Consider the following 70724-nt stretch of genomic DNA (forward strand, 5'->3'; position numbering starts at 1 on the left):
AGAACCAATCATGCACTCTAATCACACACTTTTATTTTCACTTTTTCTTTTTTTTTTTTTTGAGACGGAGTTTCACTCTTGTTGCCCAGGCTGGAGTGCAGCGGTGCGATCTCAGCTCACTGCAACCTCTGCACCCCACGTTCAAGCGATTCTCCTCCTCTACTCAGTCTCCTGAGTAGCTGGGACTTCAGGCGCCCGCCACTATGCCAGGCTAATTATTGTATTTTTAGTGGAGATGGGGTTTCACCATATTGGCCAGGCTGCTCTCGAACTCCTGACCTTGTGATCCGCCCGCCTCAGCCTCCCAAAGGGCTAGAATTGCAGGCAGGAGCCACGGCACCCGGCCGTTTTTGGTTTTAAATTTCTCAGCATTACCTGTGAAAGAATCCAAGTGTCCATTTCCACAGTCCTGTCTATGAACACAGCAGAATGAGTGACTGGCAGCAAACTGATGGTTCAATGCCATGATAGGAGCAAGTGGGCTTCAAAACTATCCTAACACCTGCCCATTTTTTTTTTTTTTTTTTTGAGACAGAGTCTCGCTGTGTCACCCAGGGTGGAGTGCAGTGGCATGATCTTGGCTCACTGCAAGCTCCGCCTCCTGGGTTCACGCCATTCTCCTGCCTCAGCCTCCCCAGCAGCTGGGACTACAGGCACCAGCCACCACGCCCAGCTAATTTTTTTGTATTTTTTTAGTAGAGACGGGGTTTCACCGTGTTAGCCAGAATGGTCTCAATCTCCTGACCTCGTTATCCACCCACCTCGGCCTCCCAAAGTGCTGGGATTATAGGTGTGAGCCACCGCGCCCAGCCAATACCTGTCCTCTTGGTGCAAATCCAAGTTTAGCATCCTCATTTGGGCATTCATTTGTTAACCTATTCTGCAGTCTTCTGACCTACCTCTTCTGCTACTCTTCTTTGCAATTTTACTGTAAGGCAAGAAATTCCTAGTGTTCAGTAACCTGGAGTTAAGATACCAGTCCCCATCAGGTACAATAAAGGACTCACCTCAGCACTCAAAATGCCCGGGTCCCATACGTCACAGGCAATGTGCCAGTATGTTCTTATGAGACTCCAGAAAGCACTCCCAGACTGCATGTCACAAAGTGGACAATGATCACAAGCCCTGGGGAAAACTTGCAAGGTAGCATAGAACCCATGTCCCTCCACAGGCAGTCCTCCTACAGCTCAACAGAAGACAGTGTTGGAATGTGTTGAATTCTGACATTCTGTTCTACCACCTCACGGGAGACAGAGCCTGTAAAAGCCTTTGGGAGAATGTGGCTGGGAAATGGGCACATCGCTTCTCAGTGCACACCAGCAAGTGATCCTCCATGTGTCAAAAAATCTTATGCTTGCTGGGCGTGGTGGCTCACATCTGTAATCCCAGCACTTTGGGAGACCGAGGTAGGAGATCAATTGAGGTCAGCAGTTCAAAACCAGCCTGGCCAACATGGTGGCACCTCATCTCCATTAAAAATACAAAAAATAAGCCAGGCAAGGCTGTAATCTCAGCTACTCTGGCGACTGACGCAGGAGAATTGCTTGAACCCGGGAGGCAGAGGTTGCAGTGAGCTGAGATCACTGCACTGCACTCCAGCCTGGGCAACAGAGTGAGATCCTGTCTCAAAAAAAAAAAAAAAAATAGTGATCTCAGGTTATCCAGCTGCCTCAGCCTCCCAAAGTGCTGGGATTATAGGCGTGAACCACCGCACCCGGCCTCAACTTGCTTCTTTCACTGTTCTGTGACTTGCCTCAAAATTCTTTCCAGCAAGAGATCTAATAACCCGCTTTGGGGGTCTGAACTGGGTGCCTCTTTTCCGGCAATGGTATGACTGGGGCTGTCCCTGAGTCCAAGCTGCTACGGAACCCAGCCTCACAACCCAGAGACCCTGGTCATGTCCTTAAAGCTGGACTGAGGTCCAGTTTATGGCGCAGAGCAAGCACCACAGTTTAGCTTTTACCTGCAGTGGCTCCTGGAGCCCCCCCGCCCCCACCCCCATGGTGTTTTTTCGGTGCTCGCCTCAGTCATTGGACCTCAGCAATGACAGCACTTTCATTCTGGCACCAGAAAGTGCCCCCAAGGCTGAGTGCCACAGACTGAGAAGTACCCTCCCTGTATTGTCCACTACCTGGAAACTGCAAGCACATCCTCTATGCAGAAGATGAGAGATTTAAAACTGACTTCTAAATATTGCTCAATAGTGAAAGGTAGATTGAGCATTCTCTCCAGTTCCCAGGAACAATGCAGAGCCTTGTAATGCAAATTCTAGGCCTGCCGTGGGGCTCCTGCCTGTAATCCCAGCACTTTGGGAGTCCCCAGCCTGAATAACACCTTCCTGAATGACACTTTTAAATTAGGCGGACATTGCCTGTAATCCCAGCACTTTGGGAGGCCTAGGCGGGCGGATCACAAGGTCAGGAGTTTGAGACCATCCTGGCTAACACGGTGAAACCCCATCTCTACTAAAAATACAAAAAAAATTAGCTGGGCGTAGGTGGTGCATGCCTGTAGTCCCAGCTACTCGGGAGACTGAGACAGGTGAATGGCGTAAAACCCGGGAGGCTGAGGTTGCAGTGAGCCGAGATCGCGCCAGTGCACTCCAGCCTGGGTGACAGAGCGAGACTCCATCTCAAAAAAAAAAAAAAAAAAAAAAAAAAATTAAATAAATAAATAAATGACGTGGACAGGCCCAGTGTGGTGGCTCACCTGTAATCCTAGCACTTTGGGAGGCCAAGGCATGAGGACTGCTTGAGCACAGGACTTCGAAACCAGCCTGGGAAACATACTGAGGCCCCTTATCTACAAAAAATGTGAAAATTAACTGGGTATGGTGGTACGCACTTATAGTCCCAGCTCCTCAGGAGGCGGAGGTGGATCACTTGAATCTGGAAGGCAGAGGTTGCAGAGAGCCAAGATCTGGCCACTGCCCTCTGGGCACAGGTGTAGTCTCAGCTACTCAGGAGACTGATGCAGGAGAATCGCTTAAACCCGGGAGGCGGAGGTTGCCATGAGCTCCAACTGCACTCCAGGCTGGGCAATAGGGTGAGATCCTGTCTCAAAAAGCGAAAAATATTTTTTCTCTACAAGATTACATTTAATTGGCAACTACCTAGCTTTGAACCAGCAAGGGGAAAAGTAACAGAACGACACGTCTGTCTCACTAACTTTTTGTTTTTTCTGAGACAGGTTCTTGCTCTGTCTCCCAGGCTGGAGAGCAGCAGCACCATCATCGGCTCACTGCAGCCTCGACCTCCCTGGTCATACACAACCATAGCATCTTGGCTAAACCAGCATGGCTTACAGATAACAAGTAGTTCTTTCTCTCTCTCTCTTTTTTTTTTTTTAAAACAAGAGTCTTGCTCTGTTGCCCAGGCTGGAGTTCAGTGGCGTGATCTCGGCTCACTACAACCTCCGCCTGCCGGGTTCAAGCAACTCTCCTGCCTCAGCCTACCGAGTAGCTGGGAATACAAGCGTGTGCCATCACGCCCAGCTAATTTTTTGTATTTTTAGTAGAGATGGGGTTTCACCATGGTGGCCAGGCTGGTCTCGAACTGGTGACCTTGTGATCCACCCTCCTCGGCCTCCCAAAGTGCTAGGATAATAGGTGTGAGCCACTGCGTCCTGACAATAGTTCTTTCAATGGTAAGACTAGTTGAAAACCTGAGTTAGATGTGTATCTCTAATCTTAGTGATATTTAAATGTAAATAAAAATGTTATGTCTGGAATATACTCAGGCTCCTTGGGATGTATTCAGATAAATACTATTATAAATAATTTATAAATAAATACTATTTATTTACTAATAGGGCTATTCAGAAAGGTAAAAACCTGTCTCCAGGTTGACATAGAAATTTTCTACTGGCCGGAAAGCTGCATCTGTATGACTGGCCAGTTGCTTCTGGTTCAACAAGGACCTAACCTGCCAATCACACAGGACAGGTGGGGGCTGACATTCCAAATTGTAATCTTTACTAGGCACAGAGGCTTAGCAGGCCTCTGGTTTAATAACTGCTTGAAGCAGCAAGGCACTCACTCACAAGGTACCTATAAAGTTAGTACTTACGGTCTGGAAATAGCCACACTGTAAACTGACCACCAATTCTAATTACCAAATATTGGCAGGGCACAGGGGATCATTCGTGTAATCCCTGCACTTTGGGAGGACGAAGCAGCAGGATTGAGCCCAGGCCTCAACTTGCTTCTTTCACTGTGTTCTGTGACTTGCCTCGAAATTCTTTCCAGCAAGAGATCCAAGAATCCGCTTTTGGGGTCTGGATTGGTTGCCTCTTTTCTGGCAACGTTGTGACCCAGGCTATCCCTGAATCCGAGCATTATAGCTGCTACAGAACCCAGCCTCACAACCCAGAGACCCTGGCCATTTCCTTAAAGCTGGACTGAAGTCCAGTTTATGGCCCAGAGCAAGCACCACGGTTTAGCTTTTACCTGCAGTGGCTCCTGGAGCCCCCCCGCCCCCACCCCCATGGTGTTTTTTCGGTGCTCGCCTCAGTCATTGGACCTCAGCAATGACAGCACTTTCATTCTGGCACCAGAAAGTGCCCCCAAGGCTGAGTGCCACAGACTGAGAAGTACCCTCCCTGTATTGTCCACTACCTGGAAACTGCAAGCACATCCTCTATGCAGAAGATGAGAGATTTAAAACTGACTTCTGAATATTGCTCAATAGTGAAAGGTAGATTGAGCATTCTCTCCAGCTCTCAGGAACAATGCAGAGCCTTGTAATGCAAATCCTAGGCCTGCCGTGGGGCTCCTGCCTGTAATCCCAGCACTTTGGGAGGCTGAGGAGGGCGGATCACTCGAGGCTTGGAGTCTGAGACCCGGCCAACATGGTGAAACCCCACCTCTACTAAAAATACAAAAACAATCAACTGGGCATGGTGGTGCATGCCTGTAATCCCAGCTACTCTGGAGGCTGAGGCAGGAGAATCGCTTGAACCTGGGAGGCAGAGGTTGCAGTGAGCCACGATCGTGCCACTGCACTCCAGCCGGGGCAACAAGAGTGAAACTCCATCTCAAAAAAAAAAAAAAAAAGAGTATTAGGGGCAGAGAATCAAGGTGTGGGAGTCATGACTACAAATAGAGAGGACTCAGTGTTGGAGATTTTAGGGGGAGTCTTATCACAACCTAAATGTGAGGCTCATGTGACCATGGGGGAAGTGCAGGAACGCCATGGGAAGTCAATACTTACTGGACTCTGTGAGGACTTCCCACCCGGAGGATGAAAGGCAGGGCAGGGGCCCTGGAGCTGTTTTATACCCCAGGGACCACCCATAGATGGAGAATGGATTAAAGTCTGGCCACACCCACTCTTTGCCCTCCAGCCTCCCCCCTGAATTTGATTTTCCTAGTTTCTGTAAATGCATTTTTTTCTTTTTTCTTTTTTTTTGGAAGGGAGTCTCACTGTCACCTAGGCTGGAATAGCATGATCTTAGCTCACTGTGACCTCCGCCCCCCGGGTTCAAGTGATTCTCCTGCCTCAGCCTCCAGAGTAGCTGGGATTACATGCATGCAATACCCCGCTACGAAGTCTTGCTCTGTAGCCAGGCTGGAGTGCAGAGGAGTGATCTCAGTTCACTGTGACCTCCGCCCCCCGAGTTCAAGTGATTCTCCTGCCTCAGCCTCCCTAGCGCCATCATGCCCAGCTAATTTTTATACTTTTAGTATAGACGGGGTTTCTCCATGTTGGTCAGGCTGGTCTCAAACTCCCGACCTCAGGTGATCCGCCCACCTCGGCCTCCCAAAGCACTGGGATTACAGGCGTGAGCCACCACGCCTGGCCCCCAGCTGATTTTTATCTTATTTATAGAAACAGGTTCTCGCTATGCTGCCCAGGCTAACCAGTCTGGTGCAGGTGCTCACCAGCAAAGCCAGCTAATTTTTTCTTTTTCTTTCTTTCTTTTTTTTTTTTTTTTTTTTGTTGAGACAGAGTCTCACTCTGTGGCCCAGGCTGGAGTGCAGTGGCGTGATCTCGGCTCACTGCACTCCGCCTCCCAGTTTCACACCATTCTCCTGCCTCAGCCTCCCGAGTAGCTGGGACTACAGGCGCCCGCCACCACGCCCGGCTAACGTTTTGTATTTTTAGTAGAGACGGGGTTTCACCGTGTTAGCCAGGACAGTCTCGATCTCCTGACCTCGTGATCCGCCCACCTCGGCCTCCCAAAGTGCCCAGCCCATCTACCCTATTTCTGTTGCTCTGTTTCATTTTATTGATATCACCTTATTGCTATTACAATTGTCTTAGGTGTTTGCTCGTTTATTTTCTCTCTCCTACTGATCGATAATGCTCTGCAAAGACAGACACCTGGTACATCTCCTTTAAATTCTGAGTTTCCCAGTGCCCGGAACAGGGCTTGATTTCTGACAGGTAGTGTAGTGGGTTTGATTCCTGCACAAAAATCTGCTTAACTGCAGGCCTAGACTATAACTCTAGAAGGGTGGAGACCCAGCATCCCTCCCTCCACGGCATCCCCAGTACTAACATGGAACCTACCCTGAAGCCCAGTCCATACTCTTGAAATGAATGATGGGCTAAACAGATGCTAAAATCACAGACAAGCATCATTTAATCTTGTAATTATCAATCCCAGTTGACACATGGGGGAAACAGGCTCAATGCTGGCCTGACTTGTCCCTCCTCAAGCAAACAAAAAACAAAACATGGGTGAGAAGTAGAGAAGTCAAAATTAAAAAGCAGGAGGCTAAGATCCAGCCTTTAAAGCTGAGCTTAATCAATCCTAACCACGGGTGACAGAGCTATGCCACCAGCCTCGTCTCACTTCACCCCAGATGTGTGGGTCCTTTGTTAATATTTTTTTTTACTTAAAAAAACTTTAAATTATTATTGCTTTTTTGAGACAAGAGTTTCACTCTTGTTGCCCAGGCTGGAGTGCAGTGGTATGATCTTGGCTCACTGCAGCCTCCACCTCCCCTGGTCAAGTGATTCACCTGCCTCAGCCTCCCGAGTCACTGGGATTACAGGCACGTACCACCATGCCTGGCTAATTTTTTTATTTTTAGTAGAGATGGGGTTTCACTATGTTAGCCAGGCTGGTCTAGAACTCCTGGCCTCAAGTAATCCACATACCTCGGCCTCCCAAAGTGCTAGCTCACTTCAGCCTCAACCTCCTGACCTTAAGGGATCCTCCCACTTCAGCCTCCTGAGTCAAGTTGTTGGGATTATAGGAATGAGCCACCACACCCAGCTATGTTTTTTTTCTTAATTTTTAGATCTCCTTGTGTTACCCAGGCTGATCTGGAACTCCCAAGCTCAAGCAATCCTCCCATCGTGCTGGGATTACAGTCCTGAATTACCACACCCAGACAATTACTAGAAGAGGCAATGTTGTCACCCCTCCCTGATTTCTGTATGCAATATCCTCCCAACCAGGATACCCAACCCCCTCCCCTCAAAGTTCCTCCACTTGGCCAATATCCTTTCATCTATTCAACTCACAATTTAAAGTCACCTCTTCAAGAGCAAGTCAGCACCCTCGTACCCAGGTGATGGCCCCTGTCACAGCAGCCTATAAGTCTGCTCACGGTACAGTACACTTGACGTGGAATCATCAGTTGCAATAATTATCTGTGCACGCCTTTGCTTAGTATTTACCTTCCTGGGGTTTATAACACACCCATATGCATGTGGAGGACAATGATTTCCCCTCCCAACATGGTTTAAGTGTCTGTGAAAGGTAATACTTTCCTCAGTTTGACTCCAGACTGGAACCTTGCCTGGCCAGGTCCTCAAAATGAACATTAATTGGAATATGAAGAAATAACAAAGAATGGGCAGGAGGCGGAAGAGCATCAGGACAAATAGCTAATGGCTGTGAGGCCTAATACGTAGGTCGATAGGTTCAGTAAACCACCACGGCAGGCATTTACCTATGTAGCAAACCTGCACATCCTGCACATGTATCCCAGAACTTAAATTAATGAAAAAAGAAAGAAAGAAGTAACAGAATGAGGGCCTGGCGCAGTGGCTCACGCCTGTAATCCCAACACTTTGGGAGGCCGAGGTGGGCAGATCACTTGAGACCAGGAGTTGGAGACCAGCCTGGCCAACCTGGCAAAACCCCATCTCTATTATAAATCCAAAAAATTAGCCGGGCGCAGTGGTATGTGCCTGTAGTCTCAGCTGCCTGGGAGGCTGAGGCACTAGAATCACTCGAACCCAGGAGATGGAAGTTGCAGTGAGCCGAGATCGTGCCAGCGTACTCCAGCCCAGGTGACAGAGTAAGACTGTCTCAAAAAAGAAAAAAGAACAGAAATAAGGCCGGCTGCAGTGGCTCACGCCTGTAATCCCAGCACTTTGGGAGGCCGAGGCGGGTGGATCACAAGGTCAGAAGTTCGAGACCAGCCTGGCCAACATGGAGAAACCCCATCTCTATTAAAAATTTAAAAAAGGCTGGGCGCGGTGGCTCATGCTTGTAATCCCAGCACTTTGGGAGGCCGAGGCGGGCGGATCACGAGGTCAGGAGATCGAGACCACGGTGAAACCCCGTCTCTACTAAAAATACAAAAAATTAGCCGGGCGTGGTGGCGGGCGCCTGTAGTCCCAGCTACTGGGAGAGGCTGAGGCAGAAGAATGGCGTGAACCCGGGAGGCGGAGCTTGCAGTGAGCCGAGATCGCGCCACTGCACTCCAGCCTGGATGACAGAGCGAGACTCCATCTCAAAAAAAAAAAAAAAAAAAAATTGAAAAAAATAAGCCAGATGTGGTCGTGGGCACCTGTAATCCCAGCTACTCGGGAGGCTGAGGCAGGAGAATCGCTTGAACCCGGGAGGTAGAGGTTGCAGTGAGCGGAGATTGCGCCATTGTACTCCAGCCCGGGCCAGACTCGTCTCAAAAAAAAAAAAATAAATAAGTAAAAGAAAGGAAGGAAAGAAAGAAAGAACAGAATGAACAAGCCAAAGCTTTTTAATGCAAATTTGGAAGCTGGTGGAGGGGTTGGGAAACCAGAGGGGCCTGCAGGGATCAGGGCTATTTCAGGGCTGATTTGTAAGACACTGAACTTTACCCAAATTCTATAGTCGCCCCACCCTCTCCAAACACTCCTAAATACAGGCAAGTGCTCTCTGAATGAAGTTTTCTTTCTCCCTTTTTCCAAATACCTAGCCTTCAAAGAGATGAATGGATTTCTTTGTGACACTCTATTTACTGTTTTAGAACCTTCACTCCCTAAACTCTTCATTCTTCCTGAAAATCTTTCATGGATCATCTCAGGGCTATAATCCCATTCTGTGGAGAACAGGAAGTTTTTTAAAAGGTTCCCAATCACTTTTTAGCGGGGGCGGGGCGGGGGAGGCGAAACCAAGGGAAGGTGGGAGGGAGAAATTCTTCCTTTTTTTTTTGAGACAGGGTCTCACTGCCCCCCAAGCTAAAGTTCAGTGGCACAATCAAGGCTCACTGCAGCTTCAGCCCGCTCCTGGGTTCAAGCAGTCCTACTACCTTTGACTGCCAAGTAGCTGGGACTACACCACGCGTCTGTAATTTTTTTATTTTTTGTAGAGACGGGGGCAGGCAGGAGGGGTCTCACTATGTTGCCCAGGCTGGTCTTGAACTCCTGGTCTCAAGTGATCCGCCTGCCTCGGCCTCCCAAAATGTTGGGATTACAGGCGTGAATCACCTCAGCTCACCTCAGCTTTAATACTGAATATGAAGCTCCTTGAGAAGTTGGATGTATCCATTTTGTCCACCGAGGAATCCTGATACTTAAAAGGTTTCCATGTGTGTTTTCAGTTCTGGGTTTAGAATGTCTTCATCTACATGAGGAAAAGCACCTCCACTTCCTGTATTTGTCTCAAAAGTCACCTTTGATTTGGTGATTCCTCAGAAAGTTAAGTATCACTTAAGTTTAGGGGAGAAAAAGTTAAACACAGAATTACAGAATGATCTACTGGGCGCGGTGGCTCATGCCTGTCATCCCGGCACTTTGAGAGGCTGTGGCGGGCGGATCACGAGGTCAGGAGTTCGAGACCAGCCTGGCCAACACGGTGAAACCCTGTCTCTACTAAAAAAAAAAAAAAAAAAAAAAAATTGGCAGGGCATGGTAGCAGGCGCCTGTAATCACAGCTCCTCATGGCAGGAGAGTCGTTTGAGCCCGGGAGGTGGGGGTTGCAGTGAGCGGAGATCACACCATTGCACTCCAGCCTGGGAGTGAGACTCCATCCCCCAACCCGCAAAAAAAAAAAAAAAAAAAAAAGAGGAATTGCAGAACAATCTAGCAATGTCACCCCTGGGTATATCCAAAAGAAGTGAAACAGGGTCTTTTTTTTCTTTTTTTTTTTTTTTACTTAGGGCTACCTTATCTCTCCAGTAAAAAGCAGGGTTTGGGCCAGCGTGGTGGCTCATGCCAGTAATTCCAACACTTTGGGAGGCCAAGGCGGGTGGATCACCTGAGGTCAGGAGTTCAAGACCAGCCTGGCCCTGGCCAACATGGTGAAACCCTATCTCTACTAAAAATACAAAAATTAGCCGGGCATGGTGGCACACGCCTGTAATCCCAGCTCTTCAGGAGGCTGAGGCAGGAGAATTGCTTGAACCTGGGAGGCGGAGGTTGCAGTGAGCCAAGATCACGCCACTGCACTCCAGCCTGGGTGACAGAGCAAGACTCTGTCTCCAAAAAAAGTTTGATTTGGTACTATCACGGAGATCATAATTTAAAAAAATTTAAAAAATATATATATGTATACACACACAATTACAAATAAATAAATAAATAATAAAATAAAGTTTGACTTTTTCCCCAACTGACATTTGACTTCATATAATTCAGTTCCATTTAAATGAGTTCAGAAGCTTCTAGGCTGTGGAAAGGGGCCCCCTCTCCTGGTTAAGATCTGCCAGCTCTTACAATTTCCTTTTCAGGTCTACAAACCACTCTGCCCTTGTGCAGCCCTCCCTGCTTATCTCAAGACAGACTCTAGGTTAACTGGTGAACAGAGCTTTGCTGAGCTATGTGCAGAGAAAACACGGAAGATTACAGCACAAAAGAAACGACGGAAGCCTGAATATCAGACGTAATTGCTCAGAAATTCATCAGGTTTAATGCATTCCCTGGGGTCTCACGGACTGTCCTTTGGTCCTTTTCCACCTTTTTTTGCTTTCCCTTAAATACTCTCCTATCCAACCTCTCTCACCTTGTAGCTCCATCCGTACCCGCTGTCATGGCAGGACCCATTATTTCCTGAGCAAGTCTGATCTACCTCTTCTGAAGATTCCAGATCTCAAACAACTGCCATCTCCGGTTCTCAGTTCATTTTGCATTGGAACCCTTTTTAGGTTACTATGCCCAACAGTTCTCACTTTATCTTCAATTCTCCATTCCAGGCTATGTTCTGGAAATTGTCTTTCATAGCTATAAGACAGAGAAAGGCTATGCAAAACTACGTAACATGGCTACATAATATCAACATTTATTTACTCACTTTTTTTTTTTAAACGGAGTCTCACTCTGTCACCCAGGCTGGAGTACAATGGCACAATTTCAGCTCACTGCAACCTCCGCCTCCCGGGTTCAAGCGATTCTCCTGCCTCAACCTCCTGAGTAGCTGGGACCACAGGTGCCCGCCACCACACCTGGCTAATTTTTTTATATTTTTAGTAGAGACGGGTTTTCGCCATGTTGGCCAGGCTGGTCTCGAACTGACCTCTGGTGATCCGCCAGCCTTGGCCTCCCAAAGTGCTGGGATTACAGGCGTGAGCCACCACGCCCAGCCACGGAGAGGCAGTTTCCATAAACAAGACCAAACCCATGCTAACACAGAGAAAGCGCCAAAAACCTCCAGAGAAAAGAACAGAGGGAAACGGGCCAGATCGGACCTTAGGGACTTGCTAGTTCAAGATCTGCATAAAATAAGATGAGAAGTGGCTGCTGAATTTGATTCAGAGTCAATGCAATGCCCCTTCCTCCTGATTCAGTTTCACTATGAGAAAACACAGGCCCACATCTTTGTGGAGAATGCCAGCATCGCCTAAGCACTGAAGAATGTCAGTGGCAAGATTCGGGACGAGGATAACAAAAAGATATCAATCTTTATCAACCCTGCTGATAGGCCCTGCAGAGAAAGCTGAAGTCGGAAAAGGCAAAGCAGATAAAGCTGATGGTGAAGACGCGATGTGATTCCTCCCAGTCCAGTCTTGACAGCCAGAGACTCCCCTTTGACCCAGACCTGGTGACCAGTGACTCTAAGATGGCATCGAAACCTAGAAAGTGCATGGCTGCCTTTCTGCACGTCCTCCAAGACACCATGCCTTAGGCGGAGTCTGCAGGACAGATGGACAGGGGAAAGGGCTGGAGCCTGGAGACATGTGTGCAGACAGGAACTTCCTGTCTACCACTTTCCCGGACAAACAAGTCTAGCAACATAACCTCCATCCTGGAATTGTTCCCCAAGTTATTATGCCTGGATGGCCAGCCATTACCTAGACCAACTCTGTGCGGTATTGAAGCCCTCAAGGTTACCAACTTGCAAGGGAAGCTTCTTTGGATCTGACATGCTGCAGAATCTGCTCCTACATTTTCTGTAGTAATAATTGCTTGATCTATGTGTATGAAGATTGACAGGGTCTCCTAGCTGCTTACCATGACGGGACCTGCCTCTGCCTGACCACTCCCCTCACCCAGAGAAACCAGCCTGGTACAGGTACTTCAAAAATAGCAGGAAGGCTGGGTATGGTGGCTCATGCCTGTAATACCAGCACTTTGGGAGGTCGAGGAGGGTGGATCATCTGACGTCAGGAGTTCAAGACCGGTCTGGCCAACATGGTGAAACCCTGTCTCTACTTAAAAAAAAAAATCTAAAAACATACAAAAAAAAAAAAAAAATTAGCCAGCCACGTGGCATGAGCCTGTAATCCCAGCTACTTGGAAGGCTAAGGCAGGAGAATCGCTTGAACCTGGGGTGCAGACGTTGCAGTGAGCCAAGATCCTGCCACTACACTCCAGCCTGGGTGACAGAGTGAGACTCCATCTCAAAAAAATAAAATTTAAAAAGACCAGCCTGGTCAACATAGTGAGACCCCGTCTCTATAAAAAAAATAAAAGAGAGAGAGTGGTGTTGTCTGTTATGTCAAAAAAAAAAAAAAATTAAAAAAAAAAAAAAGCAGCTGGACATGGTGGCTCCCACCTGTAATCCCAACACTTTGGGAGGCCAAGGAAGGCGGATCACCTGAGGTCAGGAGTTCGAGACCAGCCTGGGCAACATGGCAAAACCCTGTCTCTACAAAAAAAAAAAATACAAAAATTGGCTGGGTGCAGTGGCTCACACCTGTAATCCCAGCACTTTGGAAGGCCGAGGTGGGCAGATCATTTGAGGTCAGGAGTTTGTGACAAGCCTGGTCATCATGGCGAAACCCCGTCTCCACTAAAAATATAAAAATTAGCCAGGTGTAGTGGCGGGCGCCTGTAATCCCAGCTACTTGAGAGGCTGAGACAGAAGAATTGCTTGAACCCGGGAGGTGGAAGATTGCACCATTGCACTCCAGCCTGCGCAACAGAGCAAGATTCAGTCTCAAAAAACATAAAACAAACAAACAAAAAAATTAGCCAGGCATGGTGGCTGGCATCTGTGATCTCAGCCACTCAGGAGGCTGAGTATCACTTGACCCCAGGAGGCAGAGGCTGCAGTGAGCCAAGATTGCACCATTACACTACAACCTGGGCAACAGTGTGAGACCCTGTCTCAAAAAAAAAAAAAAAAAGAAAGAAAAAGAAGAAAAGAAGACTCCTTTTCCAATCATAGGGTGGAATGGCACAGGGCGTGTATCTTACTGTGAACCCATGCATTGCCAGATCTCCATCTTGCCACTGATGGCACGACGAATGGTGCATGCCAGCACTGACTGGTTTGGACCAATTGCTAGATCTCCTTTGTAAATACCCAACATCCTGCTCTTCTTTGAACTGGGTTACCTTGGTGACTGTACCTATGGTGTGTCCTGAAGGCAGTGACCTTTCACCAATGTCCACCCAGGGCACTCGTGAGGAGAATCTGTGTGGTCTGGAGATGGAAGTTTGGAGAGGATTAAGGAGGGCTGCTGCAGAAGGCAAGGGCAGGTGCGAGTCCCCTTTAACAAGATGGAGTTCTAACAAGGAATTCAACCCCTAAAGACAGAGAGAGGAATGTCCTAGGAGTCAGAGAAGACCTGACTTCCCATTTGCACTGATACCTGACACCCAGGTAGCTATTGCTTTTCTTTTTTCTTTTTTTCGAGATAGGGTCTTGCTCTGTCACCCAGGCTGGAATGCAGTGGTGTGATCTTGGCTCACTGCCACCTCTGCCTCCTGGGTTCAAGCAATTTTCCCGCCTCAGCTTCCTGAGTAGCTGGGATTACAGGCATGCACCAACATGCCTGGCTGCATAGTTGCCCATAGCGTGGGCAACAAAAAAACAAAAAAAGAAACCCTGTTTGTCCTTTTATTTCAATGTTTAATTTATGGAAAACTGGAAAATACCCCTTTAAATTTAGTCAACACGTTCGCACACAGAATTTTTTTTGCAAGATTAATGTTTACAAACCTTCCACAACTTGTTCAAACCGTGAGCTTATTCTTATCTAATTTAAAAATCACATAACCCTCTAAACTAGGTGAAAATTTACATTCTCCTGCCTTTTTAAAATCTTTTACCAAAAACATGTTTCACTCTTCTCACACACTTTTTTTCAGTTTCAATCATATGTTATAATGGTAACTAGCAATTTTTACTTTTGGTGGCTTAAATTTCCTTTCACGAACCCTTTCATGACTTTCCCATACCATCTACAACATGCTTTGACTTTCTGACTTGTCCTTAACATCCCCTTTTTGAACAAACCAGTTATTTTACTTTAGAACAACAATTTACCATACAAGATGCTTTCTTATAGACCACGAGTCTAACATGTGCACGAGTCAGTGGCTCACATGAAAGCTGCCATGGCGCAATGAAGGTGAAGGCCAGCGTGCTATCCAGTTGAGGTGGGATCCCGTGGCCTCTTCAGTCCACTGAGAGTGCATCATCTCACCTGCTGTGCTGGGTAGGCAGAGCACAACCACCTATGGCTTTTGTTAATTAAAAAAAAAATCTCTTTTCTTTATAACCTTTGCATAGATAGAGTGCATGGCTAATTCCACCATGTTCCCAGGCCTTATCTAGAATCTAATGCTCCTAAGTAGGTAAACTGAACAATTTTCAAAAGCCTAAGAAGCAGTTGATGACCTTAAAGAATCGAACAAACCTAATATCTGACCTGCCTAATTTAGACTAAATGTCTTCATTTTTCCCAATAATCTTTAAAACTTTTTATTTCCCAAAGATTGCTAAAGTTATGTGAACTAAAAGGCATTCGTTTTTATTGTTCTTTCAAAATATTTGATTTAGGTGCTTATTTATTTATTTGAGATTACTGGCTTTAGGGTGGAGTCCTTGGACAAACAGGAAGGAAAGCATGCAGTTTCTAGGGCCCAATATAATAAGTGGGCACAGCAGAAAGGCAAAACAGGTCTCCAAAAATTAAGGGTCCCATTTTTATACCAGATCCTGAATCCCAAAAAGAACAGAGCCTTAGATTTCTGAAGGGAAATCTATCCATTTCCAATTCCTGTGGTTCCATGAGGAAAACAGGTTTTTTTCCAAAATGGCGTCTCTGGTGCCTCCTGTTTTTCCCAAGGAGTCTCAGGCTGTTAGAATTTGAATATACACATTGCCAGGCACGGTGGCTCACACCTGTAATCCCAGCACTTTGGGATCCACCCAAGGTCAGGAGTTCAAGACCAGACTGGCCTACATGGCGAGACCCTGTGTCTACTAAAAATACAAAAATCAGCTGGGCGTGGTGGCAGGCACCTGTAATCCCAACTACCCGGGAGGCTGAGGCAGGAAAGTCACTTGAACCCGGGAGGCGGAGGTTGCCGTAAGCCGAGATCGTGCGATGGCACTCCAGCCTGGGTGACAAGAGTGAAACTCCATCTCAAAAAAAAAAAAAAAGAATTTGAATATACACACACACATATATATATATTTATTTTATATATATATATTTTATTTTATATGTATTTTATTTTATATATATATTTTTTAATGAAAATCACAATTTTGTTTTTGGGTGCCACCTATTTTTGCTTAGATTCACGCTATTTCCTTAGTGCTAGTTAGCAGACACAGAAATGATCTTGACAGGATGCACAAAATATGGAACGCTTCATGAATTTGCATGTCATCCTTGTGCAGGGGGCCATGCTAATCTTCTCTGTATCATTCCAATTTTAGTATATGTGCTGCTGAAGGGAGCACTACACTTTTATTTTATTTATTTTATTTTATTTTATTTTATTTTGTTTTATTTTATTTTATTTATTTTTTTGAGACGGAGTCTCGCTCTGTCGCCCAGGCAGGAGTGCAGTGGTGCAATCTTGGCTCACTGCAAGCTCCGCCTCCCGGATGCAAGCAATTTTCCCGCCTTCCTGAATAGCTGGGATTACAGGCGTGCACCAACATGCCCAGCTAATTTTTTTTTTTTTTTTTTTTTTTTTTTAGTAGAGGCAGAGTTTTGCTATGTTGCCCAGGCTTGTCTTGAATTCCTGACCTCAAGTGATCCTGACCTCAAGTGAGCCTGCCTCAGCCTCCCCAAGTACTGGGATTACAGGCATGAGCCATGACGCCCCGCCAAATATCTACTTTTAATGTACCTGAGTTTTAACTATAGCACTTGTTTTAAAAAGTCCTTTTAAATCTTTTATTACCCAACTTTGGCTAGGCCAAACAGCTAATATTTCTGTGTTCTATAAGAAACAGAGGGAAGAGAATCAACACATGGTAAAGGTCACACCAGAAAGTACTCGTTGAGTGAGCTGGGAATGGAACCCTGAACCCGGCCCACTGCTGTGAAAAGAGAAAGCATGGCCACATGGTATTAGGAGGTTAAGCTTCCAAGGACATGATTGACCAGTTTGCTTGGCCATCTCGAACAGGGGGCTTATGCGGCCCTAGGCACGCATTTTATCCGAAGGTACCCCTCTTTGTGACAGAATACAGAAAGACACAAAGCACACCAGATTGATTACAGCTTCTTAAGACCAGCCTCAGAATTCTTTTTTGTATTAATCAAAGCATTACAGAGGAGATAAACAGTGATTTTTACTGTTCATTTAACCAGTTTGCACAGAGAGAGGCCGGAGTCTAATGGGTAAGAAATACTTTACCTTTTGCCAGCATGCCAGGCTTCTGGGTTCCCTTTGCCCAGGTGGCCCTAGTGACCCTGTTTGCCACACTATAGTCCTGAGGGCCAAGCCTGTGGCATCATAAAGGAAATTCTTTTTCTGTTTTATGGAACCTTAGGCAAAAGCCTCTTAGTTTTGCAAGCTGTGGCCTGAGGGGTTGCGTGGGGTAAGCCAATTAACATTTTTCATTCTGGCGCCAAAGCAAAATACGTGACAAAACCCAGACACTGGCCACTGTGCTTAGCACCCAATATTGAACTCGCAAGGCTCAAACTTGCCCCCAGCTGGGCCCTGTCATCTTTAATCCATTTTTAACCAAGGGGGACTTTACTGAGGGGAGGGCCTCTAACCCAATCCCATCCTTTACTTAGGTAGAATGGACCCCATTACTTATCCAAAGTCAGCCAACTGGTGCTGCAGTCTGCTTCCTTTGGATCGGGATAGTAACGAAGCTGAAAGATTAGCAGATTTAACTTTTGGGAGCCCTCGTTTTAATTTTTTAATTTTTATTTATTTATTTATTTTTGAGACGGTGTTTTGCTCTTGTTGCCCAGGCTGGAGTGCAATGGAGCAACCTCGGCTCACTGCAACCTCAGCCTCCTGGCTTCAAGATTCTCCCGCCTCAGCCTCCCAAATAGCTGGGATTACAGGTGCGTGCCACCACACCTGGCTAATTTTTTGTATTTTTAGTAGAGACAGAGTTTCACCATGTTGGCCAGGCTAGTCTCGAACTCCTGACCTCAGGTGATACAACCTGCCTTGGCCTTCCAAAGTGCTGGGATTATAGGTGTGAGCCACCGCGCCCGGCCTCATTTTTATTTTTTGAGACAGAGTCTCGCTCTGTCACCCAGGCTGGAGTACAGTGGTACAATCTCCGCTCACTGCAACCTCCGCCTACTGGATTCAAGCAATTCTCATGCCTCAGCCTCCTAAGTAGCTGGGACTACAGGCACAAACTACCACGCCCCACTAATTTTTGTCTTTTTAGTAGAGATGGGTTTCACCATGTTGGGCAGGCTGGTTTTGAACTCCTGAGCTCAGGTGATCCACCCACCTTAGCCTCCCAAAGTGCTGGGATTACAGGCGTGAGCCACCACGCTCAGCCAGATTTTGCCATTTCTGTAACTCTTTGTTCCTTCCCGTGCCTAATGTATAAGCAGGAAGGAACTCAGTTTTTCAGAATTTAAGGATCCCATTTTTGGTGGGGCACAGTGGCTCATGCCTGTAATCCCAGCACTTTGGGAGGCAGAGGCGGGCGGACGACGAGGTCAGGAGATCGAGACCATCCTGGCTCACACGGTGAAACCCCGTCTCTACTGAAAATACAAAAAAAAAAAATCAGCCAGGCGTGGTGGCGGGTGTCCGTAGTCCCAGCTACTCGGGAGGCTGAGGCAGGAGAATGGCGTGAACCTGGGAGGTGGAGCTTGCAGTGAGCCGAGATCGCGCCACTGCACTCTAGCCTGGGCGACCAAGCGAGACTCCACCTCAAAAAAAAAAAAAAAGGATCCCATTTTTACCTAAAATATTGGCATTACTCTCAGGTTCCCTTGATTAACTTACCCAGTAATTTTTTTTTAAATACCTAAGTGCACAAGAAAAATGAAACAAAGGGGCAGAACACAAACATCCCCGTTAATTTTTAAAAGCCAAATTTTACACCTCCTGCAATATTACCATTTGCTACCAGTTTCCTTCTGACTGAGGCCTCTAACTGGGTCCAAGCCAGCTAATTACCAGATCAGATCCGTTCCCGGAAACAGTCCAGTTTCTGTCACAGCTTCCAAACCCAGTTTGGATCAGATATTTGCTCAATGAAACTCGGAGAGCTCAAAACACAAATCTGTGGAGCTCTGAAATCCGAGAGGGAACTCACCCACAATCCCCGGCCACTCGAGAGGTCAATGGACACAAGTGGGTTCCGCAGGCACCTTGCGTGTTCACTCAGCACTCCTGAAGGTCCCTAGAAGCTCTACTCTGGACTCCGCTTCTGACACCATCTGTTAAAAGAAAAACTTCAGCAGAATTAAATTTAAAGGGGGCCAGGTACAGTGGCTCACACCTGTAATCCCAGCACTTTGGGAGGCTGAGGTGAGCAGATCACTTGAGGTCAGGAGTTCAAGACCAGCCTGGCCAACGTGGTAAATACCCGTCTCTACTAAAAACAGAAAAAATTAACCAGGTGTTGTGGTGGGCACCTGTAATACCAGCTACTCGTAAGGCTGAGGCGGGAGCATCACTTGAATTAGGACGCGGAGGTTGCAGTGAGCAGAGATGGTGCCAGTGCACTCCAGCCTGGGGCACAGAGCGAGACTCTGGGCACAGAGTGAGACTCCGTCTCAAAAAAATAAAAATAAAAATAAAAATAAAATAAAATAAAAATGAAATAAAATAAAAATAAAAATAAAATAAAAATAAAAATGAAATAAATAAAAATAAATAAAATAAAATAAAATACATAAAATAAATTTAAAGGAGTTTAACTGAACAACGAACCTCTGGCAAATCAGGCAGCTCCTGAAGTCACGGCAGATTGAGACGGACTGCAGGGGTGCCTCGTGGTCAGAACAAATTTATGGACAAGAAAAGGAAAGTGACATACAGAAATCGGAAGTGAGGTACAGAAAGAGCTGGATTGGTTAACGCTCAGCGTTTGCCTTATTTGAACACAGTTTGAATTCTCAGCAGCCTGTGAGTGGATGAAGTAAAGCTGCTGGACTGCTGGGATTGGCCAACACTCAGTGGCGGTTACAGGCACATAAAACGTAAGTTAGGCTTCCTTTTTTTTTTTTTTTTGATACGGAGTTTCCCGCCCTTGTTGACCAGGCTAGAGCGTGCAATGGCGCAATCTCGGCTGACTGCAACTTCTGCCTCCTGGGTTCAAGCTATCCTCCTGCCTCGGCCTCCCGAGTAGCTGGGATTACAGGCATGAGCCACCACGTCTGGCCAATTTCGTATTTTTATTTTATTTTTTTTATTTTTGAGACGGAGTCTCGCTGTGTGGCCCAGGCTGGAGTGCAGTGGCGCAATCTCGGCTCACTGCAAGCTCCGCCTCCTGGGTTCCCGCCATTCTCCTGCCTCAGCCTCTCCGAGTAGCTGGGACTACAGGCGCCCGCCACCACGCCCGGGTAATTTTTTGTATTTTTAGTAGAGTTGGGGTTTCACCGTGGTCTCGATCTCCTGACCTCGTGATCCGCCCGCCTCGGCCTCCCAAAGTGCTGGGATTACAAGCGTGAGCCACCGCGCCCGGCTAATTTCGTATTTTTAGAAGAGACGGGGTTTCTCCATGTTGGTCAGGCTAGTCTCAAAGTCCCGACCTCAGGTGATTCGCGCGCCTCGGCCTCCCAAAGAGCTGGGATTACAGGCGTGAGCCACCGTGCCGGGCCTAATTTAGGTTTTCAATCTTTTGTACCTATTAAGTTAGGTTGCAGTTCATCCACAAGGACTCAAATATAGAATTATGGAGTCCTTCTCAGGCCATATTTAGTTTGCCTTAACACAAGGGTCTCAACAAACAAACAAACACAGGGGGTGTCACTATACTGCCCAGGCTGGTCTCTTAACTCCTGGTCTCAGGCGATCCTCCTGCCGCAGCCTCCTACAGTGCTGGAATTGCAGGCCTGAGCCACCACGCAGGGCCTGGACAACCCTTTTTTTTTTCCCCAAGACGGAGTCCCACTCTGCCGCCCGGGCTGGAGTGCAGCGGCACAATCTAGGCTCACTGCAACCTCCGCCTCCCGCGTTCAACCGATTTTCCCACCTCAGCCTCCCGAATAGCTGGGATTACAGGCGCCTGCCACTACGCCCTGCTAAATTTTGTATTTTTCCGTAAAGACGGGGTTTCGCCACGTTGGCCAGGCTGGTCTCGAACTCCTCACCTCGGGTGATCCTCCCAAAGTGCTGGGATTACAGGCGTGAGCCACCGTGCCCGGCCTGGACCCCTCTTAACGGGTGCTCTGATGTGAACCACCCTGCCCAGCTTGGACCCCTCTTAATGGGTGCCCTGATGCGAACCACCGCGCCCGGCCTGGACCCCTCTTAATGGGTGCCCTGATGCGAACCACCGCGCCCGGCCTGGACCCCTCTTAACGGGTGCTCTGATGCGAACCACCCTGCCCAGCTTGGACCCCTCTTAATGGGTGCCCTGATGCGAACCACCACGCCCGGCCTGGACCCCTCTTAATGGGTGCCCTGATGCGAACCACCACGCCCGGCCTGGACCCCTCTTAATGGGTGCCCTGATGCGAACCACCGCGCCCGCCCTGGACCCCTCTTAATGGGTGCCCTGATGCGAACCACCAAGCCCGCCCTGGACCCCTCTTAATGGGTGCCCGGATGCGAACCACCACGCCCGGCCTGGACCCCTCTTAATGGGTGCCCTGATGCGAACCACCGCGCCCGGCCTGGACCCCTCTTAATGGGTGCCCTGATGCGAACCACCGCGCCCGCCCTGGACCCCTCTTAATGGGTGCTCTGACGCCGCGGTTTCCCGAGGTCTAGCGGGCCAGATGGGCTCTGGACTTCCTGGTTGGATGAAGGGCTGTGGCTGCAGAGCTGTCTGGGGCGGGGGGTTGGGCGGGGCGAGGTGGCGATACTTCCAGGCAGCGGGCGAAAGGGAAGCCTGTTAACTAGGGGCCCATGGCCCGGGGGGCATCGTGGGGGATACATACTGACCTGCCGCGTTGGCACCGGAAGATTGTCGCAGGGCTGGACAGCAGAACTCTGAAATTGGAATAGAGACGGCAGAAAAATTCAAAATTGTGCCGTATTCCAATTAAACAAGTTCTGATCCCTCAAAAGGGAACCAAGATGTTGGTTCCAGGTGGCAAAGAAAGGTGTCGCCGGGCCCGGGGTGGATGGACCGGGAGCCGCGCGCCAGCGCCTCGTGGCGCAGCGAAACTCCTGAGGGACGTGCAGCGGGCGCGCACTCTAGAGACCTCCGTCCAGGGCGTGGCGGCGTCGGGGGGTGTGGAGACGCCGGCAGCGGAAACAGGGGTCAGGCGAGAGGGCGTGGAGCGCGCCATGGGCGGGGGGCGCGCTTCAGAGGGCGTGGGGGATGCGTGAGCAGCCGCGTCCCAGGCAGGCGGCGGGAAGTGAGCCTGGCATCTGGGTATGGTTGAGGGAGGAGGCCGCGGCGGGGGGCTTTGCAGGTAAAGAGGCCAGCCTTGCAGGGGTTAGGGATGTGGAGGGATGTGGAGACCCTGAGAGCACACCTAGCACTGCAGGTGAGGAGATCCACGCCCAGGGTGTCCCGGGTGAGAAGGTGGGCAAATGTACCCGCTTAGGGGGCAGTGGAGACAAGAAGAGGGACAGGGTCACGGGCATAGGGGCAGAGGAGATGCTCGAAGCGCCACGTTCCGCAAGAATCAACACACATAGAGAGATCGCAGGCAGGCAAAGCCGTCAGTGTGACTCATGTCTCTCTCAGGTTTGGAGATTGGAGAGGAGACTGGTTCCTGCTCTGGCTCTCCAGTATTATCGTTTTGTTTTGTGTTCTTGAGGCAGGGTCTGGCTCTGTCGCTCAGGCTGGAGTGCTGTGTCTCCATCTCAGCTCACTGCAGTCTTGACCTCCCAGGCTGAAGCGATCCGCCTGCCTCAGCTTCCTGAATAGCAGGGACTGCAGACACGTGCCACCACACCTGGCGAATTTTTGTAGTCAGGGATCTCACCATGTTGCCCAGGGTGGTCTGGAACTCTTGAGTTCAAGTGATCTGCCTGCCTTGGCCTCTCAAAGTGCTGGGATTACAGGCGTGAGCCACCACACATGGCCTAACTCTTAAGTTCTTGAACCAAATCTGGGAAGAGAGAAAATGTGAGAGGAAGGGCACAGTGGCTCTTGCCTGTAATCTCAACACTTTGGAAGACCAGTGTGGGCAGATCACCTAAGGCCAGGAGTTCCAGACCAGCCTGGCCAACATGGCAAAACTCCATCTCTACTAAAAACACAAAAATTAGGGCCGGGCGCGGTGGCTCACGCCTGTAATACCAGCACTTTGGGAGGCCAAGGCAGGTGGATCACGAGGTCAAGAGATCGAGACCATCCTGGCCAACATGATGAAAACCTGTTTCTACTAAACGTACAAAAATTAGCAGTGTGTGGTGGTGGGCACCTGTAGTCCCAGCTACTCGAGAGGCTGAGGCAAGAAAATCACTTGAACCTGGGAGGCAGAGGTTACAGTGAGCCGGGATCACACCACTATACTCCAGCCTGGCACGGAGTAAGACTCCGTCTCAAAAAAAAAAAAAAAATTAGCCAGGCGTGGTGGTGTATGCCTATTGTCCCAGCTACTCGGGAGGCTGAGGCAAGAGAGTCACTAGAACCGGGAGACAGAGGTTGCAGTGAGCTGAGATCACACCACTGCACTCCAGCCTAGGCAACAGAGCAAGACTCCATCTCAAAAAAAAAAAAAAACAAAAAAAAGCGAATCAGAGTGATTCAATGGGATAGGGTTCCTTAGGAGAGGCCACATTTTTCCCAGGACAGAAGCTCCCTTACCAAGAATAGCATACCCATCTGTTTTCTGTATACCCAGTTAGCAGACCAATCCCCAACTCCCACCTGCACTTACGTTACAGGAAGGAGGGCTGGAAAGGGATGGAACAATGGGTTAGTAAAAATGCCATCTGGGCATAGGAACATCCTAGCATGCTTGGGCAACATATGGAAAATCAGAGCTGTCTTTCCTGTAAGAGGCTCTATGGTAAGGAAAATTGCTTTTCCTTTGATCTCTGCAAAGACGCTGACTTATTTACTAGTGGGAAGTGACTGACCTAGGGACCTTTGGAGGTTTTTTTTTTTTTGAGGTTTGTGGAAATATAAATGAGAAAAAAATCTGGGGCTGGGAGTAGTGGCTTCCGCCTATAATCCCAGCACTTGAGAGGCCGAGTTGGTGGATTGCTTAAGGCCAGGAGCTGGAGACCAGCCTGGGCAACATAGTGACACTCCATCTCTACAAAAAATACAAAAATTAATTGGGTGCAGTGGTGCATGCCTGTAATCCCAGCACTTTGGGAGGATTGCTTGAGCCCAGGAGGTTGAGGCTGCAGTGAGCTGTGATCACACCACTGCTCTCCAGCCTGGGCGATAGAGTGAGATCCTATCGCCAGAAAAAAAAAAAAAAAAAAAAAAAAAAAAAAGCTGCATGAAACAGCCTCAGCAGACTTTAATAACACGGTTATATAGAACAAGTTCTAAAGACAGTTCCTTACATTTTGAATTTGTTAGGTACTGAGTCATACTGAATGTTAATTATCGTAGCTAGTTTTAGGTCAAAGTGATTCTGGTCTAGCAATTGCAAGTGAAGCAACAGATGAAGAAAACTGAGTTGGAGCCACACAAAATTCATGGTCTGCCTTGCCTTTTTCTTGGAACTTGAGACCGGGGCACCCCAATACCAGACACTGACACTGTGCCTTGCACAGCTAAATGTTGTTTCTTCCAGGGCATGTCCAGGACCATTTGATCCAGCCTGTTTTCCCACAATTCAAATTAAAAAAATGAGCCTGGCCAGCATTTGCTTTGAGACCAGCCTGGAGAACATGGCAAAACCCTGTCTCTACGAAAAATACAAGAATTAGGATTGGTTGCTCGTGTCTGTGTTCCCAGCTACTTAGGAGGCTGAGGCAGAAGGATCATTTGAGCATAGGAGGTGGAGATTGCAGTGAGCCAAGATCCCCACGCCATTGCACTCCAGCCTGGGTAAAAGAGGAATAATATCTTAAAAGAAAGAAAGAAAGGGCTGGGCATGGTGGCTCACACCTGTAATCCCAGGACTTTGGGAGGCAGAGGCAGGTGGATCACCTGAGGTCCGGAGTTCGACACTAGCCTGGCCAACATGGTGAAACCTCATCTCTACTAAACATACAAAAAATTAACTGGGTGTGGTGGCGAGCGCCTGTAATCCCGGCTATTCTGGAGGCTGAGGCAGGAGAATTGCTTGAATCTGGGAGGTGGAGGTTGCAATGAGCAGAGATTGTGCCATTGCACTCCAGCCTGGGTGACAAGAGTGAAACTGTCTCAAAAAAAAAAAAAAAAAAGAGAGACAGAGAAAGGGAGGGAGGAAAAGTGTACTAGCTGACTTTTTTTAATTGATTTATTTTATTTTATTTTATTTTTTGAGATAGAGTCTCACTGTGTCACCCAGGCTAGAGTACAATGGCGTGATCTCAGCTCACTGCAACTTCTGCCTCCCAGGTTCAAGCGATTCTCCTGATTCAGCCTCCCGAGTAGCCAGGATTACAGGCACCCACCACCACAACCAGCTAATTTTTTTGTATTTTTAGTAGAGATGGAGTTTTGCCATGTTGGCCAGGCTGGTCTCAAACTCCTGACCTCAGGTGATCCACCTGCCTCGGCTTCCCAAAGTGCTGGGATTACAGGTGTGAGCCACCACGCCCCGCCTAATTTTTTTTTTTTTTTTAGGCTTGATCTTGCTGTGTTGCCCAGGCTGGAGTGTAGTGTCGTGATCTTGGCTCACTACAACTTCCATCTCCTGGGGTCAAACCATTCTCCTACCTCAGCCTCCTGAGTAGCTGGGAATACAGGCTCACGCCACCACACCCAGCTAATATTTGCAATTTGGTAGAGATGGGGGTCTCACCATGTTGCCCCAGCTGGTTCAGGACTCCTGAGCTCAAATGAACCGCCTGCCTCAGCCTCTAAAGAGCTGGGATTACAGGCATGCATCACTGCACGTGGCTGGGTCTATAATTTTAAAAGGGTTATAAAAGCAGAGAATGAGGAGGATGACATATAGCAGGGAGAGTGGGATGCTTGGAAGTGGGGGACCCAAGGAGTGGGGAATGCGTTGCAGGGGAGGGGGAGAAGCAGAAGGCATGGAAGGTGTTGAAGCCAAGGTGAAGGCTGCGTTTGGCTCTCTGAAGGTTGGCTGAAGAACTGATAGGAGGCAGATTAGCAGGAGAAAAGGCTTACAAATGTATTTAACCTGAGCTTGGGGAGAGCCACAGTGATCGCCCACCCCCCAAGGAGGTTCAGAAGCTTATATGTTCTCCTGGCAAACTGATTATGGGAGGGGGCTAGAGGAATTCCGTTGAGGGCAATAAAGGATTACTAGAGAGCATGAATGTGTCCTGGAAATCATTCCTATTGACAGTGATGGGATCTGTTCAGGTGTGGTTACATTCTTTGTCTCATAGGGAGGAGAAGAAAAAACAATTATTCCCCTTGGCAGGTCTGGATCTTACACAGATAAAGGCCTGTGCTTTGGGAGACATGATGCGGGGAAGTCAGAGACCTTGAGGCTCATTTATTTATTTATTATTATTTTTTGAGACAGAGTCTCGCTCTGTTGCCCAGGCTAGAGTGCAGTGGCGTGATCTCGGCTCACTGTAACCTCTGCCTCCCAGATTCTCCTGCCTCAGCCTCCCAAGTAGCTGGGATTATAGGCGTGTGTCACAATACCCAACTAATTTTATTTTTCTGTATTTTTAGTAGAGACAGGGTTTTGCATGTTGGTCAGTCTGGCCTTGAACTCCTGACCTCAAGTGATCTGCCTGCCTCGGCCTCCCAAAGTGCTGGGATTACAGGCATGAGCCACTGCGCCCAGCCCTTGAGGCTCCTTTAATGTGCTGTATTTAGGGGTATCAGTTTCTGAGCCCCAACAAGGGGGAGAGGGTCATGAAGAGGGAGGACTCTAGAAGAGGGACAGGTCAAGGACTAAGAGGATGAAAGGAGGAAGACCAGACCAGGCACAGTGGCTCATGCCCATGATCCCAGCATTTTGGGTGGCCAAGGCAGGAGGATTGCTTGAGGCCAGGTGTTCAAGACCACCCTGGGCAACATAGGGAGACCCTGCCTCTACAAACAATAAAAAATTAGCAGGACATGGTGGTACATGCCTGAGGTCCCAGCTACTCGGGAGGGTGAGGTGGGAGATTGCTTGGAGGGGCCGGGTTGTCAAGGCTGCAGTGAGCTGTGATCGTGCCACTGCATTCCAGCCTGGGTGACAGAGCAAGATCAGTCTCAAAAAATAAAAATAAAAATTAGACATGCATGGTGGCATGTACCTGTTGGTCCTAGCTACTTGGAAGGGTGAGGTAGGAGGATCACCTGAGCCTGGGGAAATTTATTTGGGCTGCAGTGAGCTATGACTGCATCTTGGCATTCCAGCCTGGGAGACACAGCAAGACCCTGTCAAGAAAGAAAGAGAGAGGCCGGGCGCGGTGGCTCACGCCTGTAATCCCAGCACTTTGGGAGGCCGAGGCGGGCGGATCACGAGGTCAGGAGATCGAGACCACGGTGAAACCCTGTCTCTACTAAAAAATACAAAAAAATTAGCTGGGCATGGTGGCGGGCGCCTGTAGTCCCAGCTACCCGGAGAGGCTGAGGCAGGAGAATGGTGTGAACCCGGGAGGCGGAACTTGCAGTGAGCCGAGATTGCACCACTGCACTCCAGCCTGGGCGACAGAGCGAGACTCTGTCTCAAAAAAAAAAAAGAAAGAAAGAAAGAGAGAGAGAGAGGGAGGGAGGGAGGAAGGAAGGAAGGGAAAGAGAAAGAGAGAAAGGAAAGAAAGAAAGGGAAGGAGAAAGAGAAAGAAAAGAAAAGAAAGAAGGAAACAAGGAAAGAAGGAAGGAAGGAAAGAGAGATAGAAAGAGAGAGAAAGGAAGAAGGAAAGAAAGAAAGAAGGTGAGAGAGAGAGAAAGAAACAGAAATAGATAAAGAGACAGAAAGAAAAAGAAAAGAAAGAAAGAGAGAAAGAAAGAACAGAAAGAAAAGAAAAGAAAGAGCGAGCGACCAGGGCAAGAATATGTGGCGGACTGTGCTTGACAGTGAGGTATTGTTCCTCACAGGAGGGCATTAGCTGCCGGGGGCCGCCCACAGGCGCTGACCCCAACAACGGCTGAATAAAACGCACACTGACACACAGATATCCTGCTTTGCCAGTCCAGCTGAGTGTCAGTGTACGAGAATGTTTAAAATATTTACTCTGTGGCTCTTTCCATAAAATGTTGCTGACCCTGGAGGTTAAGCTTTGAGCCCCACCCAGAGTCTCTAGAGCAGTCATGCTAAAAGTACCCGGTCTTTGAGGGAAGTTTGAAGGATTGGGTTCCTGGCAAAGAAGAGGGCTGTGCCAGGGCAGCTTATACTCACGGGAAGAATTCAAGGACTTGGATGCTGAATTCACCCTGGTATCCATAGGATCAAAGGTGTTCGTGGCATCACCACAATGGGCGTCCGTAGACAAGGCAGGTGGGGGTTTTTGGCAACTGTGGATACCGCAAGAGTGGCCCTGTAGAACAAAGGGACATTGTGGCTCATTCTTTTATTTCTTATTTTTTATTTATTTTTTTAAATTATTATTATTATTTATTTTTCTTTTTTTGAGACGGACTCTCTCTCTGTCGCCCAGGCTGGAGTGCAGTGGCGCGATCTCGGCTCACTGCAAGCTCCGCCTCCCGGGTTCACGCCATTCTCCTGCCTCAGCCTCTCCGGGTAGCTGGGACTACAGGCGCCCGCCACCACGCCTGGCTAATTTTTTGTATTTTTAGTAGAGACGGGGTTTCACCGTGTTAGCCAGGATGGTCTTGATCTCCTGACCTCGTGATCTGCCCGCCTCGGCCTCCCAAAGTGCTGGGATTACAGGCTTGAGCCACCGCGCCCGGCCTATTATTATTATTTTTTGAGATACAGTTTCACTCTGTCCCTAGGCTGGAGTGCAGTGGCGCGATCTCGGCTCACTGCAACCTCCACCTTCTGGGTTCAAGCAATTCTCCTGCCTCAGCCTCCCGAGTAGCTGGGATTACGCCCGCCTGCCACCACGCCTGGCCAATTTTTGTATTATTAGTAAAGACGGAGTTTCACCATGTTGGCCAGGCTGGTCTCAAACTCCTGACCCCAAGTGATCCACCCACCTCGGCCTCCCAAATTGCTGGGATTACAGGCGTGAGCCACCACACCAGGCCTTGGGAGACTGAGGTGGGAGAATCGCTTGAACCCAGGAGGTGGAGGTTACAGTGAGCCGAGTTCGCACCACTGCACTCCAGCCTGGGCGACCAGAGTGAAACTGTATCAAAAAAAAAAAAAAAAGATAAACTAATGATTCCTTCTAGGGAGATATAGATGACATCAGAGAGCACATTTTATAAGAACACATAACAACAGAGTGAAAAAAGCCCCACCGTAGGGGAATTACCCTCCCCGCCCATTCATCAGGTGAGGAAGTCAAAACCAGGAACAGTGGGGACACGAGGGGTGGCTTCAGTCGATAGTTCGCCCAGGGAGGAGGCTGGGTGCAGGGCCAGCATTGGTGTCGCTACGTATTCACACCCCCTGGACTGGGAATTCACACCCAGCCCCCCAGACTATGGTTCACAGACTCACACCCTAGCTGGCTGGTGCAGTCCTTGGCCTTTTCCCTCCTGTTTCCTCTGGGAACTTTCTCTGGGAACTTCTTGTTCTCGCTCTTTTTTTTTTTTTTTTTTTTTTTTTGTAGAGGTGAGGGTCTCACCATGTTGGCCAGGCTGGTCTCTAACTCCTGGGCTCAAGTGGTCCTCCTGCCTTGGACTCCCAAAGTGCTGGGATTACGGGCGAGAGCCACTGCGCCCGGCCGGAATTTCTCTTTTTCATCTTCCCTAAGAAGTCTTGAGTCTCTGGATGGCTCAGGCTTTGATTGTACCTCCTGGGTTTTGAACTTTGTTAAATGCAACCCCAGGGAAAAATCATGCCCACACCTGGGAACCATGCCCCTGTCTGGTCTCAGAGTCTGGGTTTTAACAGCTCCCCAGATGATTCTTATTATTCTCACTTTGGGGAAATACTGGGCTAGAAGGTGATGAGAGGAAGACAGGATTTGATGTTAGTGAAGCCCTTCTCCAAAGATGCTAGGAAGCCATTCTTTTTCTTTTCTTTTGTTTTTTTTTGAGATAGAGTCTCATTCTGTTGCCCAGGATGGAGTGCAAGGGTGCAATCTCGGCTCACCACAACCTCCACCTCCCGGGTTCAAGTGATTCTCTCGCCTCAGCCTCCTGAGTAGCTGGGATTACAGGCACACACCATCACTCCCAGCTAATTTTTGTATTTTTGGTAGAGATGGGGGTTTCACCATGTTGGCCAGGCTGGTCTCGAACTGCTGACCTCAGGTGATCCGCCACCTCGGCCTCCCAAAGTGCTGGGATTACACCTGGCCTCTGTCTCTTTCCCTTTGTCTTCATCTCTGTGTCTCCCTTCCCTCTCCCTTCCTGTCTCCCTGTCTCACTTTCCTCTTCCCCTACTTTCTCTTCCTACCCCCTCCCCTTCTGTTTCTCTCTCTCTTCCAAAAATTTATTTTGAAAACATACTTGGTGACAGGCACTGTTATGGGAACTGCGACACAGTGGGGAATGACTGGGGTCCCTGCACACATTAAAGAGTGAGGTTCCATGGCCAGGCGCAATGGGTCACTCCTGTAATCCCAGCACTTTGGGAGGCCGAGTTGGGCAGATCATTTGAGGTTAGGAGTTCGAGACCAGCCTGGGCAACATGGTGAAACCCCGTTTCTAAAAAAAAAAAAAACAAAAAAACAAAAACATAAAAATTAGCCAGGTGTGGTGGTGCATGCCTGTAATCTCAGCTACTCAGGAGGCTGAGGTGTGAGAATCGCTTGAACCCAGGAGACGGAGGTTGCAGTGAGCCAAGATCATGCCACTACATTCCAGCCTGGGAGATAGAGTTAGACTCCACCTCAGGAGAAAAAAAGAAAAAAGAAAAAAAAGAAAGCTTTATAGCAGAAAAAAAACGAAGGCTTCAGATATGTCCTGATCAAAGGCTGCTGGCGTTGGGAGGCTGCCAGGGTGCTAACCAGAAGTAGAATCCTGTGGGATTGTTTCTAGACAAACATTGGGTTTCTCTGGTTGGTCCTAAGTTGAAATCAAGGTTGGGGGGTGGGCACAAAAATTAGGGAAGCTATGAGTGATGGATCAAGCCCTGGGCATTTGGGGCTGATTGCTGCAGAAATTGTGACTTGGTTTCCTGGCCTGGTGGTTGTACAAGTTTTGGGGTTATGGTTCTTTTTTAATTAATTGTAGAGGCCGGGCATGGTGGCTGAAGCCTGTAATTCCAGCAGTTTGGGAGGCTGAAGCAGGTGGATCACCTGAGGTCAGGAGTTTGAGACCAGCCTGGCCAACATGATGAAACCCCGTCTCTACTAAAAATACAAAAATTAGCCGGGTGTGGTGGTGCGTGCCTGTAGTCCCAGCTACTTGGGAGGCTGAGACAGGAGAACCACTTGAACCCAGGAGGTGGAGGTTGCAGTGAGCCGCGATCACACCACTGTACTCCAGCCTGGGCGACAAAGTGAGACTCCCTCTTTGTGTTTTTGTAGGGACAGTGTTTCGCCATGTTGCCTAGGCTCAAACCCCTGAGCTGAAGCAATCCACCTGCCTCAGCCTCCCAAAGTGCTTGGATTACAGGTGTGAGCCACTGTGCCCAGCCTGTTTTTGTTATTCATTTAATAATTTTTCTTGATAATGTTTGCTTTGATATAGGGGCTTGCTCTGCCACCCAGGCTGGAGTGCAGCGGTGCAATCACAGCTCACTGCAGCCTCAACCTCCTGGGCTCAAGCAATCCTCCCGCCTCCCCCTCCCCCTCCGAAATCCCCTGGGATTACAGGTGTGGGCCGCCGAGCCGGCAGGCTGTTATTAAGGTTGTTTTTAACATTTTTTCCTGAGCCCCAACCAATCAAATATTCGCCTATGGCTAAGCAATGGCTGCCGCCCATTTATCTATTATAGCTTTGTCCTCTCTCTAGTCAGCCGTCCTGTAGATAAGATGTATTGAGATACTCAGTCATAGAAGCTGCCGCTGGCACCACCCAATCCAGACCTTTCTCTTCCTTTGATTCTATCTGAAATTACTCAACTCCAAATCCTACAGTAGATTCTTTTTTTTCTTTTTCTTTTTTTTTTTTGAGATGGAGTTTTGCTCTTGTTGCCCAGGAGGCTTGGAGTGCAATGGCACAGTCTCGGCTCATGGCAACCTCCCCTTCCCAGGTTCAAGCGATTCTCCTGCCTCAGCCTCCCCAGTAGCTGGGATTACAGGCATGCGCCACCATGCCTGGCTAATTTTGTATTTTTAGTAAAGACGGAGTTTCTCCATATTGGTCAGGCTGGTCTCAAACTCCCAACCTCAGATGATCCGCCCGCCTCTGCCTCCCAAAGTGCTGGGATTACAGGCGTGAGCCACCGTGCCTGGCCAGTAGATTCTTTCTAACACACTCATGCTTATTTTATGTTTAAATTTTAATCTATTTATTTATTTTGAGACCAGTATATGAGACTGGCTAATTTTTATGTTTTTGGTAGAGACGAGGTTTTACCATGTTGGCCAGGCTGGTCTCGAACTCCTGGGCTCAAGCCATCCGCCCACCTCAGCCTCCCAAAGTGCTGGGATTACAGGCGTGACAGACATTGGCAGAGGACCAAGGTTCAAGGGGATGGAGATTCTCTGATGGTTGCGAAGTTGCATCAGAGTACAGCCAGGGAGGTTTAGGAGAGCTTGCTTTTTCTGAGAATTTTCTAGGAACTTGAGATTTTTAGGAATTTTGGGGGTACAATTCCAACTGACTCAGCTCTCAGGGAGGGAATGATTCAGATTCTCCATAGGGTGATTTTGTGTTGCCAACCTCCAGGCCTTGAGGAAGGGTTTGCATTGATTCAAAAGGCTAGGTGGACCTGAACTATATGCCCAGGTATTTTGAGTTTTAAGGACATTTTCTGGTCTTCCAAATATTCCAGCTGGTATTCTGTGCTTTTTTTTTTTTTTTTTTTTTTTTTTTTTTTTTTTGAGACAGATTCTTGCTCTGTCGCCCAGGCTGGAGTGCAGTGGCGTGATCCCCTCGGCTCACTGCAACCTCTGCCTCCCGGGTTCACGCCATCCTCCTGCCTCAGCCTCCCGAGTAGCTGGGATTACAGGCGCCCGCCACCACGCCCGGCTAATTTTTGTACTTTTAGTAGAGATGGGCTTCGCCATGTTGGCCAGGCTGGTCCCAAACTCCTGACCTCAGGTGATCCGCCTGCCTTGGCCTCCCAAAGTGCTGGGATTAGAGGCATGAGTCACCGCGCCCTGCCAGGATGAGGCGTATGACGAGGGGCCCGCAGCTTCCATGGCCTGCCCGGATATGCCACCCTCCAGGTACGTCCACATGCTTAGCTGTCAGGGATCTCTTGAAACCCTGTCCTCCTGGGTTTTGATGGATGCTTCCTTACCCAGACATGACTGATGAAACCATTGGCCAATGGTGATCAGCCTCACCCTCAGCTTCCTTCCCCTCCCAGAAGTTTGCCCTCTAATCCTACTGGGGTCTTTGCAGAGACCAGTCCCCATCCTGAAGCTATCGGTGAACATTAGCACACAAAATACAAAAAGACGGCACTTTGGAGACTCCGTGGAATTCTGGAGCTGCTTTCCAGGAAACAGGCATGAAGACCAAATACAAATGTCACAGTATCACACACACGCCATTACAACATGTGACTTTTTGTATTTATCATCTCTCTCGACTTTGGTTAGATGAACAGGCAGAAGAGCCAGAATGGAAGCTTGGAGTGCAAACTTGGGATTCCAGAATGGGATAGAGGCAGTATATGTTAGGATCTTGGCAGCAGCCAAAATGGACTATTCTGTGGCCAATGAAGTCATTTGCGGGGACCTTGAGGTTGGGGTACAGGATGAGCTGGAATGAGGGGACTCGATGACCCGTGTACACCAGGCCGATCGGGTGAGCAGCGTTGGGTAATCTGGGTAGTGTGTCTGCATTTCTCAGACCGACACTGGTGGTGACCCCACCCTCTGGTATTGGCGGTTGTGGAGTTTCTTGTTTTTGATGAATATGCTTGCATTTGGCTTTCTTGAGTTTTGCTCTGTGATTCTTGAACCAGACCTGAAGGGAAGAGAGAGAAGAGAATGGGGTGGAATTCAGATGACTTGTCATTCTGTTTTTTAAAAATTTTTACTTTTTAGTTTTTATTTTGTTAAACGTATTTTATTTATTTATATTCTTTTTTTAAGCTTTAAGTTTTTAACTTTTCTTTTTTTTCTTCTTTTTTTTTTTTTGTTTGGCCCTTAAACTCTCCTATCCAAATATTTATTTATTTATTTTTATTTTATTTTATTTTATTTTTGAGATGTAGTCTCACTTTGTCGCCCAGGCTGGAGTTCAGTACCACGATCTCGGCTCACCGCAACCTCCGCCTCCCAGGTTCAAGAGATTCTTCTGCCTCAGCCTCCTGAGTAGCAGGGACTACAGGCTCACACCACTATGCCTGGCTAATTTTTGTATTTTTAGTACAGACAGGGTTTCACCATATTGGCCAGGCTGGTCTCGAACTCCTGACCTCATAATCCGCCCGCCTTGGCCTCCCAAAGTGCTGGGATTACAGGCATGAGCCACCATACCCAGCCCAAGTTTTCCTTTTAGTTGATAATATGAGTACTTCTAGGTGAGAACAGCTAGTGCCACAGCTTGGCCACTTACATCCTGTTTGTGGAACCCTTCTCAATCTACTCCCAGAAAGGGGCAGAAATGAGAGATTTTGGGGACAGAAATTGAGACGGGGGTCAGAAAACCGAGAGCAGGGGATAGGAGAGCAAGGGGATCAGTTGCAGGGGCTGCTCTGGGACTCAGGCCAGCCAACTAGGGCTCGTGGCCAAATCTGACCACCCCGTCTTTGTATCACCCATGCACTAATAGGCTTTACATTTTAAAATGGTTGAGAAAAAACAAACACAATAAGAGTACTATTTTGTGTTGTATGTGTGTTGGGAGTGAAAGAAAAAAGAGAAAATAAAAGAATACTACTGGCCAGGCACAGTGGCTCATGCCTATAATCCCAGGGCTCTGGGAAGCTGAGGTGGGTGGATCGCTTGATTTCAGGAGTTTGAGTCCAGCCTGGGCAACATGACGAAACCCCATCTCTACAAAAAACACACAAATTGGCTGGGCCTGGTGGTACACACCAGTAGTATCAGCTACTCGGAAGGCTATAGTACCACACACCTATAGTCCCACCTACTTGGGAATCTGGGTGGGAGGATGGCTTCAGCCCAGGAATTCAAAGCTGCAGTGAGCTATGATGGTGCCACTACACTCCAGTGTGGGCAAGAGCAACACCCTGTCTTAAAACAAAACAACACTATTTTGTAATGTGAAAATTGTATAAACTTCAGGCCAGGAGCAGTGGCTCATGCCTGTAATCTTGACACTTTGAGAGGCCAAGGCAGGTGAATCACTTGAGACCAGGAGTTCAAGATCAGCCTCCTGGGCAACATAGCGAAACCCCATCTCTACCAAAAAAAAAAAAAAAAACAAAAAAAAATACAGCTGGGCTTAGTGGCTCACACCTGTAATCCCAACACTTTGGGAGCTGAGGGAGGCAGATCACCTGAAGTCAGGAGTTCGAGACCAGGCTGGCCAACCTGGTGAGACCCTGTCTCTACTAAAAATAAAAACATTAGCTGGGCGTGGTGGTGCACTCCTGTAATCCCAGCTACTAGGGAAGCTGAGGCAGGAGAATCGCTTGAACCCGGGAGGCAGAGGTTGCAGTGAGCTGAGATCATGCCACTGCACTCCAGCCTGGGCAAAAGAGTGAGACTCCATCTCAAAAAAAAAAAAAAAAAAAAATTAGCCAGGCATGGTAGTGTGCACCTGTAGTCCCAGTTACTTGTGGGGCTGAGGTAGGAGGATTGCTTGAGCCAGGGAGGTCGAGGCTGCAATGAGCTGTGATTGCACCACCGCACTCCAACCTGAGTAAAAGAGTTTCTGGGAACACAGATGGGCCTCTTGTTTACGTTGTCTGTGGCTGCCTTTGCACTGTGGTGGCATAGTTAAAATAGTTGCTAGAGAGACGGTATGGCCCACAAAGCTTCAATTATTTACTACCTGGTCCTTTACCGGAAAAATTTTCCCATTCTTGCTCTAGGGGGTTAAAGAAAGGTTTACAGGGACGTGAGTAGGCGAGTGTGGGTTTGGGGAAGATTGGCAATTGGAATGAGACCTCAGGAATTATCCTAGAGGGACTCTGAATTTAGATTAGATCAGGAAGGCAGTTTAGTGAGAAGAGGGATCATTTTCCAACCTGCAGTACTGTTGGGTGTATGTCTATTTTCGAGGCCATTTCTTTCTGAAGGCTGGGGTTTGGGTATGGGTTCTCATTGAACAAGATGTTCAGATCTTCCAGTTGCTTCTTAGTGAACATGGTTCGTTTCCTGTGTGAATGCATCTGGTCCTTGCCTTGAAAGAGGGGGAAAAAGACACAAATGGGAAATACTAACAACTCCATTCTCAAAAGCCTGAACTTTCCTTTCCTTTCCACCGAGGTACACCATGATGATCAAGTGACTGAGGTTCTATCACCCAGGCTGGAGTGCAGTGGCACAATCTCAGCTCACTGCAACCTCCACCTCCTGAGTTCAAGCGATTCTCCTGCCTCAGCCTCCCGAGTAGCTGGGATTACAGGCACATGCCACCATGCCTGGATAATTTTTGTATTTCTAGCAGAGACAGGGTTTCACCATGTTGGCTAGGCTGGTCTCGAACTCCTGACATCAGGTGATCCACCCGCCTCAGCCTCCCAAAGTGTTGGAATTACATGTGTGAGCCACCGTGCCCAGTCGTGACTGAGGTTCTTAGATATCCAGACACCGCTGGCCAGGGTCGTGCCTCAGGCTGCAGTCCCAGGACTGTGGGAGGCTGAAGCGGGAGGACAACTTGATCTGCATTTTGTCCTTGTTTTTCCAAGCCTCATTTGTCATTTTTATAGGAAAGGGTTGTTCCTTTCCCCCTTGGTTCCTCCATCCTTTTTTTCTGTTATCATTTAAACATGGGATCCCTTGCTCACGCCTGTAATCCCAGCACTTTGGGAGGCCAGGGCGGGCAGATCACATCAGGTCATGAGTTCAAGACCAGCCTGGCCAGCATGGTGAAACCCTGTCTCTATTAAAAATACAAAAATTAGCCGGGCGCGGTGGTGCATGCCTGCAATCCCAGCTACTCAGGAGGCTGAGGCAGGAGAATCGACTGAACACCAGAGGAAGAGGGTGTGGTGAGCCGAGATTACGCCATTGCACTCCAGCCTGAGACAGAGGGAGACCCTGTCTCAAAAAATAAATAAATAAATAAATAAATAAATAAATAAATAAATAAGGGATCGCTTGTGCCTTACCTCTTGGGTTCTATTTTCTTTGTGTAGAAATAGGCAACTCAATCCAAGGTGATGGACATGGTTTTATTCTTATCATTTATTCAATGTTTATTACGTATTCTTTTAGGAATATAGCAAGGAAATAAGCAGAAAAATAACATCACTGCTGTCACAGATGTCACCTTTTACTTTCTTTTTCTGGAGACAGTGTACTGCTGTGTTGCCCAGTGGCATGATCACGGCTCACTTCAGCCTCAACCTCCCCAGGCTCAAGCGATCCTCTCACTTCAGCCTCCCGAGTAGCTGGAATTAAAGGACACTGCCATGCCCAGCTAATTTTTGTATTTTTGTAGAGACAACATCTTGTTTTGTTGCCCAGGCTGGTCTTGAACTCCTGGGCTGAAGCAACCTGCCCGCCTTAGCCTCCCAAAGTGCCGGGATGACAGGCACGAGCCACCGCATGCCTGGCTCTAAAAGATCTGAATCGCATCGTGCCTGAAAATGGTTTAGCAGCAGCCGCAGAATCTAGTAAGTGCCCATGAACATGAGATTTCCAGCTTGGCTAAGCCTATATTCTATTTAGGACCTAATCATCCTCATAGGAATCAGATTCCCCTGCTCTCAAGAACAAGCATCGGGGTGGGAAGCATTAGGACACAACAACGAGGGAGAAGATTTGGGATTCGAAGGCAGAAACTGGCTTCCCTGCATTTGCCTGTGCTGTCGGATGACAGCTGCGGCCGGGCACCGTGGCTCACACTGGTCATCCCAGCACTTTGGGAGGCCGAGGCCAGCGGATCACATGAGGTCTGGGGTTTGAGACCAACCTGGCCAACATGGTGAAACCCCATCTCTATAAAGATACAAAAATTGGGCCGGGTGCAATGGCTCACGCCTGTCACCCCAGCACTTTGGGAGGCTGAGCCAGACGGATCACAAGGTCAGGAGTTCGAGACCAGCCTGGTTAATATGGTGAAACCCCATCTCTACTAAAAATACAAAAAAAAAATTAGCCAGGTGTGGTGGCGTGTGCCTGTAATCCCAGCTACTCGGGAGGCTGAGGCAGGAGAATTGCTTGAACCTGGGAGATGGAGGTTGCAGTGAGCTGAGATCGTGCCACTGCACTCCAGCCTGAGTGACAGAGTGAGACTCCGTCTCAAAAAACAAAAAACAAAACAAAACAAAAACAACAACAAAAACGATGACAGCCTGTGTGGGAAGTCCCCACCACCCACGTGGACGAAGCACCGGCTTCAGCTGCCTGGTCCCTCTGCCTTTTCCCACCGCCAGCTGCTTTCCACTTCTTCACGTGTCTTCGCTTCAGTTCTCATTTTTTCTGGCTTACCTTTACGAAGATCCTCTGAGCCTGGCATCTTCTAATCCAGATGTGCGCCTGGGTTCAGGTCCAGGGATAAGAACTAGCAAAGATCAAATCCGGACTTAAGTAGCTTCCTCCACAGCCACACCCGACTCCCACCTCCTCCACCTTTCTCTGCCCTATCTGCCTCCAATATGATCCCTCGGTCCTCCAGAGCCCCCTGGATTTCTCCCAATACTGTCATTTTATCTAATATTGATTGAGCAGAGACCAACGACTCAAAGGTGAGTCCACAAACCAGCCCCACTAACGCTCCTGGGAGTTGTTAAAATGCAGAATCCTGGCCCACTCCAGACCTCCTGAGCAGAAGCTGTGATTTCTTTTCTTTTTTTCTTTTTTTTTTTTTTGAGACAGAGTCCCACTCTGTCACCCAGGCTGGAGTGCAATGACACCATCTTGGCTCACTGCAGCCTCTGCCTCCCGGTTCAAGGGATTCTCATGTCTCAGCCTCCTGAGTAGCTGAGATCATAGGCCTGTGCCACCACGCCCGACTAATTTTTGTATTTTTAGTAGAGATGGGGTTTCCACCATGTTGGCCAGGCTGGTCTTGAACTCCTGCCCTCAACGTTTCTGACTCAGTCTGGGGATGTGCTGACTTCCATATCTAACAAGCACCCAGGTGACCAGGCTCTGTAATGGGGACCGGGAATGTGATTGTGAATAATAAAGTCTAGGTTTAAACCCTAAAGGGGCTTTCAGGCAACTTATATATTCTTTAGTGGCTAATATATGCTTGGCATTGTTCTGCATATCCTGATTTAGTTAATTCACTCAGAAATCATCTAATTTTATTTATTTATTTATTTAGAGATGGAGTCTCGCTCTGTCACCCAGGCTGGAGTACAGTGGCACAATCTCGGCTCACAGCAACCTCCGCCTCTCAGGTTCAAGCAATTCTCCTGCCTCAGCCTCCCCAGTAGCTGGGATTACAGGCACCCACCATCAAGCCCGGCTAATCAGAGGTGGCTCACACCTGTAATCCCAGCACTTTGGGAGGCCAAGGCAGGTGGATCACCTGAGGTCAGGAGTTCAAGACCATCCGGGCCAACATGGCGAAACCCCGTCTCTACTAAAAATACGAAAATTAGCTGGGTGTGGTGGTGGGCGCCTGTAATCCCAGCTACTTGGGAGGCTGAGGCAGGAGAATTGCTTGAACCCGGGAGGCAGAGGTTGCAGCGAGCTGAGATCGCACCACTGCACTCCAGCCTGGGTGACAGGAGTGAGACTCCATCTCAAAAAAATAAAAAAAGAAAAAGCTGCAACACCTTTCAGATGCCCAGGCTCACACCATGTATACCTTTTATCTTGACGACAAGGGCAGTTTGAGTTCAGATTCACAGAAGTGGCAGTTTTTCTTGCCATTCCATCCATTTGAATCTCAGTTCTGCACATCTCTACTTGTGATAGTGGTTAGCCTTTGCATAAATGAGCTTGTAGCTACTTTTTTTTTTTTCTTTTTGAGACAGGGTCTTGCTATGTCTCAAAAAACACAGCTGACTGCAGCCTTGACCTACTGGGTTCAAGTGATCCTCCTACATTAGCCCCCCAAGTAGCCGTGACTGCAATGGCCCAGGCCTAGCCTGGAGTGCAGTGGCAAACTCATAGCTCAATGCAGCCTTAACCTCCTGGGCCTAGGTGAGCCTCTCACCTAAGCCTCCTGAGTAACTGGGACTGCAGGTGCACACTACCATACCCGGCTAATTTTTGTGTTTTTTGTAGAGATGGGATTTTGGCTAGGCTAGTCTCAAAGTCTTAGGCACAAGCCATCCTCCCACCTTAGCCTCCCAAAGTGCTGGGATTAGTAAGAGACAGGATCTTCCTGCGTTACTCAGGCTGGAGGGCAGTGGCTATTCACAAGCTGATTTCACTATGGATCAGCATGAGAGCATTTTTTTTTTTTTTTTTTTTTTTTTTGAGATGGAGTCTCACTCTGTCACGCAGGCTGGAGTGCAGTGGCGTGATCTCGGCTCACTGCTCACTGCAACCTCCGTCTCCTGGGTTCAAGCAATTCTCCTGCCTCAGCCTCCCGAATAGCTGGGATAACAGGCACACGCCACCACGCCCAGCTAATTTTTTTTTGTATTTTTAGTAGAGACGGGGTTTCACCATGTTGGCCAGACTGGTCTCAAACTCCTGACCTCAGGTGATCCGCTGATCCGCCTGCCTTGGCCTCCCAAAGTGCTGAGATTACAGGCGTGAGCCACTATGCCCAGCCAGCATGTAAGTTTTGACCTGCTCCATTTTCAACCTAGACCATTTCCCCACTTCTTAGGCAACCTGGTGGGAGGTCACCACATTGATGCCGAACTTAGTGTGGATGCCCAATTGGCAGAGCACATTACAGCCTAGAACTCCTGGGCTCAAGCCATCCTCCCCCCTCAGCCTCCCAAAGTGCTGGGATTACAGGCGTGAGCCACTGTGCCCGGCCTGATGGACAGTATATCTTTAGAGGTGAATAAGACATACCAAGCAACAATTTTAAGCCACAATTTTATCTTGTGATAGTGTCAGAAACCAATTTAAAGAGAGCCTGTAATCTGCCATCTGTTTCTCTGGATTTATCTTTTCCAGGTATTTCATAAAAAAAAAAATCATAGGCCAGACGAAGTGGCTCACACCTGTAATCCCAGCAGTTTGGGAGGCCAAGAAGGGAGGATCACCTGAGCCCAGGAGACCAGCTTTTCAAAAACTAAAATAAAATGACATTATACAATATGTAACCTTTTGTGTGCTGGCTTCTTTTACTCAGCATGTTGTTTTCAAGGTTTATCCTCATGGTATAATGTGTCAGTATCTCGTTCCTCTTTTTTTTTTTTTTTTTTTTTGAGATAGAGTCTTGCTCTGTTGCCCAGGCTGGAGTGCAGTGGCAGGATCTCAGCTCACTGCAATCTCTCTGCCTCCCAAATTCAAGTGATTCTCGTGCCTTAGTCTCCTGAGTAGCTGGGATTACAGGTGTGCACTAACACACCTGGCTGATTTTTGTATTTTTAGTAGAGACCTGGTTTCACCATGTTGGCCAGGCTGGTCTCAAACTCCTGGCCTCAAGTGATCTGCCCACCTCGGCCTCCCAAAGTGCTGAGAATACTGGTGTGAGCCACCACGCCGAGCCCCTTTTTACAGCTGAATTATATTCCATTGTATGGATAAACCATATTTGTTTAATCCATTCATTTGTGGGTGGACAGGCTGGGAGGAGGAGGGAGTGGGGAATACCTGCTTATGGGACTTTATTTTGGAGTTAGGAAAATGTTTTGGGGCCAGGCACGGGGGCTCACATCTGTAATCCCAGCACTTGAGAGGCCGAGGCGGGTGGATCACCTGAGGTCAGGAATTTGAGACCAGCCTGACCAACATGGAGAAACCTCATCTCTACTAAAGATACAAAATTAGCCGGGTGCCGTGGCACATGCCTGTAATCCCAGCTACTCGGGAAGCTGAGGCAGGAGAATTGTCTGAACCTGGGAGGCAGAGGTGGCGGTGAGCGGAGATTGTGTCATTGCACTCTTGCCCGGGCAAGAAGAGCGAAACTCTGTCTCAAAAAAAAAAAAAAAAAAAAAGAAAGGAAAAGTTTTGGACCTACCTAGAGATGGTGGTTGCACAACGTTGTGAACGTACTAAATGCCACCGAACCGCTTATTTTTAAACGGTTAATTATATGTTATTCGTATGTCACCACAGTTAGCAGAAAACACTCAGAAGTGTCAAAGTTCAGTTATCAGAGCTACAAAGACCTGCTTTCCCTCATGCTGGTACCATTAGTCCAAAGATGCTAAACCCACAGACTGCTTATTTTTATTTTTATTATATTTGAGACAGGGTCAGGCCAGGCGCGGTGGCTCAAGCCTGTAATCCCAGCACTTTGGGAGGCCGAGACGGGCGGATCACGAGGTCAGGAGATCGAGACCATCCTGGCTAACACGGTGAAACCCCGTCTCTACTAAAAATACAAAAAAATTAGCCGGGCGTGTTGGCGGGCGCCTGTAGTCCCAGCTACTCAGAGAGGCTGAGGCAGAAGAATGGCGTGAACCCGGGAGGCTAAGCTTGCAGTGAGCGGAGATCGCGCCACTGCACTCCAGCCTGGGGCACAGAGCAAGACTCCGTCTCAAAAAAAAAAAAAAAAAAAAAAAAAAAAAAAAAAAAAAAAAAAAAAAAAAAATTTGAGACAGGGTCTTGCTCTGTTGCCCGGCATAGAGTACACTGGCATTTTATTTTATTTTAGGTTTCAGAGACAGGGTCTCACTGTGTTACCCAGGCTGGTCTCAACCTCCAGGATCAAGTAATCTTCCCACCTCAGCCTCCCAAATCACTGGGATTATAGGCGTGGGCCACTGCACCCAGCAAGTTTGCTTATTTGTACCTTTGGGTACGTTTTTGCCCCTTATCCTGGGTTAAAGATAGGGCCAGCTACTGTATGTTGACATCAGAACAGCCCAAGTGCTTGCTTTAGAAATTTTTTTTTTATTTTTGAGATGGAGTCTTACTCTGTCACCCAGGCTGGAGTTCAGTGGCTTGATCTCAGCTCACTGCAACCTCCGCCTCCCAGATTCAAGCAATTCTCCTGCCTCAGCCTCCTACATAGCTGGGATTACAGGCATGCGCCACCATGCCCAGGTAATTTTTGTATTTGCCACATTGGCCAGGTTGGTCTCCAACTCCTGACTGCAAGTGATCCGCCCACCTTGGCCTCCCAAAGTGCTGGGAGTACAGGCGTGAGCTACCGCACCCGGCCAGAAACTTTTTGTGTTAAGAAAAACATCTCTGCCGGGCACGGTGGCTCGTGTCTGTACTCCCAGCACTTTGGGAGGCCAAGGCGGGCAGATCACCTGAGATCAGGAGTTCGAGACCAGCCAGGCCAACATGGCGACACCCCGTCTCTACTAAAAAAGTACAAAAATTAGCTGGGCATGGTGGTAGGCGCCTGTGATCCCAGCTACTGGGGAGGCTTAGGCAGGAGAATTGCTTGAACCTGGGAGGCAGAGGTTGCAGTGAGCCAAGATCATGCCATTGCACTCCAGCCTGGGCAATAAGAGTGAAACTCTGTCTCCAAAAAGAAAGAAAGAAAAACATCTCTCCCTTCCAATCCTCCTCCAGGAGTTCTTCCACTCCTTTCCTCTTGTGAGAGGCCTCAGTATATTAATTAAATGTTCTCAGTGATGCTCACTGGAGTCTGAAAAAGCACAGCTCAAAGATAAGCCTGCTTTTAAGGAGAGAAAAGAAGACTTGAATGAACAAAGTTTACAAGTCTTAGTGGTGGTTTTCAACCACAGCTGTATATTATCATTCTCAGGATTATAAGAAAATGCCTTCGGCTTCACTTCAGGCTCAGTCCACTTGAATCTCTGCGGGTGGAGTCTAAGTATGAGGATTTGTAAATGATCCTTCTACTGCGCAAACAGGGCTGGAAACCGCTGGCTCTGTTGCCATGTTTAGAGGGATTAAATTGGTGTCCTAAGGAATCACCTTGGAGGCTAAGTCAAGAGGTGCAACAGTGGGGCCAGGAGCAGTCAACCCCAGCACTTTGGGAGGTTGAGGCAGGCAGATCACCTGAGTTCAGGAGTTCAAGACCAGCCTGGGCAACATAGTGAAACCCTGGCTCTACTAGAAATACAAAAAAAAATTTAGCCGGGCGTGGTGGCAGGCGCCTATAATCCCAGCTACTCGGGAGACTGAGGCACTAGAATTGCTTGAACCCTGGAGGCAGAGGCTGCAGTAAGCCAAGATGACGCCACTGCACCCCAGCCTGGGAGACAGAGTAAAATGATGTCGAACAGAGTGGTTGAGACAGCCCATGAGAACCTCACGCCTTGACTAACACTCATTGCAAAACCGGAAGGCCAGTCCTGGGAAGGAGTCTGGCCACCACTCCCAAAATATCACTGGGATTAATATGATCTGTGCCTGGGGCACAATCACTAATCTTTTTTTTCTTTTTGGAGATAGGGTCTCCCTCTGTCTCCCAGGCTGGAGTGCAGTGCTGTGATCTCAGCTCACTGCAGCCTTGACCTCCTGGGCTCAAGCGATCAGCCTCCTAAGTAGGTAGCTAGGACTAGGGTGCCTGCCACCGTGCACAGCTAATTAAAAAGTTTTTTTGTAGAGATGGGGGTCTCACGGTGGGGCGCGGTGGCTTATGCCTGTAATCCCAGCACTGTGGGAGGCAAAGGCAGGCAGATCACCTGAGGTGAGGAGTTTGAGACCAGCCTAGCCAACATGGTGAAAACCCATTTCTACTAAAAATACAAAAATTAGCTGGGGCCGGGCACAGTGGCTCACGCCTGTAATCCCAGCACTTTGGGAAGCCAAGGCTGGTGGATCGCTTGAGGTCAGGAGTTTGCGACCAGCCTGGGCAACATGGTGAAGTCTCGTCTGTACCAAAAATACAAAAAATTAGCTAGGTTTGGTGGCACATGCCTGTAGTCCCTGTTACTCAGGAGGCTGAGGTGGGAGGACCACTTGAGCCTTGGAGGCAGATGTTGCAGTGAGCCGAGATCATGCCACTGCACTCTAGCCTGGGTGACAGAGTGAGACCCTGACACACACAAAAAAGGGGGGGCACCGGGCACAGTGGCTCACACCTGTAATCCCAGCACTGTGGGAGGCTGAGGCGGGCAGATCACCTGAGGTCAGGAGTTCCAGACCAGCCTGGCCAACATGGTGAAACCCCATCTCTACTAAAGATACAAAAATTAGCCAGGTGTGGTGGCACGCACTTGTAGACCCAGCTACCTGGGAGGCTGAGGCAGGAGAATCGCTTGAACCTGGAAGGTGAAGGTTGCAGTGAGCCGAGATCACACCATTGCCCTCCAGCCTGGGTGACACGGTGAGACTTCCTCTCAAAAAAAAAAAAAAAAAAAGGAATTATGAGAAGAGGCAGAGGCATGCGATCTCTGTGTCTCATGTTCTCCAGGGAGTAGAAGACCTGAGCAACCAGGAAGAGAGGGTGCCTGTGCAGTGGGCATCATTGAGGCTCTATCCTCAGACCACTGCTTGTGTAATGCACCCACGAACAGAGACGCGGTAGCAGGGTAGCAGGAGAAGAGACGAAGGATGTGGCTAATAGCATGAGCTGTCTCTCACGAAAGCTGAGCTCATTCTCACAGCCTGGGAGTTTCTGGCTGTGATTAGGGCCAGACACACTGGCTCATGCCTGTGATAAGAGTACCAGCGAGAGGCCGAGGCGGGAGGATCACTTGAGGCCGGGAGTTTGAGATGAGTCTGGGCAAAAAAACCAAATCCTGTCTCTACAAAAAAAATTTTAAAATTAGCCAGGCATGGAGGCATGCGCCTATAGTCCTGGTACTCCAGAGGCTAAGGCAGGAGGATCGCTGGAGCCCGGAAGGTTGAGCTATGGTGGTGCCACTGCACTCTAAGCTGGGCGACAGAGCAAGACCCTGTCTCAAAAAAAAAAAAACAAAAAAACAAAAAAAAGCCCCATGATGAGACCTTGACCTGCTATTGCCCTTTAAGCGGAATGACTGACTAGTTAGTGGTAAGTTGATTACATTCGATCCTTTCCCCTGGAGAGGGCAGTGGTGGAGGTGATTGATTTGTGCTTCCTGTTTCTGTAGCTATACCACCGGGAACACGCCCGATCTCGTCTGATTTGTATTTCCTGGAACTGATGTGTTTTCTTTCTTTCTTTTTTTTTTTTTTTTTGTGACTGTCGCCCAGGCTGGAGTGCAATGGCCCGATCTCAGCTCACTGCAATGCCCGCCTCCCGGGTTCAAGCGATTCTCCTGCCTCAGTCTCCCGAGTAGGTGTAAGCCACCAGGCCCAGCCATTTTCTAACATTCTTGTAATCCCAGCACCTTGGGAGGCCAAGGCAGGTGGATCACTTGTGGCCAGGAGTTCAAGACCAGCCTGGCCAACATGGTGAAACCCCGTCTCTACTAAAAATACAAAACGAAAGGCCGGGCACGGTGGCTCATGCCTGTAATCCCAACTACTCAGAAGCCTGAGGTAAGAGAATGGCTTGAAACTGGGAGGCTTCAGTGAACCGAGGTTGCAGTCAGCCAAGATCAAGCCACTGCACTCTAGCCTGGGCGACAGTGTGAGACTCTGTCTCAAAAAAACAAAAAACGACACAAAAAAACAGCTGGGCATGGTGGCTCCCTGTGCCTGTAATCCCAGCCCTTTGGGAGGCCAAGGAGGGCAGATCACCTGAGGTCAGGAGTTTGAGACCAGCCTGGGCAACATGGCAAAAGCCCATCTCTACTAAAAAAGTACAAAAATTAGCTGGGGGTGGTGGTAGGCCCCTATGATCCCAGCTACTCAGGAGGCTGAGGCAGAAGGATTGCTTGAACCCGGGAGGCAGAGGTTGCAGTGAGTCGAGATTGCGCCACTGCACTCCAGCCTGGGCGACAGAGCAAGACCCTGTCTCAAAAAAAAAAAAAAAGGTACAACAACCAGTGTATTAATATGAAATACACTCTTTACATCACATATTTATTACCTTACACAGAAAGAGCTGCCATCGTGGAATAACATAATGGTATTTATTTATTTATTTATTTATTTATTTATTGAGATGGAGTTTCGCTCTTGTCGCCCTGGCTGGAGTGCAATGGCGCAATCTTGGCTCACTGCAACCTCTGCCTCCTGGGTTCAAGAGGTTCTCCTGCCTCAGCCTCCTGAGTAACTGGGATTACAGGCATCTGCCATCACGCCCAGCTAATTTTGTATTTTTAGTAGAGATGGGGTTTCACCATGTTGGGCAGGCTGGTCTCAAACTCCTGACCCCAGGTAATTCACTTTCCTTGGCAAGTGTAATCCCAAAGTGTTGGGATTACAGGTGTGAGCCATTGCACTGGGCCAGGAATGGCTTTTTTTTTTTTTTGAGATGTAGTTTCACTCTTGTTGCCCAGGCTGGAGTGCAATGGTGCGGTCTCTGCTCACTGCAACCTCTGCCTCTGGGATTCAAGTGATTCTCCTGCCTCAGCCTCCCAAGTAGCTGGGATTACAGGCATGTGCCACCGCGCCCAGCTAATTTTGTATTTTTAGTAGAGATGGAGTTTCTTCATGTTGGTCAGGCTGGTCTCAAACTCCCAACCTCAGGTGATCCGCCCTCCTTGGCCTCCCAAAGTGCTGGGATTACAGGCGTGAGCCACCGTACCCGGCCAGGAATGGCTTTTTAATTAATTAATTTATTTATTATTTATTTATTTTTTTTTTTGAGACGGAGTCTCACTCTGTCGCCCAGGCTGGTGTGCAGTGGCGCAATCTCGGCTCACTGCAACCTCCGCCTCCTGGGTTCACGCCATTCTCCTGCCTCAGCCTCCCGAGTAGCTGGGACTACAGGCACCCGCCACGAGGCCCAGCTAATTTTTTTTGTATTTTTGGTAGATACAGTATTTCACCATGTTAGCCAGGATGGTCTCGATCTCCTGACCTCGTGATCCGCCTGCCTCGGCCTCCCAAAGTGCTGGGATTACAGGCATGAGCCACCGCGCTCGGCCCAGGAATGGCTTTTTAAAGAGCTCAACTGAAGTGTCAGCTCAGGTATGACGTCCCATGGGGTTGGGGTGCTGTCCTCTAAGATGCAATATCTGCATATAACCAACAGTCAATATAAGGGGCTGTGACCCTAGTAGTTAGAATACACAGGTGTAGCTACCGGGGAGTGAAATAGAATTGGCATTTATCAATATCCTGTCTAGGGACCCACTTGAAAAAATTGTGCTTCTTGTCCCCAAACCTTATCTGGCGCGATGTCTTCATTTTGGAAGAGAGAACACTTTCACCAAGAAGCACAGTAAGGTCGTCTGCCTGGTGACTGTGGGCTCTTCAGGCTGATTAAGCGCTGGGCAGAGAAATGAGGTAGTTGGCGGGCATGGATCATCAACCACCAGCACTATGAAGAGACTGGGTTGCTGCTGCATATTGGGGCAGGAAGGTTCTTGTCTGGAACTCAGAGAATTCCCCATGCCTAACAGGAAATTGCACAACCACAGCCCAGTAAAAGTACAGTAACTGAGATAACACCAAGGGAGGGTGGAATCAGACTCTTAGTAAGACGAGGTCTCATTATGTTACCTAGGCTGATCTTACACTTCTGGGCTCAAGTGATCTTCCTGCCTCAGTCTCCCAAAATGCTGGGATTATAGGCATGAGCCACCATGCCCAGCCCCCCGCCCTCCGATAACTAAATATGTGACGCTGACATTTTCCAGTGGCTCATGCCCATAAACCCCTAAATTCCTTGTTTACTGCAAGACATCAAGAAAGAACAAGTATATCCTGCTGAAAGCATCTCACAGATAAGAATCTCTGGTTATTTTCCTCTAATAAATACCATGAGATCTGATTAGCATGTTTACGAAGAAGTTTGACCAAGGGATGTCTCCTCAGATATCACCAGGTTGGGAGAAAGAATGGATTATAGACTAGTTAACCTTTTCCTTCCTAGCAACACCGGACTCAGATCTTTCAGAAACAAAGGCCTGAGTCACCCCACCAGGCAAATGAGTTACAAAAAGTGAAGTACTGGCCCACCATGAGGAAATGTAGAAGACGTAGGGGAAACAGATGAGTATCAGTAATGGTTTGGGGCCCACATAACAATGAGGATTGTAGTTTGCTCTGGTAAACATATTGTATTGAAATTTTTAAATAGCTATAGCAGTATACAAATGCATGCCTAAGAATGTTCGGAAAATATTTTTTTCTAGGAACTATTGCCTTTTGGTTTTTTTGGAACAGAGTCTTGCTCTGTTTCCCAGGGTGGAGTGCAGTGGCGCAATCTTGGTTTACTGCAACCTCTACCTCCATGTTCAACCGATTCTCCTGCCTCAACCTACCTAGCAGCTGGGATTACAGGTGCTGACCACCATGCCCAGCTAATTTTTTGTATTAGACAGCGTTTCACCATGTTGGCCAGGCTGGTCTGGAACTCCTGACCTAAAGTGATCAGCCCGCCTCAGACTCCCCAAGTGCTGGGATTATAGACGTGAGCCACCGTGCCTGGCCTGTATTGAAAATTTTATATAGATCGTGGCTGGATCTTTGCTTAAAGACTTAATGACTAAATGAACTTACATATAGAAATGAGGCTGGGTGCAGTGGCTTATGCCTGTAATCCCAGCACTTTGGGAGGCACAGGTGGGAGGATCATTTGAGGCCAGGAGTTCAAGACCAATCTGGGCAACATAGCAAGCCCTTGCCTCTACAAAAAATAAAAAAATCAGCTGGGCACTGTGGCATGCAACTGCAGTCCCAGCTACTCCAGAGGATGAGGCAGGAGGATTGCTTGAATCCAGGGGGTTGGGATTTTAGTGAACCTTAATTGTGCCCCTGCATTCTAGCCTGGGTGACACAGTGAGACCTTGTATCTGAAAAAAAATAAAAAATAAAAAATATGGAAATGAGCATTTTCAAGAAGCACAAGGATTGTTCAGTAGCAGATGTCCATATCATACTCTCTTGTACACCTCTAATTTTAACCTGAGCCTCACTGTTCAGTCTCATGAAAGCAGAGACTCACTTGATTCTACCATACTCTCACCTCATGAACGTGCCATACATCTTTTAGTATTCTGCTCTGGGGTCCTTTCTGCTGTCATTTATCCCATAGAAAATAGCTTTGCCGGGCATGGTGGCCCATGCCTGTAATCCCAGCACTTTGGGCGGCTGAGGAGAGTGGATCACCTGAGGTCAGGTATTTGAGACCAGCCTGGGCAACAAGGTGAAACCCCGTCTCTACTAAAAATAAAAAATTTAGAAATCATGCTACTGCACTCCAGCCTGGGCAACAGAGTGAGACTCAGTCTGAAAACAACAACAACAAAAAATTAAAAATGGAAAATAGCTTTGGCCGGGCAGGGTGGCTCACACCTGTAATCCCAGCACTTTGGGAGGCCAAGGCAGACAGATCACTTGAGGCCAGGAGTTCGAGACCAGCCTGACCAACATCGTGAAACCCCATCTCTACCAAAAAATGCAAAAAATTAGCCGGGCGTAGTGGCGCATGTCTGTAATCCCAGCTGTTCAGGAGGCTGAGGCAGGAGAATCTCTTGAACCCAGGAGGTAGAGGTTGCAGTGAGCCTAGACTGCACCACTGCACTCCAGCCTAGGGGACAGAGCGAGACCCTGTCTAAAGAAGAAAATAGGCCGTGTGCGGTGGGTCACACCTGCAATCTCAGCACTTTGGGAGGCGAAGGTGGGCGGATCATGAGGTCAGGAGATCGAGACCATCCTGGCTAACATGGTGAAACCCTGTCTCTACTAAAAATACAAAAAATTAGCCAGGCAAGGTGGCAGGCGCCTGTAGTCCCAGCTACTGGGAGGCTGAGGCAGGAGAATGGCGTGAACCCAGGAGGCGGAGCTTGCAGTGAGCCGAGATCACGCCATAGCACTCTAGCCTGGGGGAAAGAGCGAGACCCTGTCTAAAGAAGAAAGTAGCTTTGAATTGCAGGAAGTCAACATGTCTCAGAGAAACCGTCACCCAATGTGGGATGAAATTTGGCACAGAAATGTCCCAGCCTTTCATCTCTGTGGCAGGCGATGAGGCAGGGGATGATAAGAGGAAGCGTAAACAGTCTTCAACAGGCTTCAAAGGAATCAAACCCTCATTGTCCACTTCACAGACTTCAGCGACTTATCCTTTTTTTTTTTTTTTCTTTTTGAGATAGAGTCCCACTCTGTCACCCAGGCTGGAGTGCAATAGCATGATCTCGGCTCACTGCAACCTCCGCCTCCCAGGTTCAAGCAATTCTCCTGTCTTTGCCTCCTGAGTAGCTAGGACCACAGGCGTCTGCCACCAGGCCTGGCTAATTTTTTCTGTTTTCTGTTTTTTTTTTTTTTTTTGAGATGAAGTTTTGCTCTTGTCGCCCAGGCTGGAGTACAATGGCACTATCTCGGCTCATTGCAACCTCTGCCTCCCGGGTTCAAGTGATTCTCCTGCCTCAGCCTCCCAAGTAGCTGGGATTACAGGCATGCGCCACCACGCCAGGCTAATTTTTGTATTTTTAGTACAGACGGGGTTTCTCCATGTTGGTCAGGCTGGTCTCCAACTCCCGACCTCAGGTGATCCGCCCGTCTCTGCCTCGCAAAGTGCTAGGATTACAGGCATGAGCCACCACACCTGGCCTGTTTTCTGCATTTTTAGTAGAGACAGAGTTTCACTATGTTGGCCAGGCTGGTCTCAAACTCCCGACCTTGTGATCTGCCTGCCTCGGATTCCCAAAGTGCTGGGATTACAGGCGTGAGCCACCATGCCTGGCCTCAACATGTCCTTAGATAAGAAGTTGGCTCCCCATCCTTCCCTGTCTTACCCTCCCTGCTACCTCCCGCTTGGTTTAGGATCACATTCTAAATAAACCTCTGGAACTCAAGCCTTTGTATCAGTGTCTGCTTTAGAGAACCCAAATTACGTCAGTGTCATTCCGATCAACAGAATGGAGGCAGAGATGCAATCAACGGGGACATAAAAAGGACATGAAAGTGAAAGGTCTCCATTTCCCTAGAAAAGATGAATCTGTTACAAGGATAAAAGACTACTGGCCGAGTATGGTGGCTCATGCCTGTAGTCCCAGGACTTTGGGAGGCCGAGGCGGTTGGATCACCTGAGGTCAGGAGTTCAAGACCAGCCTGACCAACGTGGCAAAACCCCGTCTCTGCTAAAAGTACAAAATTAGCTGGGTTTGGTGGCGTATGCCTGTAATCCCAGCTGCTTGGGAGGCTAAGGCAGGAGAATTGCTTGAACCTGGGAGGTGGAGTTTGCAGTGAGCCAAGATCGTGCCACTGCACTCCAGCCTGGGTGACAGAGCAAGACTCCATCAAAAAAAAAAAAACAAAAAACTGGAGGCAATATGAATAATTTCCATTTTTCTATCTCTGAATCTTTAGTATTCTTTTTTTTTTTTTTTTTTTTTAGAGATGGGGTCTTGCTATGTTGCCCAGACTGGTCTCCAACTCCTTGAACTCCTGGTTCAAGCGATCCACCCACCTTGGCATCCCAAAGTGCTAAGATTACAGGCATGAGCTACCATGCTCATAGTGATTTTTTTTTATTCTTATTTTGTTTTTTAATTAGAAAAAGTATTTATTTCTGCTCCTTTCATACATGTTATGGTTCAGGCAACAGTCTTACATACCTGTCTGAAATAATCTACCATCACAGGCTCTAGCTGAAGCCAAAGCTCCGTAGGAAAAGCTGACCAGCTGTCCAGAGTTCTCAGCTCATGGAATCTTGCTTCTTGATTTTATGTTAATTTCTGAAAATCAGAAATGTCATCTCCAAAAAATGTTAAGGGGGTTGTAAAAAATAATCACTATATTTGCTATTATAGTTGTAGGTATGGAGTATATTTTCTTTTCTTTCTTCTTTTTTTTTTTGAAACAGAGTTTCGCTCTGTCGCCCAGGCTGAATTGCAGTGGCAACGATCTAGGCTCACTGCAGCCTCCGCCTCCCAGGTTCACATGATTCTCCTGCCTCAGCCTTCCAAGTAGCTGGGACTACAGGCACCCGCCACCATGCCCGGCTAATTTTCGTATTTTTAGTAGAGACGGGGTTTCACCATGGTGGCCGCGCTGGTCTGGAACTCCTGAACTTGTGATCTGCCCTCCTTGGCCTCCCAAAGTGCTGGGACTACAGGAGTGAGCCACTGCGCCTGGCCTATATTTTCTTAAAGAAATGAAAAACTAAGAAGAAAATGCCACTCATCATTGTTGGTATAGCAATATGGTCAGCAGGAAAAAAAAATTACTGTGATAAATTTGTCTCTTTAATAAAGAAGAAATTCTAGTCCAAGCTTCAATACACTTCCTGGTTTTCCACTAGATATTTCTTTTACTGCTGCTCTTCCTTCTTTTCTACATTTCATATTAGAGGACTGGACAGGCTTTAAAACTTCATTGACAGGAGCAAATCCAGTATCCACTGATTTCTTCTTAAAGGCACTCTAACCCATTAGATAGCCCGGCAGTTTCATTCTCACGAATACTCTAGCCATGAAAAAAACTCAATAGGACACAGACGAATCCAACAAATAGAAGAAGAAATCTATGGAGTTTTGGGATATTTGGTGCATTCGATCGGTCCAGGATTATGAAACCTAAACCTCTCATTGTGAACAGGAAGCTGGATCCAAGTCCTTCCATAATAATATTGTCCACTTACTCTGTAGGCCAAGAAAGCTACTGGCCTCTGATGCCCTTGTTCATCAGTCACAGAGCCAACACCTGGCGGTTCAACAATAACATCATAAAGGATTCCTCTGGTGATGAGGAAGTAAGACACCACCACCAGAGCATACATAGTCATGGCCAACAGCATGTGCAGCCAGGGCGGCTTCTTCAGCTTCAGGTTGGGACATTCAAGCACTAAGAACGGGACACAGTACAAAGTCTCCATGTTGGTGGCAGCAAGGGCCATTCTCGGCCTCTATTTTTTCTTATTTTTTGAGACAGAGTTTCGCTCTTGTTGCCCAGGCTGGAGTGCAATGGTGCGATCTCGGCTCATTGCAACCTCCGCCTACGAGGTTCAAGGGATTCTCCTGCCTCAGCCTCCCAAGTAGCCAGGATTACAGGTATGTGCCACCAAACCTGGCTAATTTTGTATTTTTAGCAGAGATAGGGTTTTGCCATGTTGGTTAGGCTGGTCTTGAACTCCTGACCTCAGGTGATCCACCCGCCTCGGCCTCCCAAAGTGTTGGTATTACAGGCGTGAGCCACTGCGCCAGGTCCAGGAGTATCTTTTAAATAAATGGCACTGGGACAGCTGAACATCCATATGGAAAAAAGGTGTTTGACCTCCACCCCATGCTATATATATGGAAGATTAATTCTAGTGGGTTGTAGATTGAAATGTTAAAGGCAGAACAATGAAGTTTACAGAAGAGCTTCATGTCTTCACGCTAGGGAAACACCTCTTTTTAATTTATTTTTATTTATTTATTTTTTTTGAGACAGGGTTTCACTCTTGTTGCCCAGGCTGGAGTGCAATGGTGCAATCTCGGGTCACTGCAACCTCTGCCTCCTGGATTCAAGTGATTCTCTTGCCTCAGCCTCCTGAGTAGCTGGGATTACAGACATGCACCACCACGCCCGGCTAATTTTGTGCTTTTAGTAGAGACGGGGTTTCTCCATGTTGGTCAGGCTGGTCTTGAACTCTTGACCTCAGGTGATCCACCCGCCTCGGCCTCCCAAAGTCCTGGGATTACAGGCGTGAGCCACCGTGCCCAGCCAACTTTTGGTTTTAAAAGGACATTATTGAGAAATTGAAAAAGCAATCCACAGAGTGGGAATTGTATCTAAATTGTAAAGAACTTCCGCTGGGCATGGTGGCTCACGCATGCAATCCCAGCACTTTGGGAGGCCGAGACAGGCAGATCACCTGAGGTCAGGAGTTCAAGACTAGCCTGGCCAACATGGTGAAATCCTGTCTTTACTAAAAGTATAAAAATTAGCCAGCCACGGTGGTGCATGCCTATAGTCCCAGCTACTTGGGAGGCTGAGGCGGGAGAATCGCTTGACTCCGGGGGGTGGAGCTTGCAGTGAGCTGAGATCGCCCCACTGCACTCCAGCCTGGGCAACAGAGCGAGACCCTGTCTCAAAAAAAAAAAAAAAAAAAAAGGCCGGGCACGGTGGCTCACGCCTGTAATCCCAGCACTTTGGGAGGCTGAGGCGGGCAAATCACAAGATTAGGAGATCGAGACCAGCCTGGCTAACAAGGTGAAACCCCGTCTCTACTAAAAATACAAAAAAATTAGCTGGATGTGGTGGCGGGTGCCTGTAGTCCCAGCTACTCGGGAGGCTGAGGCAGGAGAATGGCGTAAACCCGGGAGGTGGAGCTTTCAGTGAGCCGAGATCTTGCCACTGCACTCCAGCCTGGGCGACACAGGGAGACTGTGTCTCAAAAAAAAAAAAAAAAAAAAAAAAAAAAGAGAGAGAGAAAAAACTTCTATAGAAAAGAGAAAGGAAGAGAGAGAAAGAGGGAAGGAAGCAAGGAAGGGAAGGAGGGAGGGAGGAATGGAGCAAGAGAAAGAAATACTAACCAATGGGCCGGGCATGGTGGCTCACGCCTGTAATCCCAACACTTTGGGAGGTTGAGGCGGGTGGATCACCTGAGGTCAGGAGTTTGAGACCAGCCTGGCCAGCCTGGTGAAACCCTGTCTCTACTAAAAACACAAAAATTAGCCAGGTGCGATGGTGCGGACCCGTAGTCCCAGCTACTTCGGAGGCTGAGGCAGGAGCATTGCTTGAACCCAGGCGGTGGAGGTTGCAGTGAGCTGAGATCAGGCCACTGCACTCCAGCCTGGGTGACAGAGTGAGACTTTGTCTCAAAAAAAAAAAGAAAGGAAATACTACCCACTGGAGAAATGGGCAAAAGGCTTGGACACATATTTTACAAACACAAAATACCCACATGGTCAATAAACACAGGAAAAAAACTCCTCAATCTCCTTCGTCATTAGAGAAGTGTTACTTGAGAATTATTTAGGGGGGCTTACTAGAGGCCATGTTCTGTCCCAATTCCCTATGAAACTCTTGTTATGTAGGTTTGAAATGATTCCAACCACATCATTTGGGGTTGTGGAGTACACTCTTCCCTTCCTTCTCGTGCGTGACTTCTTATCAGATCTCACACATGAGGCCAGGTGCAGTGGCTCATGCCTGTAGTCCCAGCACTTTGGGAGGCCAAGGTGGGCAGATCGCTTGAGGTCAGGAGTTTGAGACTGGCCTGGTCAACATGATGAAACCCCCGTCTCTATTAAAAATACAAAAAAAAAAAAAAAAAAATTAGCGGGGCATGATGGCATGTGCCCGTAATTCCAGATACTTGGGAGGCTGAGGCAGGATAACTGCTAGAACCTGGGAGGTGAAGGTTACAGTTGAGCTGAGATGGTGCTACTGCACTCCCGCCTGGGCGACAGAGCGAGATTGCATCTCAACAACAACAACAACAAAGATCTCACACGTGAGAACGTGCAGTGAACTCCCCGTTCCTCTTGGACCCCATATGTGAGCTGTTGATTTTGGACTTTAAAATACATAGATACGCAAGAGTTTGACAGGCGCTTTGAAAGCTTAGACTTTGGCAGGCTAATATTGGGGCTCAGAAACCGATAACCTCAAAACGAAGGCTTCCGAAGAAGCTTCAGAAGCGGAAGTTTCTTCCTGACCCTCCTTCTCCCCAAGGCTAGCCATAGAAACTAGAAACTGTCTTTCCCAAAGTGAGCTGTAGACAGGAGAATCCCTTTTCCCCAAATCCGGCCATAAAACCTAAAATCTCTGACTAATTTTCCCTCCATCTTTCTCTGTAAACACTGACCATAAAGGAATTCCTGTCCTATCTTGTTTGGTTTTAGGTCTATGACTCTCATTCCAGAGAGGCTTCTGCCCCCTGCCCAGCAGCAGGGAAGGCTGCTCAGGGAGGCCAGGAGGAATCCAGAGAGACAGGTTTGCTGGGTTCCCCGTTCGCCCGCGCCCTGCAGTCTATGACCTTTAAGTCAGATCCGTTTTGTCCAATCCTATTTCTTTTCTTTCTTTCTTTTTAAAAATATTCTTTAACATAGAAAGGGGGTCTTTTTTTTCTTTTTTTCTTTTTGAGACTGAGTCTCACTCTATTGCCCAGGCTGGAGTGCAGTGGCACAATCTCAGCTCACTGCAACCTCCGCCCCCTGGGTTCAAGCCATTCTCCTGCCTCAGCCTCCCAATTAGCTAGGATTACAGGCGCCTGCCAGCATGGCCAGCTAATTTTTGTATTTTTCTTAGAGACGAGGTTTCACCATGTTGGCCAGGCTGGTCTCGAACGCCTGACCTCAACTGATCCACCTGCCTTGGCCTCCCAAAGAGCTGGGATTACAGGCATGAGCCACTGCACTCGGCCACGTCCAATCCTATTTCTATGCTGCTGTTTTTTTGTGTTTTGTTTTTGAGACCGGTTTCACTCTGTTGTCCAGGCAGTGGTAGGATCATAGCTCACTGCAATCTCAACCTCCTGGGTTCAAGCCATCCTCCTGTCTCAGCCCCCCAACTAGCTGGGACTACAGGTGTATGCCACCACGCCCACTCATTTTTAAATTTTTTGTAGAGATGGGGTCTTCCTATGTTTCTCAGGCTGGTCTTGAATTCTTGAGCTCAAGCGATTCTCCTGCCTTGGCCTCCCAATGTGTTAGTATTACAGGCATGAGCCACTGCACCACCCAGCCTACTTTTTATTTTTGAGGTGGAGTCTTGCTCTGTCACCCGGGCTGGAGTGCAGTGGCACGATCTTGGCTCACAGCAACCTCCACCTCCTGGATTCAAGCAATTCTCCTGTCTCAGCCTCCTGAGTAGCTGGGATTACAGGCATCCATGACCATGCCCAGCTAATTTTTGTATTTTTAATAGAGACGGGGTTTCACCATGTTGGTCAGGCTGGTCTCGAACTCCTGACCTCAGGTGATCCACCTGCCTCAGCCTTCCAAAGTGCTGGGATTCCAGGCGTGAGCCACTGTGCCCAGCCGGTTCACCTCAAGTTTGAATTAGACTTTACTCTTCACATAGTCCTTCCTCCATCCTGTGAGCAACAGGACTTTAAAAATTTGGAACTCACTCACTATTCGGTTAACCTACTTTGCCTATAGAGTGCATTCTATGAAGTGTGTTTGTATTATTCTTCTCCTCCTTAAGCATTGTCAATGTTTTTTAAAAAAATCTTTTTATGTCAATAAACTGTGGAAGGCGTGAAATCATACCATAATCATCTCCTTATTTCCACCACAAATATTAGGGCCAGGCGCAGAGGCTCGCGCCTATAATCCCGGCACTTTAGGAGGCTGAGGTGGGTGGATCACTTCAGCCCACGAGTTCAAGACCAGTGTGGGCCACATGGCAAAACCCCATCTCTACCAAAAATGCAAAAATTATCTGGGTATGGTAATGTGTGACTATAGTCCCAGCTACTCAGGAGGTTCAGGTGGGAGGCTGCCGTGAGCCTGCTGCACACTAGCCTGAGTGACAGATCGAGACCATGTCTCAAAAAAAAAAAAAAAAAAAATTAAAAAAAATTATCACGAGGCCGGGCGCGGTGGCTCACGCTTGTAATCCCAGCACTTTGGGAGGCCGAGGCGGGCGGATCACGAGGTCAGGAGATCGAGACCACGGTGAAACCCCGTCTCTACTAAAAATACAAAAAAATTAGCCGGGCGTGGTGGCGGGCGCCTGTAGTCCCAGCTACTCGGAGAGGCTGAGGCAGGAGAATGGCGTGAACCCAGGAGGCGGAGCTTGCAGTGAGCCGAGATTGCACCACTGCACTCCAGCCTGGGTGACAGGGCAAGACTCCGTCTCAAAAAAAAAAAAAAAAAAAAAAAAAATTATCACGAGAGCACTTTTTGTCTTGCAAAAAGGATTTTCTTGTTTTTTTTTTTTTAGAAGGTCACTTTGTGGCTGGGCTCGGTGGCTCGTGCCTGTAATCCCAGTACTTTTGGAGGCCGAGGCAGGTGGATCACCTGAGGTCAGGAGTTTGAGACCAGCCTGGCCAACATGGTGAAACCTTGTCTCTACTAAAAATACAAAAATTAGTCCTAGCTACTTGGAGGCTGAGGCAGGATAATCGTTTGAACCTGGGAGGCAGAGGTTTCATTGAGCTGAGATGGTCCCACTGCACTCCAGCCTGGGAGACAGAGCGAGACTCCATCTCAAAGAAAAACAAAAACAAAACAGTGTACAGTGCTCTGTCTGAAGGTGGCCTCCTTATTTGTCTACAATCAGTGGTGTCCAATCTTTGGGCTTCCCTGGGCCACATTGGAAGAAGAAGAATTGTCTTCGGGTACACATAAAATACACTAACGATAGCTGACGGGCTGAAAAAAACCCAGAATCGCAAACAAACTCGTAATGTTTTAAGAAAGTTTCTGAATTTGTGTGAGACCACATTCAAAGCCATACCTGAGCTGCAGGTAGCCCGTGGGCCGCTGGTTGGACAAGCTGGGACTCCACATCAGCCCTGCAGCCTCCCCCTGGCAGAGCTTCTGCTTCAGGTGTGGCTTTTCACTATAATCTAAACTCTGCAGCTAAGCTTTCTAAGCGGCAATATTTCACTTAGGGTGGTATAAAATTAAAACAGCCAATGAAGGGAACTTTTTTTCTTAATTGATACATAACAATTGTACATATTAACGGGGCACATGTGATATTTTGATACATGCATGGAGTAGGTAATGACCATCATATCATGGCATCTAGGATATCCAACCCCTCACACATGGATCATTTCTTTTTTTTTCTTCTTTTTTCTTTTTTCAAAACAGAGTCTTGCTCTGTCGCCCAGGCTGGAGTGCAGTGGTGTGATCTCGGCTCACTGCAACCTCTGCCACCCAGTTTCAAGCAATTCTCCTGGCTCAGCCTCCTGAGTAGCTGGGATTACAGGCATGCGCCACCACACCCACCTAATTTTTTTTTTTTTTTTCAAGACAGAGTTTTGCTCTTGTCACCCAGGCTGGAGCGAAGTGGCCTGATCTTGGCTCACTACAACCTCTGCCTCCCAGGTTCAAGTGATTCTCCTCACTCAGCCTCCCAAGTAGCTGGGATTACAGGTGTGGGCACCACCCCTGGCTTATTTTTATTTCTATTTTTTGAGATGGAGTCTTGCTCTGTTGCCCAGGCTGGAGTGCAATGGCATGATGTCAGCCCACCACAATCTCTGCCTCCCGGGTTCAAGCAATTCTCCTTCCTCAGCCTCCCAAGTACCTGGGACTATAGGTGCGTGCCACCACGTCCAGCTAATTTTTGTATTTTTAGTAGAGACAGGGTTTCACCATGTTGGCCAGGCTGGTCTCGAACTCCTGACTTCAGGTCATCTGCCCGCCTCGGCCTCCCAAAGTGCTGGGATTACGCCCAGCCAATTTTTGGATTTTTAGTAGAGACGGGGTTTTGCCACGTTGGTCAGGCTGGTCTGGAACCCCTGATCTCAGGTGATCCGCCCACTTCTGCCTTTCAAAGTGCTGGGATTACAGGAGTGAGCCACGGCGGCCAGCCGGTACACACATGGATTTATTTCTGGATCTTCTATACTGTACCATTGCTCTATATGTTTGGGGGTTTTTTTTGTTTCTGGTTTCATTTTTTTTGTTTGTTTGTTTTTGAGACGGAGTCTCACTCTGTCACCCAGGCTAGAGTACAGTGGTGTGGTCTTGGTTCACAGCAGCCTCGGTCTTCAGGTTCAAGCACTTCTCCTGCCTCAGCCTCCTGGGTAGCTCGGATTATAGGCTCCTGCCACCATGCCCAGCTAATTTTTGTATTTTTTGTAGAGATGGGGTTTCACCATGTTGCCCAGGCTGGTCTTGAACTCCTGAGCTCAAGGGATCTGCCCCTCTTGGCCTCCCAAAGTGCTGGGATTACAGGTGTGAGCCACCATACCCAGCCGTATGTCTGTTTTTATGCCAATACCATGTTGTTTTGGTTACCAGAACCTTCTGACATGTTTTGAAGTCAGGTAACATGATGTCTCCAGCTTTATTCTTTTTGCTCAGGATTCCTTTTGCTATTTGAGCTCTTTTTGTTTCCAAATGAATTGTAAGGTCTTTCTTTTCTTGCTTGCTTGCTTTCTCTCTTTCTTTCTTTCTCTCTCTCTCTTTTTCTTTCTTTTTTTTTTTTTTTGACAGAGTCTCGCTCTGTCACCCAGGCTGGAGTGCAGTGGCATGATCTCGGCTCATTGTGACCTCTGCCTCCTGGATTCAAACGAGTCTCCTACCTCAGCCTCCTGAGTAGCTGCGATTACAGGCACTTGCCACCACGCCTGGCTAATTTTGTATTTTTAGTAGAGACGGAGTTTCTTCATGCTGGTCAGGCTGGCCTCGATCTCCTGAGCTCATGATCCGCCTGCCTCGGCCTCCCAAAGTGCTGGGATTACAGGCGTGAGCCACTGTGCCTGACCTTTTTTTTTTTAGATGGAGTCTTGCTTTGTCGCCAGGCTGGAGTGCAGTGGCGCAATCTCGGCTCACTGCAACGTCCGCCTCCCAGGTTCAAGCGATACCCTTGCCTCAACCTCCTGAGCAGCTGGGATTACAGGCGCGCGCCACCATGCCCAGCTAATTTTTTGTATTTTAGTAGAGACGCAGTTTCACCATGTCAGCCAGGATGGTCTTGATCTCCTGAGCTCGTGATCTGCCTGCCTTGGCCTCCCAAAGTGCTGGGATTACAGGCGTGAGTCACCACGCCTGGCAAGGTTGTTTTTTCTATTTTGTGAAAAATAATCTTGGTACTTTGATAGGAAATACATTGAATCTGTAGATTACTTTGGGCCCTACGGTCATTTTAATGGTATTATTAATTCTTCTAATCCATGAGCATGAAATTATCCTTTCATTTGTTTGTGTCCTTTTAAAGTTATTTCACCAGGGTTTTCTTTTCTTTTCTTTTCTTTTTTTTTTTTTTTTGAGACAGAGTCTCGCTCTGTCGCCCAGGCTGGAGTGCAGTGGCACGATCTCGGCTCACTGCAAGCTCCGCCTCCCGGGTTCACGCCATTCTCCTGCCTCAGCCTCCCAAGTAGCTGGGACTACAGGCGCCCGCCACCACGCCCGGCTAATTTTTTGTATTTTTCGTAGAGATGGGGTTTCACTGTGTTAGCCAGGATGGTCTCATCTCCTGACCTCGTGATCCACCTGCCTCGGCCTCCCAAAGTGCTGGGATTACAGGCATGAGCCACCACGCCCGGCCTTTCTTCACCAGGGTTTTCTAGTTTTTCTTGTAGAAGTCTTTTTCCTCCTTGGTTAAATTTGATTTCTAGGTATTTTATTTTTTGTAGGCATGGGAGACGGGATTGACTTGTTGATTTCTCAGCTAGCTTGTTATTGGTGTATAGAACTGCTACTAATTTATATATAGATATAAATTTTTTTTTTTTAGATGGAGTCACATTCTTGTTGCCCCAGGCTGGAGTATAATGGCATGATCTCCGCTTACTGCAACCTCTGCCTCCCGGGTTCAAGCAATTCTCTTGCCCCAGCCTCCTGAGTAGCTGGGATTACAGGTGCCCACTACCACGCCCGGCTAATTTTTTGTATTTTTAGTAGAGACGGGGTTTCACCTTGTTGGTCACGCTGGTCTCAAACTCCTGACCTCAGGTGATCCACCCGCCTCGGCCTCCCAAAGTGCTGGGATTACAGGCATGAACCACCGTACCTGGCCCGATTTTTGTTTTTGTTTTTTGTTTTGTTTTGTTTTTGAGACAGAATCTCGCTCTGTCACCCAGGCTGGAGTGCAGTAGCATGATCTCAGCTCACTGCAAACTGTGCCTCCCAGGTTCAAGCGATTCTCCTGACTCAGCCTCCCAAGTAGCCGGGACTACAGGCGCACGTCACCAAACCCAGCTAATTTTTGTATTTTTAGTAGAGACGGGGTTTCACCATGTTGGCCAGCATGGTCTCGATCTCTTGACCTCGTGATCCACCAGCCTTGGCTTCCCAAAGTGCTGGGATTACAGGTGTGAACCACCACACCCGGCCTACATTGATTTTTGTATTCTCCTGCTTTACTGAATTCATTTATCAATCTAAGAGTTTTTTGGTGGTCTTTAGGTTTTCCTATATATAAAAGTCCCAGCAATCATCTGCAAAGAAGGAAAATTTGACTTTCTCTTTTCCACGTTGGATGCCTTTTCTTTCTTTCTCATGGCAGGTTGCTCTCTGGCTAGGACTGCCACTACCAAGTCGTATAGGAGTGGTGAAAGTAAGCTTTTTTTTTTTTGAGACAGAGTTTTGCTCTTGTTGCCCAGGCTGGAGTGCAATGGCACAATCTTGGCTCACCACAACCTCAGCCTCCCAGGTTCAAGCAATTCTCCTGCCTCAGTCTCCCGAGTAGCTGGGATTACAGGCATGCGCCACCATGCTAATTTTTGTATTTTTAGTAGAGACAGGGTTTCTCCATGTTAGTCAGGCTGGTCTCAAACTCCCAACCTCAGGTGATCCACCCGTCTCGGCCTCCCAAAGTGCTGGGATTACAGGCGTGAGCCACCGTGCCCGGCCAGAAAGTAAGCATTTTTTTTCACAAGGTCTGGCCCTGTTGCCCAGGCTGGAGTGCAGTGGTACAATCATGGCTCGTTGCAGCCTCGACCTCCTAAGGCCCAGGTGAACCTCCTGCCTCAGCTTACTGAGTAGCTGGGACTGGCACCACCACATCTGGCTACTTTTGTATTTGTTGTGAGGCGGAGTTTCACTCTGTCGCCCAGGCTGGAGTGCAGTGGCACTATCTCGGCTCACTGCAACCTCCGCCTCCCAGGTTCATGTGATTCTCCTGCCTTAGCTTCTCGAGTAGCTGGGACTACAGGCGCGTGCCACCATGCCAGGCTAATTTTTGTATTTTTAGTAGAGACAGGGTTTCACTATGTTGGCCAGGCTTGTCTCAAACTCTGGACCTCGTGATCTGCCTGCCTAGGCCTCCCGAAGTGTTGGGATTACAGGCGTGAGCCACCGCGCCTGGCCCACCCGGCTGATTTTTATATGTTTAGTAGAGATGGGGTTTTACCATGTTGGCCAGACTAGTCTCAAACTCCTGACCTCAGGTGAGCCACCCACCTCAGCCTCCCAAAGTGCTGGGATTACAGGCATGAGCCACTGCTCCCAGCCTAATTTTTGTATTTTTTGTACAGATGAGATTTTGTCATGTTGCCTAGGCTGGTCTTGAACTCTTGGGCTCAAGTGATCCTCCTGCCTTGGCCTCCCAAAGTGTTGGGAGTATAGGTGTGAGCCACTGTGCCCTGCCAAAAGTAAGCATTGTTATCTTTCAGGTCTTAAAGGAAAGATTTTTCAGCTTTTCACAATTCAGTATGAGGTTAGCTGTGAGTTTGTCATATACGGTCTTGATTATGTTGAGGTATGTTCCTTCAATGCCCAGTTTTTATCACAAAGGATTTTTCAACTTATTTTTTTTTTAGATGGAGTTTCGCTCTTGTTGCCCAGGCTGGTATGCAATGGCATAATCTCGGCTCACCACAACCTCTGCCTCCCGGGTTCAAGCAATTCTCCTGCCTCAGCCTGCCGAGTAGCTGGGATTACAGGCATGTGCCACCACACCCTGCTAATTTTGTATTTTTAGTAGAGACGGGATTTCTCCATTTTGGTCAGGGTGGTCTCGAACTCCCAACCTCAGGTGATCCGCCTGCCTTGGCCTCCCAAAGTACTGGGATTACAGGCGTGAGCCACCACGCCTGGGCTTTTTTTTTTTTTTTTTTTTTGACAGAGTCTGGCTCTGTCGCCCAGTCTACAGTGCAGTGATGTGATAACAGCTCACTGCAACCTCTGCCTCCCAGGTTCAAGCAATTATCTGCCTCAGCTTCCCGAGTAGCTGGAATTGCAGGCACCTGCCACCATGCCCGGCTAATTTTTGTATTTTTAGTAGAGACGGGGTTTCACCATCTTGGCCAGGCTGGTCTTGAACTCCTGACCTCGTGATCCACCCACCTCGGCCTCCCAAAGTGCTGGGCTTACAGGTGTGAGCCACTGCATCCGGCCTTGAAATTTATCAATGGTTTTTCTGGGTCTTTTGAGCTGAAAACATGGTTTTTGTCCTTCATTCTTCTTTTTGTTTTTGTTGTTTTTATTTTATTAGACTAAGGGTCTTGCTGTGTTGCCCACGCTGGTCTTGAACTCCTAGGCTCAAGTGATCCTCCTGTCTTGGCCTCCCAAAGTTCTGAGATTACAGGTGTGAGCCACCACACCCAGCCTGTCCTTCATTTTTTTGATGTGATATATCAGATTTATTAATTTGCCTATGTTGAGCCATCCTTGCATTGCTATGATACATGGCTAATTGTTTTCTCTATTCCTAAGTGACCTCAGACAGGAATGGAGAACTTGTTCAGAAAAAAAAAAAAAAAAAATTAGAATGGATAAATCCCAATTTAAAAGATCTTAAGGGCCGGGCGCGGTGGCTCACGCCTGTGATCCCAGCACTTTGGGAGGCCAAGGCGGGCGGATCACGAGGTCAGGAGATCGAGACGATCCTGGCTAAAATGGTGAAACCCCGTCTCTACTAAAAATACAAAAAATTAGCCAGGCGTGGTGGCGGGCGGCTGTAGTCCCAGCTACTTGGGAGGCTGAGGCGGGAGAATGGTGTGAACCTGGGAGGCGGAGCTTGCAGTGAGCCGAGATTGCACCACTGCACTCCAGCCTGGGCCACAGAGCGAGACTCTGTCTCAAAAAAATAATAATAATAATAATAAAAAAAGATCTTAAACATGTGCATGAACATGTTCAAAAAACCCAAGATAGTAAACAAGCTAAAAATGACAACAAACTTTTTGATTCTCCAGATGAGACAACTGAATCCCAAAGTAAAAACAAGAGCAAAAATATAGAGATTATTTCTATAAATTAACTAAACATTACACGAAATTTATCTATTTTATTGGCCAGGAACTATGGCTCATGCCTGTAGTCATAGCACTTTGGGAGTCCAAGGCTGGTGGATCACTTGAGGGCAGGAGTTCAAGACCAGCCTGGCCAACATGGTGAAATCCTGTCTCCACTAAAAATACAAAAATTAGCCAGGCATGGTGGGAGGTGCCACCTGGAGACTACATACCTACAACTCCTGGAAGGTTGATTGCGGGGTTCTTTTTTCTTTCTTTTTTTTTTTTTTTTTTTTTTGAGACAGAGTCTTGCTCTGTCACCTAGGTTGGAGTGCAGTGGCGCGATCTTGGCTCACTGCAACCTCCACCTCCCAGGTTCAGGTGATTCTCCTGCCTCGGCCTCCTGAGTAACTGGGATTACAGGTGTGCGCCACCACACCTAGCTAATTTTTGTATTTTTAGTGGAGACAGTGTTTCATTATTTTGGTCAGGCTGGTCTTGAACTCCTAACCTCGTGATCCACCTGCCTCAGCCTTCCAAAGTGCTGGGATTACAGGTGTAAGCCACCGAACCCGGCCCTGGGTTCTTTTTCTATTTGGGAATCAGGTTCTCCTTCCCCTTCCCATGTTTTGCCTTCTATGAACAGTAGTGCTTCTTACCTGTGTTGCGCCTCTCTGCCTGTATGCTCAGCTCTCTTGGCAAACAGAGCTCCTTGTAGGAGGGGACCAAGTTTCACTCACCTTTATCTTCTTAGGTCCTTATGCACAGGGCTGCATGTGCATAGGATGCTTATTAAATGCTTTTTCTTTTTTTTCTTTGAGATGGAGTCTCGCTCTGCCGCCCAGGCTGGAGTGCAATGGTGAAATCTTGGCTCATTGCAACCTCCGCCTCCCAGGTTCAAGCAATTCTCCTGCCTTAGCCTCCAGAACAGCTGTGATTACAGGTGCCTGTGACCACGCCTGGCTAATTTTTTTTTTTTTTTTTTTAACTAGAGATAGGATTTCACCATGTTGGCTATGCTGGCCTCCAACTTCTGACTTCAACTGATCCGCCCGCCTTGGCTTCCCAAAGTGCTGGGGTTATAGGCACGAGCTGCCACTCCTGGCCTGTTAAATGTTTTTCTTGTGTGAATTTACAAATATCAGCAATCTTTAGCTTCCCCTTTTCCAGTTTGTGACTAGCTTGGATTGGGGGTCCCTGACACTTGAGTGTCTGGGTAGACTGTGGAAAGCTGATGTGGGTAAGACTAAGAGAGAGTGGGATCCTGTGTTATGGGATCAACCCGTACTTCATAGGGTCCTTAATGATCAATGGATTCAAACGCTTAAAAAAATCTTAGAACATGACACAGCAATGCCACTTCTGGGTATATACCTCCACAGATTGAAAGCAGGGTATTGAAGGCTGGGCGCGGTGGCTCACGCCTGTAATCCCAGCACTTTGGGAGGCTGAGGCGGGCGGATTACCAGGTCAGGAGATCGAGACCATCCTGGCTAACATGGTGAAACCCCGTCTCTACTAAAAATACAAAAAAGTAGCCGGGTGTGGTGGCGGGTGCCTGTAGTCCCAGCTACTCGGGAGGCTGAGGCAGGAGAATGGCTTGAACCCGGGAAGCGGAGGTTGCAGTGACCCGAGATTGTGCTACTGCACTCCGGCCTGGGCAGTCTCCGTCTAAAAAAGAAAAAGAAAAAGAAAAAATTACCACCTTATCCATTTTTTCTTTATTTTTTATTTTATTATTTTATTTTTATTTGTTTATTTTTATTTTTATTTTTGAGAGAAGGTCTTGGCTAAGCTGACCACAAACTCCTGGACCCTATCCATCCTCCCAACTCAGGCTCCTGAGTAGCTGGGAGTACAGGGTCCTCACTGTGCCTGGCTTAGCCATTTTGACTTTATATTTTCTTTGTTTATTAATTTTTTGAGAGAAGGCCTTGCCCTACTGCCTATGCTGGAGTGCAGTGGTGCTATCACTACCCAGTGCAGCCTCCACCCCCTTGGTTTAAGAAATCCTCTTGCCTCAGCCTCCCCAGTCGCTGGAACTACAGGCATGCACCACCAGGCCCGGCTAATTTTAAAGACTTTTTTTTGTAGAGACAGGGTCTCACCATGTTGCTCAGGCTGGTATCAAACTCCTGATCTCAAGCGATCCACCCACCTCAGCCTCCCACAGTGCTGGGATTACTGGCATGAGTCACTGCACCCAGTCTGCGACTATTGTTTTCAGAGCAGTTTTAAGTTTGCAGCAAAATCCAGAACTTTTTCATGTTGCAAAACTGGAAACTATGTCCATTAAACAACTCTCTGTTCCATCCCTCTCTGCCAGCCCTTGGTAGCCAGCTTTGTGTCTCTATGAGTTCCACTACTCCAGAGTCCTCATGCAAGTAGAATCATACAGGATGTGTCTTTTTGTGACTTGCTTTTTTTCCTTTCCTTTCCCTCTTTCTTTCTTTTTTCTTTTCCTTCCTTCCTTCCTTTTCTTTCTTTCTCTTTCTTTCTTTCTTTTCTTTTTCTCTTTCTTTCTTTCTTTCTTTCTTTCTTTCTTTCTTTCTTTCTTTTCTCTCTTTCTCTCTCTCTCTCTCTCCCTCCCTCCCTGTCTTTTCTCCTTCCTTCCTTTTTTCTTTCTGTCCTTCCTTCCTCTTTCTTTCTTTTCTTTTCTTTAGTTTTTTTTTTTGAGATGGAGTCTCGCTCTGTCGCCCAGGCTGGAGTGTAGTGGCACGATCTCTCAGCTCAGTGCAACCTCCGCCTCCCAGGTTCAAGCTTCTCCTGTCTCAGCCTCCCAAGTACCTGGGATTGCAGGCGCCCACCACCACGCTCGGCTCATTTTTGTATTTTTAGTAGAGACGGAGTTTCATCATGATGGCCAGGCTGGTCTCAAACTCCTGGCTCCAGGTGATCCACCCACCTCGGCCTCCCAAAGTGCTGGGATTACAGGCGTGAGCCACTGCACCTGGCCTCTTTTCTTTTCTTTCTTTCTTTCTCTTTCTTTTCTTTCTTTCTTTTCTTTTTTTTTTTTTGAGACGGAGTCTCGCTCTGTGGCCCAGGCTGGAGTGCAGTGGCGCAATCTTGGCTCACTGCAAGCTCCGCCTCCTGGGTTCACGCCATTCTCCCGCCTCAGCCTCCCGAGTAGCTGGGACTACAGGTGCCCGCCACCACGCCCGGCTAATTTTTTGTATTTTTAGTAGAGACGGGGTTTCACCATTTTAGCCAGGATGGTCTTGATCTCTTGACCTCGTGATCCGCCCACCTCGGCCTCCCAAAGTGCTGGGATTACAGGCGTGAGCCACCGCGCCCGGCCTTTCTTTCTCTCCTTTCTTCCTTTCGCTCCTTCCTTCCTTTCTTTCTCTTCCTTCCTTCCTCCCTTCCTTTTTTTCTTCCTTTTTCTTTCTCTCCTTTTCTCTCTCTCCTTCCTTCCTTTCTTTCTCTTTGCTTTCTCTCCTTCCTTCCTTTCTTTTTCTTTCTCCCCTTCCTTCCTTTCTCTCTTTCTCTCTCTCTTTCTTTCTTTCTTCTCTCTCTCTCTTGCTTTCTTTCTTCTCTCTCTCTCTCTCCTCTCCCCTCCCCTTCCCTCGTCTCCTCTCCTCTCTTCTCTGTTTTCTTTTCTTTCTTTCTTTTTTTCTTTTGTCTTCTTTTTTGAGACAGAATCCATTTCACTCTGTCGCCCAGGCTGTAGTGCAGTGGCGTGGTCTCGGCTCACCACAACCTTCGCCTCTTGGGTTCAAGCAATTCTCCTGTCTCAGCCTCCTGAGTAGCTGGAATTATAGCCGTGCGCCACCACGCCCAGCTAATTTTTGCATTTTTAGTAGAGACGGGGTTTTATCATGTTGGTCAGACTGGTTTCCATCTCGTGACCTCATGATCGGCCCACCTCCACCTCCCAAAGTTCTGGGATTACAGGCATGAGCCACTGCGCCCAGCCCCTTTTTTCTCTTTTCTTATTGAGACAGAGACTAGCTCTGTTGCCCAGGCTAGAGTATACTGGTGTGATCAGAGTTCACTGCAGCCTCCACCTCTAGGGCTTAAGCGATCCTACCACCTCAGCCTCCTCAGTAGTTAGGACTACAGGCATGCACTACAACCCTCAGCTAATTAAAAAAATTTTTTTGGCTGGGTGCGGTGGCTCCCGCCTGCAATCCCAGCAATTTGGGAGGCTGAGGGGGGAGCCTTGATTGAGGCCACAAGTTAGAGACTAGCCTGGGCAACATAGTGAGACCCCGTCTCTACAAAAAATTATAAAAAATGAGCCGAGCATGGTGACACACACCTGTAGTCCCACTTGCTCGGGAGGCTAAAGCAGGGATATCGCTTGCGCATGGGAGGTTGAGGCTGCAGTGAGCTGTGATCAAGCCACTGCACTCCAGCTTGGGCAACAAAGCAAGATCCTGTCTCAAAAAAAAAAATAGTCTAACTACTCAAATTACATTATTAACTCAAATTATTATTATTATTATTATTCGAGACAGAGTTTTACTCTTATTGCCCAGGATGGAGTACAATGGCATGATCTCAGCTCACTGCAACCTTTGTCTCCCGGGTTCAAGCGATTCTCCTGCCTCAGCATCCCGAGTAGCTGAGATTACAGGCACCCACCACCACACCCGGCTAATTTTTGTATGTTTAGTAGAGGTGGGGTTTCACCATGTCGGCCAGGCTGGTCTCAAACTCCTGACCTCAAGTGATCCACCGGCCTTGGCCTCCCAAAGTGCTGGGATTACAGGCGTGAGCCA

At 48.1% G+C, this 70724-nt stretch overlaps 1 protein-coding gene, 1 non-coding gene and 1 pseudogene across 3 annotated transcripts; all 3 read right to left on the reverse strand.

Annotated features, from left to right (window-relative positions):
- Positions 1 to 16191: 16191 nt before the first annotated feature.
- LOC115837194 lies at positions 16192 to 16299 on the reverse strand. Its single transcript, XR_004032211.1, has one exon. It is a non-coding gene; the product is annotated as a U6 spliceosomal RNA (small nuclear RNA).
- Positions 16300 to 33684: 17385 nt separating this feature from the next.
- DPRX (divergent-paired related homeobox) lies at positions 33685 to 38781 on the reverse strand. The gene is made up of 3 exons (XM_003259731.2): positions 38703 to 38781; positions 36293 to 36447; positions 33685 to 34098 (listed from the first exon to the last, which is right to left on the reverse strand). The coding sequence occupies exons 1-3, from the start codon at positions 38728 to 38730 to the stop codon at positions 33706 to 33708; spliced, it is 576 nt and encodes a 191-aa protein (XP_003259779.1). The 5' UTR covers positions 38731 to 38781; the 3' UTR covers positions 33685 to 33705.
- A 14585-nt stretch (positions 38782 to 53366) lies between these two features.
- On the reverse strand, positions 53367 to 54105 carry LOC100601699 (annotated as a pseudogene). Its single transcript, XR_004032109.1, has one exon. The product of XR_004032109.1 is annotated as an oligosaccharyltransferase complex subunit OSTC pseudogene (transcript).
- Positions 54106 to 70724: the final 16619 nt, after the last annotated feature.

Source organism: Nomascus leucogenys, chromosome 10 (genome assembly GCF_006542625.1).
Source record: "Nomascus leucogenys isolate Asia chromosome 10, Asia_NLE_v1, whole genome shotgun sequence".
Classification (NCBI taxonomy): Eukaryota; Metazoa; Chordata; class Mammalia; order Primates; family Hylobatidae; genus Nomascus; species Nomascus leucogenys.

What these genes read in the sequence shown, in the direction of transcription:
- DPRX (XM_003259731.2), bottom strand. Translation starts at nt 38,730, where the DNA reads ATGCCAGGCTCAGAGGATCTTCGTAAAG. An exon ending in CTCAGAGGATCTTCGTAAAG is followed by an intron (nt 36,448 to 38,702) that starts GTAAGCCAGAAA and finishes CCCTCTTTCAAG; the next exon opens with GCAAGGACCAGATGCATTCA. An exon ending in TACACCCAACAGTACTGCAG is followed by an intron (nt 34,099 to 36,292) that starts GTTGGAAAATGA and finishes TCTTCCCTTCAG; the next exon opens with GTCTGGTTCAAGAATCACAG.